Source organism: Salmo trutta, chromosome 13, assembly GCF_901001165.1.
Source record: "Salmo trutta chromosome 13, fSalTru1.1, whole genome shotgun sequence".
In the NCBI taxonomy this organism is placed as follows: Eukaryota; Metazoa; Chordata; class Actinopteri; order Salmoniformes; family Salmonidae; genus Salmo; species Salmo trutta.
Window position 1 is genome coordinate 15,432,541 of NC_042969.1, and position 71,111 is coordinate 15,503,651.

Consider the following 71,111-nt stretch of genomic DNA (forward strand, 5'->3'; position numbering starts at 1 on the left):
TTAAACTCATATCTGTTGATAGTGATTGACTGGAAACAACGTCACTGCCTTTTGGTTTTGACTTCATACAAGTCTCTCAGGCTGGTGTTTACAGAACAGTTGTCTGCTGATTAGGATATAAGGAAGGGCCTTCTCAGAGGCCTGTCAGACATTTTCTCTACTTCTGTGCTATAAGTCCCTTATCAGGGCTGAGTGTTGCGAGACCTAACGTACCTGAGACCTAACGTACCTGAACCACTGGATGTTGGTGTGAGGCATGGAGACCAAAATGTAGTCCCATCTTGAGGCCCACTTGATGTCATTGTTGACCTGTGAATTAAGAAATGATTATTTGTTAAAGAGAATACTTGAATGCTTCTATGAACTATGCTGTTGACCAAACACATGGTGTACTTGTATGTGTAAAACAAATACTTTTTTTGTGGTTAACTGTTCTAATGTACCTCGAAGCTGACAGTGTAGGTGTAGGTGATTTTCACGTCACTGTTAAACTCTACAGGAACCTCCATGGGAGGGCCTTCACATGTCGGTTTGTCAGCATCAGCATTGTTGATACTGTCAATCACACAAACACACATAAGACCACTAGCTACAACACAAAACCATTTCAAAAAGTATTATGAAGTTGGGGGCTTTCCAGTGCTTCATATGAAACTCTGCTTGTCTTTACCAGATGGGCGCTGCAGTGCAAAAAAAAGTAGGAGTTTGGGCCTCCTCTGGTGAAATGTGGAAATGACACTGATCAACAATAAAATGAAACAACCGTACGTGGCAAACAGTTGTTCATTGAGTATAGAACAGTGCATATTCATGGCCACCTATGGAAGCACCAGCGACAGTATGTTCAAGTGCGGCTAATGAAAATGGAATAGATCTGCTCATACATCACCTGATTTACACGCCATCTGGCCGTCTGAAATTCTTACCTCTTGGGCTCCAGTGTGGCAGCCACCAGGCGAGCTCCTCTCCACCCCTCCCCCTCCCCATTGTGGTAGGTCAATTTGATGTCCACATGGTTGAAGACGTAAAATGTGTTCTTCTTGTTGAACTCGGACTGAAAAGAGAAAAGATTCCAGTCAATTACCCCATATTACATAGTGCATACTAAACACAATCATATTCAAAGCAGGTTATCATTAGAGCTATTATAAAGCAGCATGACTCCTCACCCTAATACGACTCACCTCACCCCACTCATGGTCCAATCTAATGATGTTACTAGTGAATATTACCATTTCACAACACAGCCTGCCCTGGACTAAAATTGGCATAGCTACAATCTCTGGTGTTATCAGATAGATATTGGGCAACCATCCTGTGTGTGAGATAGTGTAAAAGTATGGCTCACATTGATGACACAGGCATCTTTAGCGCGCCCGTCGACGGTGACGAGGCAGCCAATGGGGAATCCAGGATTGCAGTATTTCTGACTGTCTTCCACATCATAGCACCAGGTGACTGGCATGTTGTCAACAATCCTGAAAACAAACACACATTTTGTTAAACCCAATTAAAAAACACAAACTGGAAAAACCCTGCAAGTGATTTGGTTGACACAAATGTGTCTCCCGTTCATCCACCTCTGTCCAACCAAATGCTGTGCAAAAACACAGTGTTAACCTGTCGTATAGGATTAGTGTCATGCTAAGGGGCCCTACTATGCTTGGGGGTAAGCAGACCCATTTTCTGTAGAATTACCTACAAGTATCTTAACCTATTCATGAGAAGGAGAAGGATTAGCTCACCAATGGTGCTGGTAGTTCAACTGCATTCCTCTCTTGAGGAAGTCCAGCATGTTCTTATCCTCGGTTTTACCCTTCACATAGGTTTTGGTGCACAATTTCTTGCATTTCTCATCTTTTTTGAATGAGAACTGAGGGAAAGTGAAGAATAAAAACTCTTGACACTGCCATAAAGTGTAACACATAAATGGGTATAACAGGAAGAACAGGGCAGCTTGAATAGCCGGTCTTGCATGGAGTGATGGAGCAACACAAAACAATGGAATCCAATACCTGAAAAGCTGGGCCCAGAGGACCTTTAGGGTAATTAAAGGCTGGTGGTACATGCCAGATTATCAATGAAACATGTGATGACAGAGGTGCCCTACCTTGTATGGGGACGTCTCAATTCTCTCACCAAATAGCACCTGGCCCAGGTTCTCAGACGGTCTCCTCTCATTGTCATCTTTGCAGAAGTCAAAGCTGGGAAAAAAAAATTGTTGACAATGAATGTGCAATGGATCTAACAAAAGTATGATACGGTAGAGACAGAGGTATGTACCAGTCAGAGCTGCTGCCAAATTTAAAGTAAATAAAAACTGAAATTAAAATTAATCATGAAGAGACTATTTTGTAAAATGAAGTTAAATAATGAACAAATATATACTCAAACTATTATCTATGACTCCAAAACGAACTAAAATAAAAACAGTCATGAATTATGTTCAGTTGTTCCACCTTTTCAGGGCCTTTTAATAAGTGTAATTTGGTTTAAAAAAACATTTGATTTCAGTTACCTTTAACATTCTGTCAAAGAGCACGTGCTCAACTCCATAAAAAAAAATCCCATCAAGAGGTTAAACATGATAAAAATGTAATAAAAAAGGCTAGTAGCCTAAGTGCCTATTAAGAACCAAATAAAGTAACAGGGTTGAAAATGCCATCTTCAAAATCAGCCATAAATCCCCTTGGAAGCTTATTGTGTGGAACAGTGGAATGTTAAGCTTCATAAAAATTGTTAAAAAACATTCTATGGGTAACAGGGGAAACTGTTAAGCTCGACCCGCTTAGTTTTACAACACAAAATGGCAAAAAAAAAGAGTAGCACCTGTTTTCACACAATAATTGTACTATTATCTGTTCAATTTATTTAAAAAAAATATTTAAACCAAATTAAAATTGAAAGTTCAGTTCACGTAACAGGGTTGACCTTAAAATGAGGGACAAACGTAAATGAATCAGTAATCAAATGAAATAATAATCTTTAGAAATGACTGACAGAGCAACAAAATAACTAGGGCTTTACAATTATGGTGTAAACTTGGAGAAATGTTCGGTTAATATGGGTTAAAATTTTCCGACATTCTCCATGTGGTCTATATTAAAATGGCACTTCATTTAATATAAACAGGCTTTTAAAAATCAATATTGGTTAACAATTTCTACTTAAAATATCAAAAAGGGACGCGCTCTTCTCGTGGAACAGCACATTTAGGGGTTAAGCTACTGAATCTAGCCGGTAAATGCTGCCAGGAGATGGTGACGTTTCAAATAGAACAAATATTTTTGAATCACCATCACTGGCAAACGGGAAAATGTGTCTAGGTAGCTAACTTGATTCTTTATTTCTTTTTTAAAGGGGTAGACCAGCTTTAATATTGCAGATAGATTGTCTGCTTCCAATGTAATTGTCTGCTTCATTTCCAATCCCCCATTACACAATTTTTACTAAACAATATAAAAACAGTACCAATTCAAACGTTTGGACACACCTACTGATTCCAGGGTTTCTTTATTTTTACTATATTGTAGAATAATAGTGAAGACATCAAAACTATGAAAGAACACATATGGAATCATGTAGAAACCAAATTAGTGTTAAATCAAAATGTATTTTATATTTGAGATTCTTCAAAGTAGCCACCCTTTGCCTTAACAGATTCGCACACTCTTGGCATTCTCTCAACCAGCTTCATGAGGTAGTCACCTGGAATGCATTTCAATTAACAGGTATGCTTTGTTAAACATTAATTTGTGGAATATCTTTCCTTAATGCGTTTGAGCCAATCAGTTGTGTTGTGACAAGGTAGGGTTGGTATACAGAAGATAGCCCTATTTGGTAAAAGACCAATTCCATATTTTGGCAAGAACAGCTCATATAAGCAAAGAGAAACGATAGTCCACCACTCAAGGATTGTCCCGAAGCCACTCCTGTTGGAAGGTGAACCTTTGCCCCAGTCTGAGGACCTGAGCACTCTGGAGCAGGTTTTCATCAAGGATCTCTCTGTACTTTGTGCCGTTCATCTTTCCCTCGATCCCGACTAGTCTCCCAGTCCCTGCCGCCAAAAAATATCCTCACAGCATGATGCTGCCACCACCGTGCTTCACCGTAGGGATGGTGCCAAGTTTCCTCCAGACGTGACATTTGGCATTCAGGCCAAAGAGTTCAATCTTGGTTTCATCAGACCAGAGAATCGTGTTTCTCATTGTCAGACTCCTATCTGCATTTTAGCAAAGTCCAAGCGGGTTGTCATGTGCCTTTTACTGAGGAGTGGCTTCCGTCTGGCCACTCTACCATAAAGGCCTGATTGGTGGAGTGCTGCAGAGATGTGAGTACCTTCAAGAAGGACAACCATCTCCACAGAGGAACTCTGGAGCTCTGTCAGAGTGACCATCAGTCCACATCTCTGTCCAAGGCCCTTCTTGCTCAGTTTCGCCGAACGGCCAGCTCTAGGAAGAGTCTTGGTGGTTCCAAACTTCTTCCATTTAAGAATGATGGAGGCCACTGTATTCTTGGGGACCTTCAATGCTGCAGTCATTTTTTGGTACTCTTCCCAAGATCTGTGCCTCGACACAACCCTGTCTCAGAGCTCTATGGACAATTCCTTCGACCTCATGGCTTGGTTTTTGCTCTGACATGCACTGTCAACTGTGGGACCTTATATAGATAGGCTTGTGCCTTTCCAAATCATGTCCAATCAATTTAACTTACCACAGGTGGACTCCAATCAAGCTGTAGATACATCTTAAAGATGATCAATGAGAAACAGGATGCACCTGAGCTCAATTTTGAGTATCAAAGCAAAGGATCTGAATACTTCTGTAAATAATGCATTTCTGTTTTTTTATGTGTATGTAGATTGATGAGGGAAAATATTTATTTAATCAATTTTAGAATATACCTGTAATGTAACAATATTTTGAAAACGTCAAGGGGTCTGACTACTTTCCAAATGCACTGTATGCCTTAATTCCTAAAAAATGTAGACTCTTCGCTTTCAATTGACATGCTCTTATGAACTGGAAATGACCTCCCATGCATGCTTTCGGTCCCTAACACTAACACAACTAAATAATATAAAAATGAAATATTCATATACAACTGAACTAAATAACAATTAGCCAATCAAGTCTGAAAACTGAAACTAAACAGAATTACAAATAAAAATCAATGCTCTAATAGAAATAAAAACGAATACAAAAACACAAAACTATAATAACCTTGGCTACTACTTACACGTCATATTCATAGGGCAGAACTGATTCCACTGAGTCCAAGCGATTCACAAACAGCTGGATGAGTGTCTAAGGAAGGAGAGAGATGGTCATACAGGCATGTTGCCTAATAAATATGTGCTATACCACTTACTGGTATACAGTCAAAGCACTGCCCAAACCTGGAAGATTAACTTACAAGCAAAAGTGGAATAAAATAATAATTTGAATTTACTCCAACGATTGTCCATGGGGTTGATCCTTAAAATGACCAAAATTTGACAAAATATTAATTTACCCAACTTTTTTGAGCGCCGATGCAGAAGTTGAGATTCGATCACCTGGCACATGCACTAAACCTTGCAAACACCTGCAAGACTACGGTTAGTATGCATGCCTCGGTCATGTTGATAAACTATTATTTAATCACGTTATAAGCGCAGCAATACGCACAGGGCAGCAGGTTACGCGCGAATGTTCCGTCCATAATGCAATTAACGGGAAAACACCTTTGACAAAGGGGCTCCGCACATTTTACATTTAAGTCATTTAGCAGACGCTCTTATCCAGAGCGACTTACAGTAGTGAATGCATACATTTCTTCCCCCGTGGGAATCGAACCCACAACCCTGGCGTTGCAAACACCATGCTCTACCAACTGAGCCACACGAGACCTGTGACATAAATATCCGTTAGGAATGTAGAAAGAGGGGAGATCTAATATGCAACGACTAACATGGGTTGCTATTATGACAGATGCTACGAATACTGCACACACGCATGTCATTTTGAAGTCAGTTTAATAAAACAACCAGCACTGAATAGTGTTGGGAATCATTGTACCATCTAAATTGCTGTGAACTATATTTTCAGTAACAACAAATATAATTTTTACAGCTGTTTGAAGCCGGTGGACGAAAACGAAAGTTACTTTCGGTTTTGGTCCACCAACTTCGAACAGTGGTTTTGGCGAATATCATGGCCAATCACAACACCGGCGGTTAAATAATACTGTGAAACACTAACGTACCACTAACAGCGCCAGATAACATTTTCAGAAATAGCAATGCAAAAATAAAGCAAAAATGCGTAGCACCTTTAAGTACATTACTGTGATTGTTTTTAAACAAAATGGTCAAAAATAGCTTCTTAGTTAGAGCAATTTCTCAAGCAAGAATTTTGCTAGGACTATCTGGGAGTGGTCTGAGTGGTGGGGGGAAAAGTGATAATTAGCTGTTATTGTCAGAGGTTAGGAACAGCTCTTACTCACACTAAGAGGGCATTATCATTTTCACAATATTAGTCCAACCTCAGTGTGGAAGTCACGTTTCTGACTGCACTGGGCCTTTAAAACGCATATTTTGCTGTCCGGTTTTGGAAATAAAATGAACTTACAATTATTTCTGGCCGATATGAAAGGTATGAAAACTGAAGGTTAAATTACTACACACCCTTTATAGGGATTAGGGTTCCCACATGGTCATACCTCCATGTTACAGTACTTGTTTAAGGAAGACAGAGAGGCTACCGCCTGTGTTAATTAGCCATCTAGCATGTCCACCTGTTCCCTTAGAATAACTGGGGAGGAAGTGTAGTTCGTCGGCTGGACGTACAGAGCCATATTGATCTGTTCAAACCTGCTACAGTAAGTGTATTTTTATTTATTTTTAAATTTTATTCTCAGAAAATATAAGTTCCATGTGTTTCGAAAACGGTATCGCAAGTGGTGATTGGCGTTTCTAAACGTTAAAGTATCGGGATTGTAGTTAACATGGCCATACCGGTAAGCAGTGCTTATAACAGAACCTTGCTTGAGATAAGGCAGAATGCCTTGGGTTCTCAAGAGCAAATGTTTTGTAGTTATCTTACTAGCCAGCCGTGATGCACAAGTTGCAGACTAGGTAATAATGTAAACCGCTTCAAATCAAGACTAGTCAGATAGCAAACTAGCAACAACTGGTAACGTTACGTTAAGGTTTGATAGTTTAGCTAGTGAATAGCTTTGGTAGCTAGTGAAGCAGTATCTGTCACTTGACTAGCATGCAGCTAGCTAAATAACGTTAAACTAACCCCGTAACTAGCTAGCCAGTCGTTAGGAAATTAACTAAAAACAAATGTAACATGAAACGTCAATTTGGTGCACAAACTAGTTAGTTTAGAGCGAAATAACCACGTGGGACCATGTCAGTCCGTAAAAAAAGACAATTGTTAAATTTACCTGACAATCATCGCCTCCTTTATCATCTTCACAAAAACTCACTGGGGCTAAACCCGGAAGGTAGAATCCTGAACAAGTACTGAAGGCAACTAACGTGAACACAAGTACAAATTCGGTGTCTATCCGCGTCTTCATTGTCCCGGTTTTGTTTCTAATTTCAATTCACTCGGTATGTAGCTAGTTCCGTTTTTGTTTCTGCGAGGAAAAATAACGTTAGCTAGCCAGCTTGTCAGCCAGTTGAGCTTGGATAATTAGCTAGCGTCCAACGCTTCTTCTTCTGATGTAATGGTGGTCCGCAAACCAACGTTAAATGTGCATGCCGCCACCTACTGTGCTGGAGTGTGTGGTCGATTACGGTTTACAACATTTCTAAATCCTCCTACCTAACTCGGTACTTCTGAGAAAATAAAAAAGATTCCTACTAAGTTCTAATAGACCCTCCCCCATCGCCAAAATCCCTTCCAACCCCCGTCCAACCTCAATGACCCTACACTTCAATCTTTCCTTCTCTTCAACATACTTACAACAATATAACAACACATGCTCCATCGTTTCATCGACCATACACTCCAGATGCAAACCATTCACTTGCTTGGCAACCAGATGTAATGACAAGTTCAATGTGCAAATTCGAGCAAACACCTCTTCCCGAATCTGACCTTTGAATCTTGGTCCACCAACCTTTCTTTGGAGGGCACATAAATGTGCTCAGTCCCATCTCTTCTGCCACACATCTATCAAAATGGCTCTGATCTTACATTTGGCCTAACCTCTACCCAATATCAATTATATCTTGTTTCAAATCTCTTTTGGCTAACTGGTATAAAATGACATTCCCTTCCACAACCGCATGTGCTGGGACCCAGCAGAATCACCCATTCTCTTAATTTCTCCATAATGACATTAATACAGTACCCGTCAAAGGTTTGGACACACCTACTCATTCAAGGGTTTTAATTTATTTTTACTATTTTCTACATTGTAGAATAATAGTGAAGACATCAAAACTATTAAATAATATATATGGAATCTTGTAGTAACCAAAAAGTGTTAAACAAATCAAAATATATTTTATATTTGAGATTCTTCAAAGTAGCCACCCTTTGCCTTGATGACAGCTTTGCACACTCTTGGCATTCTCTCAACCAGCTTCATGAGGTAGTCACCTGGAATGCATTTCAATTAACAGGTATGCTTTGTTAAACATTAATTTGTGGAATATCTTTCCTTAATGCGTTTGAGCCAATCAGTTGTGTTGTGACAAGGTAGGGTTGGTACACAGAAGATTGCCCTATTTGGTAAAAGACCAATTCCATATTTTGGCAAGAACAGCTGAAATAAGCAAAGAGAAATGACAGTCCATCAAAAATATGAAATAACACTTTTTGTTGTTGTTGAAGTAACCAAAACAGTTTTAAACAAATCATAATATGTTTGAGATTCTTCAAAGGAGCCAACCCTTGATGACAGCTTTATACACTCTTGGCATTCTCTCAACCAGCTTCACGAGGAATGCTTTTCCAACAGTCTTTAATGAGTTCCCACATATGCTGAGCACTTGTTGTCTATTTTACCTTCAACCTGCGGTCCAACTCATTCCAAACCATCTCAACTGGGTTGAGGTCGAGTGATTGTGGAGGCCAGGTCATCTAATGCAGCACTCCATCACTCTGCTTGATCAAATAGCTCTTTCACTGCTTGGAGATGTGTTTTGGGTCATTATCCTGTTAAAAAACAAATGATAGTCCCACTAAGCACAAACCAGATGGGATGGTGTATCGCTGCAGAATGCTGTGGTAGCCATGCTGGTTTAGTGTGCCTTGAATTCTAAATGAATCAGTGTCACCAGCAAAGCACCATCACACCTCCTCCTTCATGCTTTACGGTGGGACCCACACATGCGGAGATCATCCGTTCACCTACTCTGCGTCTCAAAGACAGCAGTTGGAACCAAAAATCTTAAACTTGGACTCATCAGACCAAAGGACAGATTTCCACCGGTCTAATTGTAACCGATGTGAAATGGCTAGTTAGTTAGCGGTGGTGCGCGCTAATAGCGTTTCAATCGGTGACGTCACTCTCTCTGAGACTTGAAGTAGGGTTTCCCCTTGCATTGCAAGGGCCGTGGCTCTTGTGGCGCGATGGGTAACGATGCTTCGGTGGGTGTCAGTTGTTGATGTGTGCAAGGGTCCCTGGTTCGAGCCCGGGTTGGGGCGAAGAGAGGGACGGAACCTACACTGTTACATAATGTCCATGGCTCGTGTTTCTTGGCCCAAGCAATTCTCTTCTTCTTATTGGTGTCCTTTAGTAGTGGTTTCTTTGCAGCAATTCAAATATGAAGGCCTGATAGTCACTTTAACAATACCTACATGTACATATTACCTCAATTAGCCCGACTAACTGGTGCCCCCGCACATTGACTCTGTACCAGTACCACCTGTATATAACCTAGCTAATGTTATTCTCACTGTCATTTTACTGTTTAAAAAAAAAATCGTTAATTATCTTTTGTTTACCTAATACCTATTTTTTTCCTTACAAGCAGTAACCAACAGCACAATTTGTAAATAAGCATTTCACTGTAAGGTCTACACCTGTACCGGAGCACGTGACAAATAAACTTTGATTTGATGTTGAGATGTGTCTGTTACTTGAACTCTGAAGCATTTATTTGGGCTGCAATTTCTGAGGCTGGTTACTTTAATGAACTTATCCTCTGAGAGCCAGTTTCATCATAGCTCTTGATGGTTTTTGCGACTGCAATTGAAGACATTTTCAAAGTTCTTGAAATGTTTCGTATTGACTGACCTTTATGTCTTAAAGTAATGATAGACTGTCATTTCTCTTTGCTTATTTGAGCTGTTTGCGTCATAATATGTACTTGGTCTTTCACCAAATAGGGCTATCTTCTGTATACCACCCCTACCTTGTCACAACACAACTGATTGGCTCAAATGCAGTAAGAAGGAAATTCCACAAATTAACTTTTAACAAGGCACACTTGATCATTGAAATGTATTCCAGGTGACTATCTTATGAAGCTTGTTGATAGAATCCAAGAGTGTGCAAAGCTGTCAAGGCAAAGAGTGGCTACTTTGAAGAATCTAAAATATATTTTGATTTGTTTAACACTAGTTTGGTTACTACATGATTCCATATGTGTTATTTCATAGTTCTGATATCTTCACTATTATTCTACAATGTAGAAAATAGTTTTAAAAAAAGCCTTTAATGAGTAGGTGTGTCCAAACTTTTGACACGTTACTGTACTTCCTATAGTAGGTCACTCCTATTAGATTTACCAGCTGATAAACTATTCAATACAGAGAGTACTATAATTCTAACAGGTTGTACGTCCTCCACCCACTAGAGAGAAACAATTATCGCTTACAGTTCAACTGAGTATACTGACAGTTTATCTGTTAGCCTTCTACATATCTGCACATCAAATTCAGGACCGTAAACGCCTGCCCCTGTGCGCCCACTATCGATCTGTGAAAAGCGGTAAAAAAAAAATTTCTATCACCACAGAAGGGCCAACCTCCAACTCCCTCAAACCACTCATCAGCAAGCTTTCCAACTGTCCAACCAAAACCACTGCCAAAACCACATCCAACCCGTCGTTCGTTTGGTTGTCATTAAGAAGTGGGACGGACGATACGTTTGATTGGTTCGTCTGCGACTCTTGGCAAATATATTTACAACTAACCCTCCTTGTTCTATCTGTGCTCTTGGTCTTCTCTAAAGTCGTGTCAGTTGAAATGGTGCAAGCGACCTACCTATAACATTATTACTGTTCAACGCTGTCAATGTTCTATATTTGTATTCCCATTAGAATAAAACAAAAATAGAATATGAAAAAATATATCAGACACGCACATAAAAAAATAGTCTGTGGTTTTTACTCTTTGCTGTGCAGGTTTTTCAGATAGACTATGCATAAATTGCCAGCTCCTTCCGGATGCGTGATAGCACGTGATCATTATAAATTTACATCCATCGTTTCGCAGTTTTCTTGAGGCGCCAGCGCGTTGTGGAAATCGTAGAGGTAGGTGTCAAGCACCGTTCAAATGTATTTTGTGCACAATGTTTTGCAGATGGTAAACACCCAACTCACGTTAATATTAGATAAAACCCCAAACATTTATGCATGCACCTATGTTTTAACATCCGACTAACGGCTAGCCAGTCACAAATGAACTAGTCGCCATTTTGAGTTTTGTTGAATGAATCCACAGTTTCGTCTGGTTGTTATTTATTGTTAAATGCACGTTTATTGTTGAGTTACTAATAATGCACTTGGACTGACATGGCCCCACGTGGTAATTCTGCTGTAAACTAACTAGTTTGTAAATCAGCTTACTTGCCAGGTAACTTGAGCTAGTATAATTGATGTCCTGGCTGGAGGGAATTGGCAGAGATACGTTTGTTAATGTTAGCTAGCCATTCATTCCACTTTCGACGCCATTTTGTCCTGCATGTTAAAGCTTAACAAAGATACAATAGCATTGCACATTAGACAGTTTATCGTAATTAAGTAGTTAACGTTAGCTACACAACACACAACCTTGCTAGACACCACGTAGGCCCGAATCAAATATTAAGCTAACCAAAATGGCTAACGTTAGCTAGTTAACGGCATGTTTCGAAACCGAGGTCAGGCGGGAGGACTAATTGTTTTCCCCAACATGCCATTAGTCCAAGCATGCTCGTTTTTTGCACAAACAGTCGATCTGGTGCCATAAAACTATTTTCTCCTGTTAGGTTAAACCGACGCAAATATGGCAGAGGCTGACCGACCAGGGAAGCTTTTCATCGGAGGCCTGGACACTGAAACTGACGAAAAAGCCCTTGAGAAGTATTTCAGCAAATATGGCAGAATAGTAGAAGGTAAAAAAATTGTTTTTGGGTTATCAAGAATACACCTAAATGGATTGCTGTTACATTGCAATAGTTATGTCCCAATAAAGACATTACTCTTGCTATAGTATGAGGACAGTTGGATTCTAAAGCGCATAACTTATGCATATTGGAACTGCTTGGATCTCAAGTATGAGCATTTACGTGAGGGAAAAACACAAATACCTCAATTCTGAGCATCAGTTCAGATTAATATTTTGTAACCTAGTAGTCTTGTCGGCACTAAATATCTATTTTTTTTTCTTTCCAGTTCTGTTGATGAAAGATCGGGAAACAAACAAATCAAGAGGTTTTGCTTTTGTGACCTTTGAGAGTCCTGCAGATGCAAAGGATGCTGCACGTGAAATGAATGGGAAGGTAAAGATGTGCATTTTTTTTCATCTACTTAAATGACCCTCGCGTCTGTAGCTTGTGTACATTCCTAATGTTCACTTCAATCTCTTTTTAAAAGTCGCTTGATGGTAAGCCAATCAAGGTTGAACAAGCTACGAAACCTACTTTTGGACGCGGCCCACCACCCATGCATCCACGCAGCCGTGGTCCCCCTAGAGGCTTTCGAGGATCTAGAGGAGCACCACCATCCAGAGGTAACTTTGAGGAAGTACTCACAGGAGTTGTTGTATTGGGCATTTATGAATAGTATTTTTAAAAAACACTTACATTGGGATACGCATGTAGGCTATGAAACTGGCGTTTATGTCTTGTGGAATTATTTTTTTCACATACATTGTTTTGTGAGTGCTGAGTTTTCAATTAATATTTGCATTTCTTGTCTGCCGAAAGACTACTATGATAACATAGGAATTGTAGAACCCTTTTTCAAAGGGATTTCATCCAGAGGCCCCCCACCACTGAAGAGAGGACCTCCGATTCGTAATGGAGGCCCCCCACCCAAGAGACACGCTCCCTCTCCTATGGGTAGAAGTAAGTGTGAATACCGCTCTTGGAACTTATTGCTGTAAGGACTGACTAACCACGTAGTGCCAAACAGACTTCTGTTCTCCTGATAATTACTACAGGATCTTGTTTTCTTTAGCTCCCATGTCCAGGGACAGGGACCCCTATGGTCCACCCCCTCCCCGCAGAGAGTCGATGTCCAGAAGGGATGATTACCCATCACCAAGGGATGACTATTACAGCACAAAGGACAGGTGGGTTTGCCCATTCAACAAACATTTACATTTACGTCATTTAGCAGACGCTCTTATCTTACTACTCTGTTAGTGGTTGGTTACATGTTCTTAATATTAACATTTGTCACACTGCTTATTTACACAAGTGGCATGTTTTCCCATTTTTGACAGCTATTCTAGCCGGGACTATACGAGTTCCAGGGATACAAGGGACTACGCACCACCACCAAGGGATTATCCCCAATCCAGTTCCCGTGATGACTATGGGTCAATGTCCAGGGGCTACAGGTATGTTTGACTTGTGACTCTAAAGATTGGTTGAGATTTCCGTTGACATAAGTAACGTTACTTATCATTTCTTTCACTAGTGAGCGTGATGGTTATGGTGGAGGCCGGGAACCCAAAAGCTATATGGAGCGCCCAAGTGCAGCCGCCTATCGAGAGCCCTACGGTGGTTACGGTAAGATTGACCACTTAAGTATAATGGACAAAAGTTGCTCTAGTCTCCCACAACCTGCTCAATGTCCCCCTGGGAGCTGGAGACCTTACATGCACCACAAGAGGCGAGGGAAACATCCAAAAAGCCTCTTAACCATTCAATGTTCATTCTACAGTGTCACAAAATACTCCCTCAAGGAGTCATGCTCAAATCTGTTTTTGTAGGGTGAAACGACCCTCACAAAACCATCAAGACCTCACTGAAAAACTGACCAATGTGAGATTCTAACAACTGGAATTCTAAAAGGAAAAAGCAGCTCCTCAACAAAACCATGGCATGCTCAAAGGGCTTTCATTGCCTAAATTATGATCCCCCAAGCTTGGATAAATAATCGCTGAAAGCACCTAAATGTTAAGTTTTGTTCAGATCCCTAGCATATTGGAGATTTAAACGTATAATTGCAATTGATAGTCTTTAAGAAATACTCACAGAAAACATTGGCTCATAATTCAGCAAAGTGTGTGAAGTGAAACTTGCCAATTACCTGACCCATTGACCCTGCAGGTAACTCACGCAGCGCCCCACCCTCAAGGGCCCCCCAACCATCCTACAATGGCAGTGGCGGAAGCAGTCGCTATGACGACTATGGCAGCAGTTCCCGGGATGGCTATGGCGGTCGTGAAAGTTACCCCAGCAGTCGAAGTGACCCATACCCCCCTAGCCGTGGTGAGCGAATGGGCAGGCAGGAGCGGGGGCCAGCGCCCCCAATCGAGAGAGGCTACCCTCCTCGTGAAGCGTACAGTGGCTCAAGTCGTGGGGCACCCCGTGGTGGCCGCGGCGGCACCAGAGTCGATAGAGGAATTGCCCGCAGCAGATACTGAGATGGACTTGGACATGATATCAAAGCGACCACTACGTAATGCGTGTTCATTCACTACCTGTATAAGTGGGTGGAAAGTTGGAGAGGGCAAAAAAAACTAGGATGTCAAATTCCATGGACAAGCATAGGTTTTGAGATGTTTATCTTCAGGCTGTCAATTTCTTTTTGTTTTAAGTGTTAAAATTACTTTTATTTCCCCAGCCCATGTGATGATATCATTGCCAAGTGATGCGTGTTTAGTTTTTGTACATTTAGTGCTGTTAAGTCCTGCTATGCCCTTGGATATGGCTTTCGTATACTAATAAAGTTTTTAACCAAAGTTCTTTACGCAACACTAATGGATGTTCTGAAAGTGACAAACTATTACATAAATGTACACCAATTGCCCAGCGCACATCAACAAGTAGAGATCATTTGAGATGCAGACCTTTCAACTGTGACGCTTGTAGATGACACTTAGCAGTCCTGTACTTTGCATTGTCCAACCGGTTGTCGGAGGACAACGCAAATGTCAATCAGTGTAGTTTTCCCTCAGTGGAAATGGAGTCATCACCATAAAGCCAAACAATGCTGGCTTGCAACGACCTTACCAAAGACCAACAACCAAACGCCAGAGTCTTTTCAACCCGACTGATAGTGTCAACAGCTGGTAAGCAAAGCAAAACTTTTTGTTTCTCGTCTGTTAACTGAATTTCTCATTACCGTGAATTGCAGTCTGCTCAAAAGGTATAGTGTGCAAGAGACTGGATGCCCCAGGGAATGAAACGAATCAATGTAGTTCAATTGAAGTAGCTTTTTTTTTGTAGTCTTTTGTCTACTAAAGTTTAATTGCACCAACTTAAGAAATTGTATTTTTTTTTTTATAAACAATGAATTAGCCACTAAACCTACGTTACGGGTCAACATCTAACTTGTCAACAATGCGCAGAATCACAAAAGGAGATCACCTTTGCTGGGCACTTGTTTTTCTCAACTCATCCCAAAAAATGTTTGGCTTTTTTTTTTTTACTGAGGGGCAATGTTCATAATAAGGAATCTTTTTTTGTGTACAGTGGATTACATTTTATTTTTCTGTGCTATAGTCAAAGATCAAGCTTGTCTCAAGCATGCCAATTCTCAAATGGAGACCACTCGGAAGAGCAGCCATGTCCTAACAACCAAGCTGGAAAGTGAATGGGAGCGAGAATCAAATCGGACCATTGCGTTATTTGAAGGGGATACTGGAGGATTGGGTTATCAATTTTATGTAATCCAAAAGAAATGGCGGGATGTTAATTTATAGTTTCTTGTTTCAGGATGAGCAATCTTCTGGAACTATTGCTGATTTAAAAGCCATCCTGTTGGATCCAAGTGGATGTTGGACCACCGCACAGAGAACCGAACGTGTATGACCACCACCAATTCAGTAATCAAGAGTTTAATAGCTACATGTAACATTTTCAGACTTAATAGACTATTTGCTTCCTTGTTCCAGATACCTGTGCTGATCATGTGATGGAACCAAGAGTGGCGGGCAGATCCATGGACAGAACTTTGGCTGAGAAATAAGCCTTGAAGTCAATGTCTATTTTTGCCAATAAAACATTTTTTTTTACTTAGAATTGTTTGGTGTAGTTTATATTTTTGTTTGTCATTTGCAGACCATCCTGAACAGCGATGGATAGCCACTAAGTGGTTGACTATATGGTGCCCAAAAGCAAAATAACTTAATTCCTGGAGTTTTGGGAGTCCATGAAGATGTTGGACTAGAATGTAATGCAGATTAAGTTCTGTTTGCTGAGTCTCAATTGTGGTCGCCACTTTCTACAGAATTCTGTTGAATATGGAATGTGTCCCTTCAGATTAAATGATTTCTGTTTCCTGATGTTATTGCAGTGGAATTGGAGACACAACGCAGTCAACCATAGCTCAGAATTCACCTACAGTGTCTCAGGTGTGGACGGGCGAAAAGTTATTGCATAGGATGGAAACCACCAATATAGGTATTGCTACAGTGCTTGTTATTAACCAGTAGGGGAACCCAGTACTAGTACAAACGGCGTTTTTACAAGCAGAAGTGTGACACGGATGTGGGTAACATTTTGATACGGAGTGTGGAGTTGTGTAATTTGGCGCCTTCGGTGGGGATGCGTAATAAGGAGGGTTAATTGGAACCATGAACCCAGAGGAGCAGACAGTAACGTGGCTGATATCATTAGGGGTGCTTAATTCACCCAAGAAGAACATAGCTGACCCAGAAGATTTTCTGAAAACATCTCTGAAAGATGGGGTCGTCTTGTGCAAACTCATGGAGCGGCTCGTTCCCGGCACTGTTCCAAAGGTAAGCAGAACATTACAGTGCAATCAGTACACTGTTATCAGTGCAACATTCTAACGGTGATAACAGAGAAAGGTAATATTTACAAAGTCAACAACTTGAACCGTGAGAAGCTGGCAACGCCAGTGTAGGGGTTGTTTGAAGCGCAAGGGAGGGGTTGTTTGAATAAATGACCAATCCCCGTTGGCGTAATGTAACTTCAGTAGTCTAATTAAACCAGCGTGGAATATATTAATATGCAACTATACGATGATAAATGTATCAATAATGTAAAAGAGTGCTGAACTCCTATGGGTTTGCATGCATTGCTGACTTCCTGTCAAGTGAAAAGTGTTTCCGCATTCTGAAAATGACGAAACATGTTCCAAAACGCATATAATTATGTAACCACAGTTGCTTATATATTCAGGTTAATGCACATTATACTATGCAAAACCTGTGCATTTTTAGCAGGTATATTTTTTTTATACTTCGGGTACCAGACAGGAATGTATTTTGTACAGATCAGCTGAATCACAGATGTAGAACAAGGAACACAGCCTACTTGGTTAATTTAACAGGCTACATTAGGCGGAAGGCATTCTTCTAATTTAATTGTAGGCTATTAAATTCAAAACTGATGATTGTCACTAACTAGAAAAAAATGTTTTGCACTGCATTTTCGATTATGCTGAGCAGACCGGTCTATGGCCCGTGACGTGAACAGGGAAAAACGGTGGAGGAGGAGCGCCTTTCTCAAATCGAACTGCAATCAAACCAAATCAATCTGCGCCGCTTGTCAATAAGGCAGCGTGGTGAATGGTCCAGAAACGTAACATAAAGCAATCCGTTTTTGATGCGAAAAAATATCCTACTCATTACACCACGTGCTTAATTAGGTAACTTTTGTTTAGTGCCGACTTTCGCCGTGGGATTTGACCGGGGCACGTGGCTCACGCCCGGGACCAAAACGCATGGAATCAACTTTCACACAGTGAATTATTATTTTTTTACCTTTATTTAACTAGGCAAGTCAGTTAAGAACTAATTCTTATTTTCAATGACGGCCTAGGAACAGTGGGTTAACTGTCTGGGCAGCACGACAGATTTGTACCTTATCAGCCTGGGGATTTGAACTTGCAACCTTTCAGTTACTAGTCCAACGCTCTAACCACTAGGCTACACTGCTGCCCGGGCCAGATTGGTAATGTACTTTTATAATCTCCCGGCACAGCCAGAAGAGGACTGGCCACCCCTCAGAGCCTGGTTCCTCTCAAATCAAATGTTATTGGTCACATGCACGTGTTTCGCAGATGGTGTAGCGAAATGCTTGTGTTTCTAGTCCCAACAGTGCAGTAATATATAACAAGTAATATGTACCAATTTCACAACAATACACACAAATCTAAAGGAATGGAATTAAGAATATATACATATTTGGACGAGCAATGTCAGTGTTGCATAGACTAAGACAATAGAATAGATGACAGTATATACATATTAGATGAGTAATGCAGAATATGTAAACATTATTAAAGTTACTAGTGTTCCATTATTAAAGTGGCCAGTGATTTCAAGTCTATGTATATAGGGCAGCAGCCTCTAATGTGTTAGTGGTGGCTATTTAACAGTCTGATGGCCTTGAGATAGAAGCTGTTTTTCAGTCTCTTGGTCCCAGCATTGATGCACCTGTACTGTCCTTGATGATTATTTTGGCCTTCCTATGACATCGGGTGCTGTAGGTATCCTGGAGGGCAGGTAGTTTGCCCCCGGCGATGTTTTGGGCAGACCGCACCACCCTCTGGAGAGCTCTGTGGTTGTGGGCGGTGCAGTTGTCGTACCAGGCGGTGATACAACCCGACAGGATGCTCTCAATTGTGCATCTGTAAAGGTTTGAGGGTTTTAGGTGCCAAGCCAAATTTCTTCAGCCTCCTGAGGTTGAAGAGGCACTGTTGCTGTCTGGGTCGACCATTTCAATTTGTCAGTGGTATGTACGCCGAGGAACTTGAAGCTTTCCACTTCTCCAATGTGGTCCCGTCGATATGGATAGGGGGGTGCTCCCTCTGCTGTTTTCTGAAGTCCACAATCTTTTGTTTTGTTGACATTGGGTGAGAGGTTAATTTCCTGGCACCACACACATTCACAGGGCCCTCACCTCCTCCCTATAGGCTGTCTCCTCATTGTTGGTAATCAGACCCGTTGTGTTGTCTGCAAACTTGATGATTGAATTGGAGGCGTGCATGGCCACGCAGTCATGGGTGAACAGGGAGTACAGGAGGGGGCTGAGCACACACCCTTGTGGGGTCCCAGTGTTGAGGATCAGTGAAGTGGAGGTGTTGTTTCCTACCTTTACCATTTGGGGGCGGCCCGTCAGGAAGTCCAGGACCCAGTTGCACAGGGCGGAGTTCAGACTCAGGACTTCTATGTTTCTTCCTAGGTTCATGCCTTTCTAGGGAGTTTTTCCTAGCCACCGTGCTCCTACATCTGCATTGCTTGCTGATTGGGGTTTTAGGCTGGGTTTCTGTATAGCACTCTGTGACATCTGTTGATGTAAAAAAGGGCTTTATACATACATTTGATTTGATTGATGGTTTCCACTATTTACCACAACCACAAAGTCAAAATCTTTTTAAAAAATCATAAAAAACATAAATATGCTTTTTGGTCTTTATTTAATGTCAGGGTTAGGCATAAGGTTATCTGTGTGGTTAAGGTTAGGTTTAAAATCACATTTTAAGAAAATCAATTGTAGAAATAGGCGGGGTTTATGACTTTGTGTCTGTGGTAACTAGGGACGGCCCAGATTAATCGAATCCCCTCATTTGAGGAATATCACATTTTAAGAAAATCAATTGTAGAGATAGGCGGGGTTTATGACTTTGTGTCTGTGGTAACTAGGGACGGCCCAGATTAATCGAATCCCCTCATTTGAGGAATATCACATTTTAAGAAAATCAATTGTAGAGATAGGCGGGGTTTATGACTTTGTGTCTGTGGTAACTAGGGACTGCCCAGATTAATCGAATCCCCTCATTTGAGGAATATCACATTTTAAGAAAATCAATTGTAGAGATAGGCGGGGTTTATGACTTTGTGTCTGTGGTAACTAGGGACGGCCCAAATTAATCGAATCCCCTCATTTGAGGAATAATCGAGGGGAAGAGGCGAAGCAGGTATAATAGGCCCAAAATCTGTCTTCCCCAGCAGGTGTTTTTGTTCTCTTTACTCATCAAGTGAGGAGTTTTTGTATGGAGGTCAATGAGTGTCGAAGTTGGTCAATAAAGAAAATTAATGGTTTATTTGCTACGTGCGGCTTATTTGATCGAATATACGTTTCGGAGAAAAGGTTGTTACGAGTGTACATCCCGGCAACTGAGACAAAAAAACTTTATATTGGATTGTGCCTGTTGTTCACGCACGTATCTGCCCTCTCATTGGCTAGAATGGTCCCACTTGAACTTGCACCTTCCCACTGCCTTCCATTTTTTAAGAAAGGTATTTTCATCGTTAGAGCGACCACCTCAGTATCTGGTCAATGTAATGGCTAATCTGTGGGTATTTATGAAACGCAGCGAGAGGTCATCGTCACTTCCTCCTCAAAGGCTTGCTTCCTGGTGCAACCACCCCGTTGAGCGAGTGGTGGGTATATTTCTGCGTTCAAGACAACTGGGAACAGTCAAATCGTGACGTCAGAGATATTTAGGTCGGAAAGTCAGAACTCTAGGAAGATGCCTGAATTTCCGTTTTGGAATTCCGACTTTTGTAAATGTTTAACTGTTCTTTTTCTATGGTTTATTTCCCGTTTGTTTATGATCTATTTCACTTGCTTTGGCAATGTAAACATGTTTCCCATGCCGATGAAGCCCCTGACATTGAAATTGAAGTTGACCGTTCTAAACAACTTTTCCCCAATCAGAGCTCGTTTTTCCGAGTTCCCAGTTGTCTAGAACGCACGGAAGTTCGATTTAAAGATTTCCGAGTTCCCAGTTGTCTTGAAACCGACACAATATGCCTGAAAGAGAGACGTAGGAAGAGTCCACCGTTACTTTGTTAAACTGTAAAATATCAACATTCGAAAGGATACAGTGGATTGTGACTTTGTTTATTTCCCCCACCTTGAGTTGTCATTTGCGTCAACGCCTATAATAGTAAACCAAAAAATAACCCGTTATATATTTATCTCCAAAATAGGCTATGTTTTTATACATTTATTTTTATGTCTGTTTTAGTACTGTCAGGAACCGAGGAACGAAGCCGACTGCATCGCCAATATCAAGGAGTTTTTGAGAGGATGCACATCCTTGAAAGTAGAGGTAAGTCATTTCAAAGGGCTTGGTTGGTGGTGGTTGTTTCATCTCTTCTATATTGACATGTTTTGTTTTATGATAATGTTGTTGTTGGACATTTTGATTTGAGTTCCTTGCTGAATTCTTGTTTCTAGCTTTAGTAAACATTTTCATACACGCAACAATACTACATTGCCGTAAGGGTTTGCTTATTTGAGGACTGGTCTCTCCACGATGTACATATGTCAGCTGAGAAGTTCGAAGCGGTGATTAGAAAATAATACTGCATATTTGTGGCAATAGAGTCAACTCAGTTTTCAGTCAACAAAAGCTTAACTTTCCTACAATTGTTTTGCTGTGACTAAAGCATAGATTTGTTTTCCTCTGCAGGCAGTATTTTTGTGACATGTCTCTTGATTGCCATGTGGAGTGGGTTGCCCTCTTAAGCAAGCACGCTGTCAGTCACTCCCACAGAACACACAGATGGGTTTGTTGATGGGTCTCACCTAAGACTGCTTGTCTTAAATAATGCCGCGTTCAAGTGCTATTCGGAACTAGTAAACTCAAACTTCCGACTGGTTGAACGTGGCACATGTTAACTACAAACCGTTAGCAAGACGGACATTTCTGAGTTTCCTAGTTCTGACTAGCACTTAAACAGGGCATAAGGCTCCACTGTCTACTACTGATTGAGCAGTATGCATCCCATTGCTTGGTTAAACAGCAATAGGAAATCTAGCTGTACTCCCTACCTTTTCTACAAGTGAAAAGTATCCCCCTTCAGCCATGTGACATTGATATTTACAGTGCATTCGGAAAGTATTCAGACCCCTTGACTTTTTCCACATTTTGATATGTTATAGCCTTTAAAATTGATTAAAAAAAAAAGCATCAATCTACACACAATACCCCATAATGACAAAGCAAATACAGGTTTTTACATTTATCTAATTTATAACATTTTTTAAAAAAACGATACCTTATTTACAGTTGAAGTCGGAAGGTTACATACACCTTAGCCAAATACATTTAAACTCAGTTTCACAATTCCTGACATTTAATCCTAGTAAAAATGCCCTGTCTTAGGTCAGTTAGGATCACCACTTTATTTTAAGAATGTGAAATGTCAGAATAATTAGTTGAGAGAATTATTTATTTCAGCTTTTATTTATTTCATCACATTCCCAGTGGATCAGAAGCTTTCATACACTCAATTAGTATTTGGTAGCATTACCTTTAAATTGTTTAACTTGGGTCAAATGTTTCGGGTAGCCTTCCACAAGCTTCCCACAATAAGTTGGGTGAATTTTGGACCATTCCTCCTGACAGAGCTGGTGTAACTGAGTCAGGTTTGTAGGCCTCTTTGCTCGCACACGCTTTTTCAGTTCTGCCCACAAATGTTCTATAGGATTGAGGTCAGGGCTTTGTGATGGCCACTCCAATACCTTGACTTTGTTGTCCTTAAGCCATTTTGCCACAACTCTGGAAGTATGCTTGGGGTCATTGTCCATTTGGAAGACCCATTTGCGACCAAGCTTTAACTTCCTGACTGATGTCTTGAGATGTTGCTTCAATATATCCACATAATTTTCCTCCCTCATGTGCCATCTATTTTGTGAAGTGCACCAGTCCCTCCTGCAGCAAAGCACCCCCACAACATGACGCTGCTACCCCCGTGCTTCACGGTTGGGATGGTGTTCTTCGGCTTGCAAGCCTCCCCCTTTTTCCTCCAAACATAACAATGGTAATTATGGCCAAACAGTTCTATTTTTGTTTCATCAGACCAGAGGACATTTCTCCAAAAAGTACGATCTTTGTCCTCATGTGCAGTTGCAAACCATAGTCTGGCTTTTTTATGGCAGTTTTGGAGCAGTGGCTTCCTCCTTGCTGAGCGGCCTTTCAGGTTATGTCGATATAGGACTCGTTTTACTGTGGATATAGATACTTTTGTACCTGTTTCCTCCAGCATCTTTGCTGTTGTTCAATGATTGATTTGCACTTTTCGCACCAAAGTACGTTCATCCCTAGGAGACAGAACGCATCTCCTTCCTGAGCAATATGACGGCTGTGTGGTCCCATGGTGTTTATACTTGCGTACTATTGTTTGTACAGATGAACGGGGTACCTTCAGGCGTTTGGAAATTGCTCCCAAGGATGAACAAGACTTGTGGAGGTCTACGATTTTTTTTCTGAGGTCTTAGCTGATTTCTTTTGATTTTCCCATGATGTCAAGCAAAGAGGCACTGAGTTTGAAGCTAGGCCTTGAAATACATCCACAGGTACACCTCTAATTGACTCAAATGATGTAAAATTAGCCTATCAGAAGCTTCTAAAGCCATGACATAATTTTTTGCAATTTTCCAAGCTGTTTAAAGGCACAGTCAACATAGTGTATGTAAACTTCTGACCCACTGGAATTGTGATACAGTGAAATAATCTGTCTGTAAACAATTGTTGGAAAAATGACTTGTCATGCACAAAGTAGATGTCCTAACCGACTTGCCAAAACTATAGTTTAACAAGAAATTTGTGGAGTGGTTGAAAACGAATTATAATGACTCCAACCTAAGTGTATGTAAACTTCTGACTTCAACTGTATTTCCAGCACTATGAGTGATGATGCACATAAGAGGGTGTTGGAAGTCCTTTCCCTCCCTATGCATTACAGTGACTGCCTCACTGGACCCTCAGTCATGCCTTTTCCTCCCCAACCCTTATAAACAGTCGTTTCTGGTCTTGAATCACATTAGTTGGTTTGTAAAAAAAAAAAAAAAAGATTAAAAAAAAAAGTAATTTAATCAGCCAGGCTCGCTACTGCAAGTCAAGTGGTTCGGGGGAGAAACGCAGGCTGGTCTGTTGTGGTTTGGGAGGTCCCTTCTGCTTTCTTGCAGCGATCGCACTTCTCCATAATTAGAGGCTTTGGGGCAGTTCAGGAGCTCACGACCGTAAGGATTTGGAAAGCCCCTGTACAATGTGTCTTCTTGACTTTTTCCGGACCATTGTAGTTCATACTCTGGCCAGTCACCCTCTCTCACTCAATTTTTCTTAACCACAGCCATGGGGCTGTCATGTGACTGGACAAAGACCACATTCACACAACTTTCACTTCTGTTCCGAACTGCAGAAATGGGAAGCAGCAGCGACGGCTTGAGTGACGGCTAACTTGACGAGTTATGCATCCTGAGCCTACAGTATTGTTATTTTTATAGACATATACAGTTGTAACGCCTGTGAGTCACATACTACCCTGGCCCTGCTCAAAGCTTTTTGACAGAAACAAACAAGTTTGATTCCTGTGTCATATGTTAGCTTCAGATTGTTAAACTTTTATGTCACTGTTTTAATGTTTGTATCCGTGCTTCGTTTCTCTGTAGATGCTTGTTCATTTTTGACAACAACAACAGATTGATACATGTCAATATCAGACGCTGCCTCAGTCTGTTGTCTTGCCATGGTTACCAGATAGGCCAGACTTCAGCTTTGAAAAGACTATGCATGAGTCAGTCAGCCGCGTTGGCTCTGAAGGGCTAGATAGTGAACAGATGCCGCGTGTCCTACTACTATTATGTTTAAATTCAAATGTGAAACCATAGCCGCTAGAGGAAAGTGGATAACCGGCTGTCTGAGGCCCGGGAGACAGACAGACAGAGCGAGCAAGTGCTCGGCGTGCATCGAAGGACATTTGTTTTTTATTTAACCTTTCTTTAACTAGGCAAGTCAGTTAAGAACAAATTCTTATTTACAATGACTGCCTACCCCGGTTAAACCCTAACCCGGACGACGCTGGACCAATTGTGCGCAGCCCTATGGGACTCCCAATCACAGCGGGTTGTGATACAGCCTGGAATCAAACCAGGGTCTGTAGTGACGCCTTTTGCACTGAGATGCAGTGCCTTAGATGGCTGCGCCACTCAGGAACGCCCCAAATGAGGAGAGAACCGTCTGTTTCGTTATCAAAACCACTAGGCCACGAAAAATATGGGTCACATTCAACATGTCTGTTTTTCTCTCCGTCTTCTTGTAAGTCACATCCCATTGTGTGGTGTTGCTGGGCTGCAGTAAGGATTCTCTCTGTGTGATAATCAGCCAAGCAGTATCTCCTACATCTTTGTTGCTAATGATTTTATACCTACTTCTTTTCCCCTGATGATTTTAGTCAGTCATATGAGCAGCCAGGTATTTTGTTTTTGAATTGAAAGTGTCTTTTTTGTGTGGGTCTCCTCTCCTGCCAGGGATTTGAACCAGAGTGCCTGTACACTGGGGAGAACTTTAACAAAGTGCTGACCACTCTGCTGGGAGTCAACTTCGCCACCCAAGGTAAGTAGACTGATGGGCCTTATTCAGGAGAATGCAGTGCTACAAAACAGTCGGATAGAAATGCACTGGGTAAAACAGACATTCCTACTCCACACATTATTTCTATTTTTAAGGTGGTAAACGTTGTACCCCACTGAATAAGACCATAATGAGCTTAAGGTTTAGGCCCAAATAAAATTTACTCGCCTGCCTTCATTATCATGCAATATTGTAATCATTGATGTGTATGCTACGTTTGCATGACTAACCTGTCTGCCCTCACACGCTGTAAGCTCTAGTAGAAAACGGAATCATTTTACAGCTACGCGTTAGTGTGTGAACTGTGTAGTGCTGAGACTCACAATGACCGCATTCAACGTTGTGGTTTAAAATACACTCTGTCTTGTGTAAAATGAATATGCGTGTGTCATTTTTCGCTGGATTGGACCCAGTAGGCCTGGTGAATCTTAAAAGGTGCCCTGTTCACAGACAGCTGGCATGGCTGTGTGTCTGTTTCTAAGGGCCTCCTGCGGAGTACCGTATTTACTCTGACTACCATGGCTCTCATGTCCTACTGAACATGCCTCGTTCTTTTCTGTAACATTGCATTAGGAGACACCTGGCTCAGCTTGAATAAGACAGTTGTAGGAAGGGAATTTACATGGCAGACAGCTCATTGTCAAATGATGAAATGGTATTTCATGTCAAAGCAACAGTGCAGCTAGGCTGTAAGACATTCACGTGATAAACAGCAAGCTGGAACAGTCACTCCAATCGATACACTGTTTGACTTTCTGCTAGTGTAACAGTGTAGGTTCCGTCCCTCTCTTCGCCCCAACCCGGGCTCGAACCAGGGACCCTTGCACACATCGACAACTGACACCCACGAAGCATCGTTACCCATCGCGCCACAAAAGCCACGGCCCTTGCAACGCAAGGGGAAACCCTACTTCAAGTCTCAGAGAGAGTGACGTCACCGATTGAAACGCTATTAGCGCGCACCACCGCTAACTAACTAGCCATTTCACATCGGTTACACTAGCGCAAAGCTTTTGCTGCTAATTCTAAAGGCCATCACTTGACTGTATCCAATAGTGTCGTTATGTGTTTGAAGTTGTCTTAGCGCCAATCCTCATCAGAGAGCATCGATGCTAAAGGCCGGAGCATGACGATTGGACCAGAATCTCTCGCTCCCTCAGCTTGAAATGGAATAGTCTTCAAAATGTCTAGCGCTGTTGATATGGGCTGGGTTAGTCACACGCTCTTTAATGGGTTCTAGAAGAGGCATCTCTCTCTGTGTTTCTGCTTATCATGATCCTCTGACAGGCCTCAGTACTGTGTCTCTCTCCCTGTGTTCCTGTGTGCACGTTCTGACAGTGCATCTGCGAGAAGTATTGGTGGCCAGGCCACGAGGAGGGAGCTGCTGACTACAGTACAGGGCTTGTCTGGGCATCTCACTGCATGTGTAAAGGGATGTGGAATACTCACAGCTAAGAGAAACACAAGCATTCCTTCTATACTGGCCTGCCGTTTGCACTCTTTTTTTCTCTCTGCAGTTGTAAAGGGATGGGGAATGAGGGTGATGTCCAGGTTGGCACTGACTCTTGGCGGTGCCCTAGAAAGAGTTGGCTGAACCAGTATGGATATATGTATGGAGTGCCCTCCAATTGTTAAAGGAGAACTCTGAACCACCAAAGCACACCAGTTATTTTATATCTGGACAGGGCTTTCCTGTAGCCTACATGACCAGATCTACCTTGGAAAATGTCTTTTTTTTAAATATATATCTCTATTCTCAGGTCTAAAAGGTTGAATAAAAACATGATCCAGTCATTTCCAGACTGTAGCAATACCTCTGCCAATCTGTCTTTATCAATTCTCATTATAATGGTCTGTGTGACTAATAGGATATACAGCTAATCCTGCCTTCCAGATGGTTGGTTCTCTATCAAAACGTGTATAAATAGCTTGGTGATGATCTGCTCCTATACTGAAAGGAGATAAAAATGAAGGTTCTACTCCAGGACACTTTCCCTCGTTGGATAGTGGATGTAGATTCAGTACCAGCCGACAAGGATGCAAATGTTTCACGTAAAGTGGTGTGTTGGTTCATTTAGAAAGTATTCCCTGTCACCTCCGGACATCGATCCAAGTATTGATCTAATAGTATGTTGGAATGGATGGCTAATGGGTCCACATACACTGAACAAAAATATAAACGCAACATGCAACAATTTCAGATTTTACTTTGTTACAGTTCATATAAGAAAATCAGTCAATTGAAATAAATTCATTAGGCCCTAATCTATAGATTTCACATGACTGGGCATAGGCCCACCCACTGGGGAGCCAGGCTCAGCCAATTAGAATGAGTTTTTCCCCACAAAAGGGCTTCATTATAGACAGAAATACTCCTCAGTGTTTGAGAGAAATAAGCTTTTGGTGCATATGGAACTTTTATGTTTTTTTATTTTTTATTACAACTCATGAAACATGGGACCAACTCTTTACATGTTGTGTTTTTATATTTTTGTTTAGTGTAGTTGTTGACTTAGGTTTTGCAGCTGGCATTGGAATAGGTTGTGGCAGAGACATGCCCAGCTCTGTTGGTACTGCTTGGGCTAGAAGCTAGTGCATCACTGTGCCTGCAAGGGACTCCTCTCACCAGATGACTCCTGTCAGAAAATACTGAGAAGAGTTTATTAGTCAGCTCTTTGAAGATGATTTTGTCTACCTGCCAGTGTTATTGTCCAACTCAAACTACCATCCACGCCTTCTGTTTAATTGAGCACATTTGAGGTATGAGTCATTACGTCATTGATGTTGGTCAATGATAATATACATCAAGGTTTCTCAGCTTGTCTGTGTTCGGTGGCTGGTCTGGGATCAGTGTGTGCTAGTTAAGGTGATGTGAGGGGATTCTGTCAGCTAGGCACTGCAGACATCTGTGTGCCCACTGTCCCTTGGGGACTCCGCAGAGCGAACAGCTTGCACTGAAACACATTGTCATCAACAAGCTGCTAGCACTGCACAGCCCAATGCTTCAACAGTCTGAAATCCATTTAACCTGACGACTGAAGTGTGTGTGTGTGTGTGTGTGTGTGTGTGTGCATGTGCGAAAGACAAGTATTTCTGTCATCTCATCTGTTATGAGTAGTGTAAATGTAGAAATGAAAGTGATTTTGTACTTGATTTAAAATAATGATGTAAGTTGTTGTATTCAAGGACAGACTCAAACATTTATATAACCTCTGAGTCCTTTGCAGTCAAATTGCTACATGGTGGATCATAATGAACTATTTAAGGTGTGTGTGTGTTTGTTTGTTTGTGTGTGTTCTCCTCCACAGACTGTGGCACTGAGAGGTCATGTCCCCAGTCCGGCACACCTGCTCCTAGCCAGTCCACCACCTCACACACACACACCTCTTCCAGGTCCAAGTCCCTGCGCAGACAATCCAAACCAGCGGTAAGGTCACACACACACACTCAGTCACATTACTCGTTTGTGTGTAATTCCGTGTTTGTAAAAGGATGACCCTGACAGTGAAACGGACCTAATTGGAACCTTTTTTTGTAGCATGTGCTGTTAACCAGTAATTACAAATATATTCACACTCCTGTACGCCTGTCCTGAACGGCTTGTACACTCGGCTCACAAATTACATAAATGCATAATAAATCAAACTTTCCTGATTGGTTAGATTGTATACGAGTCAGTAACTGACAACTATTCTACGCAACCAGGAGATGTCGGAGAACGGCGGAGGCGGGCTGGTGCTGGTGAAGGCGCGCTTCCAGTTCAAGCAGAACAACGAGGATGAGCTGTCTTTCAACAAGGGAGACCTGATCAGTGTGTCGCGCCAGGAGGAGGGCGGCTGGTGGGAGGGCTCGCTCAACGGCAAGACGGGCTGGTTCCCCAGCAACTATGTCCGCGAGGTCAAGCCCTGTGGTGAGTAGGGCTGGGAAAGAGTCTATGGTACCATGCTGGACAAACACCAGACTAGATTATGATGCTTAGCAGAACACCACCACTCATTCTGTGTGCTGTTTGCCGCTCTGTAACTTCGCCCCCGACTACCTTACTTCCTGCAGATAAACCTGTGTCTCCTAAAGCATCTCAACTGACCAAGAACTACTACAGTGTGGTGAGTGGGCCCTGTCCCATTGGATCTCCCTTTTCTACAGCTCCATATGCACTGGGCCACTACAGCTTTGCTTAGGGGAACAGTTTAGGCTGTGTCAGCGTTTCTGTCTCGAATAGGATGTGGGTTATTTAAATGATCTTTCTCAGGTGGTGCAGGACATCCTGGAGCATGAGAGGGAGTTTGTCAAGGAGCTGCAGACAATGTTGAGCTGTTACCTACGACCTCTAAAGGCCAGCGACAAGTAAGCTCTGCGAACAAGGATGGGGGTCAATTCATTCAGATTCCAACTGTTTAGATACATTTTGAAATAGCAGTTTCTAAAGAACCTTGTGGCATTGTGAATCTCTCCGAATGACCCATGCAACATGCTGTTGTTTTTAATGGGTATATCTGTTCTAATTGTAATTCTATGTTCTCTGCTGTGTGGTGTCCAGGCTGAGCATTACAGACAGTGGCAGTCTGAGTGGTAACCTGGAGGAGATCCTCACCTTCCAGCAGGGTCTGGTTCTTGCTCTGGACGAGTGCACCAAGTAAGTGTACAGTGCATTCGGAAAGTATTCAGACATTTTATTACGTTACAGCCTTATTCTAAAATGGATTAAATCGTTTTTTTACCTCATCAATCTACACCCAATACCCCATAATGACAAAGCAAAAACTGGTTTTTATAAATTTTTGCAAATGTATAAAAACCTTTTTTTTTAAGGAAATATCACATTTACATAAGTATTCAGACTCTTTACTCAGTACTTTTTTGAAGTACCTTTGGCAGCGAATACAGCCTCGAGTCTTCTTGGATATGATGCAATAAGCTTAGCACACCTGTATTTGGGGAGTTTCTTCCATTGTTCTCTGCAGATCCTCTCAAGCTCTGTCAGGTTGGATGGGGAACGTCGCTTCTCAGCTATTTTCAGGTCTCTCCAGAGATGTTCGATCGGGTTCAACTCCGGGCTCTGGCTGGGCCACTCAAGGACATTCATAGACTTGTCCCGAAGCCACTCCTGCATTGTCTTGGCTGTGTGCTTAGGGTTGTTGTCCTATTGGAAGGTGAATCGTCGCCCCAGTCTGAGGTCCTGAGCGCTCTGGAGCAGGTTTTCATCAAGGGTCTCTCTGTACTTTGCTCTGTTCATCTTTCCCTCGATCCTGACTAGTGTCCCGGTCTCTGCCACTGAAAAACGTCCAAACGGCATAATGCTGCCACCACCATGCTTCACCGTAGGGATGGTGCCAGGTTTCTTCCAGACTTGGCGCTTGGCATTCAGGCCAAAGAGTTCCATCTTATTTTCATGAGACCAGAGAATCTTGTTTCTCATGGTCTGTGAGACTTTAGGTGCCTTTTGGCAAACTCCAAGCGGGCTGTCATGTGCCTTTTACTGAGGAGTGGCTTCCGTCTGGTCACTCTACCATAAAGGACTGATTAGTGGAGTGCTGCAGAGATGGTTGTCCTTCTGGAAGTTTCTTCCATCTCCACAGAGAAACTCTGGTGCTCTGTCAGAGTGACCATCGAGTTATTGGTCACCTCCCTGAACAAGGCCCATCTCACCCAATTCCTCAGTTTGCCCGGGCGGCCAGCTCTACGAAGAGTCTTAGTGGTTCCAAATTTCTTCTATTTAAGAATGATGGTTGCCACTGTGTTCTTGGGGACCTTCAATGCTGCAGACATTTTTTTGGTACCCTTCCCCAGATCTGTGCCTCGACACAATCCTGTCTCGGAGCTCTACGGACAATTCCTTCAACTTCATGGCTTGGTTTTTGCTCTGACATGCACTGTCAACTGTGGGATCTTACATAGACAGGTGTGTGCCTTTCCAAATCATGTCCAATCAATTGAATTTACCACAGGTGGATTCTAATCAAGTTGTAGAAACATCTCAAGGATGATCAATGGAAACAGGATGCACCATAAAATATATATAGTATGTAAAAGCTGGAAATACAGGCCTATGCGTTGTTGTTCACAAGTTTGCTACAATTGGGTGAGGGGTGGTAGGGTTGGCGGATAATAAAGGAAATATGTGTGTGTGTACCGTTCAAAGGTTTGAGGTCACTTAGAAATTCTCTTCCTATTCTGGTTAGAGCCAGTTTGCTCTGTTCTGTGAAGGGAGTAGTACACAGTGTTGTACGAGATCTTCAGTTTCTTGGCAATTTCTCGCATGGAATAGCCTTCTTTTCTCAGAACAAGAATAGACTGATGAGTTTCAGGAGAAAGGTCTTTGTTTCTGGCCACTTTGAGCCTGTAATCGAACCCACAAACGCTGATGCTCCAGATACTCAGCTAGTCTAAAGAAGGCCAGTTTTATTGCTTCTTTAATTAGCACAACAGTTTTCAGCTGTGCTAACATAATTGCAAAAAGGTTTTCTAATGATCAATTAGCCTTTTAAAATGAGAAACTTGGTTTAGTTAACAACGTGCCATTGGAACACAGGAGTGATGGTTGCTGATAATGGGCCTCTGTACGCCTATGTTGATATTCCATAAAAAATTATACGTTTGTTATTTTAATGGACAAAAAAATGTGCTTTTCTTTCAAAAGCAAGGACATTTCTAAGTGACCCCAAACTTTTGAACGTTAGTGTGTTCCCGTTTTTTTTACATTTGCAAACATTTTGAAAAACCTGTTTTCGCTTTGTCATTACGGAGTATTGTGTGTAGATTGCTGAGGATTTTTATCCATTTTAGAATGAGGCTGTAAGGTAACAAAATGTGGAAAAAGTCAAGGGGTAGAATATTTTCAGAAGGAACTGTGTGAGAGCGTAATGAGGAAACGGTAGGGGCACTGCTCGTTGAGGCAGCTGAATTGGTCCAATCACATTACCCTCACCCAATGTCTAATCTGTGCCACTACACTTTCTGCCCACTCAGCTGTTTCTATCAGATATTCTGGGGATAATTGTATTTGTTGTGATGTACTCGTAACTAACAAAATAATGGAAACACTTGAGTAAATGAGGAATACAAAGTATATTGAAAGCAAGTGCTTCCACACAGGTGTGGTTCCTGAGTTAATTATGCAATTAGCATCCCATCATGCTTAGGGTAATGTCTAAAAATGCTGGGCAGGCCATTATTTAGGCTACCATGGCTATGCCCCAATAGGATGACAATGCCTCCATCCACAGGGCACGAGTGGTCTGAATGGTTTGATGAGCATGAAAACGATGTAAACCATATGCCCTAGGCCGTCACCAGATCTCAACCCAATTGAACAGTTATGGGAGATTCTGGAGTCGCGCATGAGACTGCGTGTGATCATCAACAAAGAATGGTATCGCATCATTCCAATAGAGTTCCAGACACTTTGCCAATAATCTATGCCATGGCGTATTGAACCTGTTCTGGCGGTTCGTGGTGGCCCAACGCCTTATTAAGACACTTGTTGGTGTTTTCTTTATTTTGGCAGTTACCTGAAACTCTAGATGGTATGGCCTCTGGTTACTATGCTCCCTCTAGTGGTCAATATGTAGAATGGAATCTGAAACTAAACATACAGGAACAACCCAACTGTTATTCTAGTAACTAACACACCCACTTCGCTCTGTGTGTGTTGCAGGGTTCCAGAGAGCCAGCAGCGATTGGCTGCCTGCTACCTCAACCTGATTGGTCAGATCAGGAGGCTGTACCGGTCATACTGTTCCAGTCACCCCTCGGCTGTCTGCGTACTCACTGACCACAGGTCAGTCCTTACTGGCATCTCAGTTCTGCATGACATGCATCTGCATTTGATTGACATTTCACTGCAAATTAACATGTCCATCAGTTTAGTAATGCAAGTAAAATGGAATGTCTTTGTGGATAACCATAGGCAATAGAAGAGTAGTTGCAGTTTCTATTTGACCCACTAAGTGTCATACTTTCTCTGCAAATGTTGAGGTGCAACAGAGCGGTGTCTCAAATGAAGTTGTATTAGTTACATACGCCGAATACAACAGGTGTAGACCTTACAGTGAAATGCTTACTTACGAGTCCCTAACCAACAGTGCAGTTTCAAAAAATATGGATAGAGATAAAAGTAACAAGTAATTAAAGAGCAGCAGTAAAAAAAATCAAATAACAATATATACAGGGGTGTTCCGGTTAGTTGAGGTAGTATGTACATGTAGGTAGAGTTAATTAAAGTGACTATGCATAGATGACATCAGAGAGTGGCAGTGGTGTGGGGAGGGGGGGGGGGGTGCAATGTGAATAGTCTGGGTAGCCATTTGACTCCATGTTCAAGAGTCTTATGGCTTGGGGGTAGAAGCTGTTTAGAAGCCTCTTTGACCTAGACTTGGCCCTCCGGTACCGCTTGCTGTGCAGTAGCAGAGAGAACAGTATGACTAGGGTGGCTGGAGTCTTTGACGATTTTTAGGGCCTTTCTCTGACACCGCCTGGTATAGAGGTCCTGGATGGCAGGAAGATTGGCCCCAGTGATGTCCTGGGCCGTTCGCACTACCCTCTGTAGTGCCTTGCGGTCGGCGGCTGAGCAGGTCTCATACCAAGCAGTGATGCAACCAGTCAGGATGCTCTCGATGGTGTCTTTCTCGTCCGTTGTGAGTGACCTTTTTTAGTGTGTAGCCTCCTCATTCATATCCCCTCGCTACAATCAGCCGGGCCCTGAGGCTCTGTGAACAGTTAATCACAGCGCTGTCCATCACACGCAATGTAGTTGTAACGAGCAACCAGAGCAATGAATCAAGCGCTTGTGTAATTATTATGTTAGTAACGCAATTAATCATGTACACTATTCTGGAACTGGTGTTTTTTCTGCCCCCCCCCCCCTCGGTCTCTTGCTGCGCAATTGTTAATGTGAAAACATGCACTGCAGAGACGAGAACACTGTCATGACACACACACACACACACACACACTCACACAGGAAGCTGCACACAGGATATCTATAGTTGTGGTTATGTTCCAGGCAGGTGAGGCACTTTTTGATTTCACACGGAACTAATTAGCATCTTTCATACTGTGGGATCCTTTTCAGCTTTTTTCTTTCACTACCAAACACATTCAACAAATCTAGATTTTTTTTTCCATGGTAGAATATTTTCTGTCTCTTTACATGGTCACCCAGCAGTAAAACTGTGTGTGTGTGTCTGTCTGTTGTAGTGAAGAGCTGGGTACGTTCATGGAGAGCCAGGGGGCTAGTACGCCAGGCATCCTGACCTTGACCACCAGCCTGAGTAAACCCTTCATGAGGCTGGACAAGTATCCCATCCTGCTGCAGGAGCTAGAGAGACATATGGAGGTACATTAGGCCTCATCTGGAGCCAACATGGAGGGCAGTTGCTTAACTCTTTATAGGCCCATCTATGGATCCATATGCAACTGAGATTTAACTCGCCTCTGCTGTTCCAGATAGCACTTCCCTACAATGTCCAAATACCATTGATATACCATGTATTGATATCCCTCCCAAACGTCTTAATGTAGATTGATTTATATGTTTTTAATTGGGTATTGTGTAAGATATAAATTATTTAAATGTTTATAATTTGTTGACTATCTTGCAGGAGGCCCACCCGGACTATAGTGACATCTTGAAGGTTACGGTGGCTTTTAAAAGCTTGGTGGTAGGTACAGAACCCCCGTGGTTCCTCATGCAATGTTTAGGTAGACATGGTCCATAGAGATTAGCCGTGTCCACTGAGTACTGTATCAACTCACTAGTCTACAGTAGCATCATCTAGTCTATATTACCTAACACACTACCAAGAATCATCACTGTCTGTCTTGATGAAAGCACACTTAGCGATTTGAAACTACTGAAGGCTGTCCTTCTCAGAAGATTGGAGATGTTGCTTGTATGTAGTTCTTATGTTTCCAAACTGAGATGGAGCATCACATAAAAGACAGTCTTCCATGAGAGAAATTCTCAAGATGATACACCCATCTCGGTTGTTTTAATGAAGAAGAAAAAAAACCATCTTGCTTCCTGTGTAATATGTCCTCAGTGAAATACTTTTTCCTATGGTGGGTTGTGGACTGAAATAGCAGTTTGATATACTGTTTTCTATTGGAGCAGTAGTTTGAGAGGCCGTTTCCACAGTGTGGCTGAGAGTTTGCGGGGAAGCGTTGACTCACACACACTGTAGTAGTCTCTTGAGGTGTGAAGTGTGTGTTTGAGCATATTTTGGGTCCACCAGCCCTATTTACGTGAACCTGGTTGGTGTTGATTTGTCATTTTATCTTTGAGAGATGGGGAATCCCCCTTCAGGTCCCGGTAAACTGTTCTCTGTAACTCACCTTTGCACGATGCACAGTTCTTTTATACCTGTTGCAGCATTGCCATATCATGGACATTTTTACATTATAGTGTGGAAATGCTTACTAAACCAGGCTTAAAACAGCTTTTATCTTATGGTTAATCTATCCACCACACATTAAGTGTTTCAATTTCTCATATGAACTATACAGTAATGGACACCTCTCCTTTCAGACCCAGTGTCAGGACCTGCGGAAACGTAAGAACCTGGAACTACAGATCCTGTCAGAGCCAGTGAGAGGCTGGGAGGGAGACGGCATGAAGTCTCTGGGTCACGTGGCCTACATGTCCCTGGTCCACATGCAGAACGGGACCAATGAGGTGAGAGCAACAGATACAGGTGTCCCCCAATATTAAGTGTTAGGATCTGGGGAAGGTAAGCCTATCCTAGATCTGTGTGTAAGGGCAACTACCCAGAGAGAGTGCTACAGACCACCTCCGAGAAGGTCAAAGTTCAATATAACAATGTTTTGAGCAGTATGAACGGTGGTTAGGCGAATAACGAGAAAAGTGAGGTAGACCAGTTACATTCTCTGCTTGACGACCAGGAAATACAATTGTTGCCTGTTTGTTCACTATTTCCCCAGAATTTTATTATTTCAGCACCTGTGAATAGCATTTCCAAATGACTGAACGTGCCATTGCCACATTATTTGGCACAGATAAGATTGTTTCCGTCGAACACATTCTGGAGATCAAATTGTATTAGTCACATGCGCCGAATACAACCGGTTAGTTGAGGTAGTATGTACATGTAGGTAGAGTTAATTAAAGTGACAGTGCATAGATGACAACAGAGAGTGGCAGTGATGTGGAGGGGAGGTCCTGGATGGCAGGAAGATTGGCCCCAGTGATGTACTGGGCCGTTCGCACTACCCTCTGTAGTCCTATAGATGAGTCCTATATGCTGATTGCCACCCCCTCTCATACGTTGTCTATGTTAATCAAATATCTAAATTCATTATGAATCAGAAACCCCAGACTGGCCATATATAGAGTGGAAAGCCAGTCCCCCTCCCCCGTAGTGTGGTTTCTGTGTAGGGGTCGACTATGAGGATCTGAAAGCTGAGAGGAACAAGTATCTGGCTGTGTTTTGGTCTGATTGAAGCACCACCTGACGTCAATCTAACATCTTTCAAACCTATTCCCTGTTTTCTTTACCTTTTAACTTAGCTGAAATATTGTGATTTGGGATTCACATTCGATGTCAAATCAAAAGTATTCGTCATGTACACAGCAGGGATAAAAGGTGCACCGAAATGCTTATGGGCTAGCTCCCTCAACAATGCAGTACATGTGACAGTGATGTTCATGTCCCGTTGCCCGAGTTCCCAGACACTCACCTGTATCCGTGGGTGTCGTTGTGTGATTTGATTCTGTGACGCTGCATGTGTGTTCCCCATAGGAGAAGGAGGAGCGCTACCTCATGATGTTTCCTGGTGTGCTGGTCCTGCTGTCTGCTAGTCCGCGCATGAGCGGCTTCATATACCAGGTAACCTAATGCGTCCCAAGTATTGCACTCAATCTGGGGAAGTGTGTCAACCCCCCCCCTCTCTGTCCCCCCCCAGGGAAGGCTGCCGCTGACAGGCTCCACGGTCTCCAGGCAGACGGAGGACACAGAGAACGGCATCTACACCTTTGAGATCACAGGTACCGTTGGTTAGCGAGGGAGCCTCGAGTCATTTAGCAGACGCTCTTATCCATAGCGACTTACAGTAGAGGGTGCATACATTCTCATGCGTTTTGGTCTGCAGTTCCATCAAATAGATTAGTTCTAGTGATTTTGCGATCAGTGCCAAGGATTGGGTTTCCTGTGAAAGGCCTATATCTTAACACACTGGTCCTGTTGAATAGATCAGAGGTCACTGGTCCATTACACTCTTCACGTCAGTGGGTTGAAGGTCAGTAATGCAGTTGCGCCTCATTTTTTGCGAATCAATGGAGTATTTCTTACTTGACACCTCTCTGATAGAGCAGCTTCCTGTTAAGTCATTCTCATTCCAATCCCTTCAGTACAAACTGTGTAAAAAAAACCTTGATTCGTCTCGGTTTTAATGATGCAGTAACTCATGACATTCGCTGAGGGAAAGGGAAACGGCGCTACATCAATGAGTTACGTGAGATGATGCGTCATAACGTTTATGCAATGCTATCATTAACATGCCAGGGCTGCAGGAAGAACCACTCCTCCTGGTTGTCTTATTTACTTGCCGCAGGACACAGGCATTGGCTAACAGGTTTTTTTTTTTAACCATGACACCATAATCCAGTTTTTCATCCAGTCGCGACACGCCAGCTGTCATGGTGGACGTTTATGATTCATGCCAGGTGCCTATATGTGGGCTTTACGAAACGTCTTGCTAACAGTTTTACCCAGCCCTAACTCTCGGTAACCTAGCCTGAAACTTCCCTGCAAAGTGCAACCCACTGAAGTGTGTGTGTGTTGCAGGAAGCACGATGGATCGCGTCACAGTGTTCTGCAGTAACGCCAAGGAGCTGCAGGAGTGGCTGGACCATCTCCATGCCTACAGCGAAGGAGCCAGCCCCGTGGGCACCATTATCAAGGTAAAGACACGGCACACTGTTCATGATTTCTTTTTGAAATGATGCAGAAAGTGCTGTTGCGTAGAGAATGTTCACTAAACCAAATGGCTGTGCTGTATTTCCCTCTAGACTTAGTATCATAGTATGAAAACATCTACACCACTTCGCATGTATCCAGAACTCGCATTGCGCTGAACCATTTGAACATCCACTGTACTTCACACATGGCTGGCACTTGCATTAAACTTGCATTGAACCTCACACATCCCATCTCTCTGACTGAAAGCCGGTCAGTATGGTGGGCACCCCCACTCACCTGCCCAGCTTCAGCACCCCCAGCCAGTCCAACCGGGGACCCCTGGAGCCCCCCAAGACCACCAAGCCCTGGTCCCTGAGCTGCTTGCGCCCCGCCCCACCCCTCAAGCCCTCCGCTGCACTGGGCTACAAGGAGGTAGGCCAACCCAGACCTATAAAATATCCATCTATCTCTTTGTTCTTCAGTCTTGATACCCGAGAGCTGCAGTGTGTGCAGGGTTTTGTTCCAGCCCAGCACTAACCCTCTAGAGTCTGGAGCTATTCAGGTTCTTGATGAATAGCTGATTACTTGAATCAGGATATAGTGCTGGGTTAGGACAAAAGCCTGCACACACTAAGTTTATTCGGAGCCTGGGGTAAAGAGCACTGCTTTGTCTTTAATGGGTCCATGGAAAACCCCTGTCAGATATAGCTGTTTGTGTGGGCAGAGCTCTTACCAGATGAGTAGGCAAACGAGGGTCCCGGAATCTATATAAAAACTGTGTATAGACAAGGTGGGGGGGTTGTGTTGTTGATAAGTTACTACATTCATTCCGGTACAGACTTGTCTTTTGAATGGCGTTTGTCAGGTTGACCTGGTGGTGGGCTGCACCAGCTGCTACTCCACTGGGTCGGGAAGTGATCAGTGTGCGGTGAGGTCGAGCTAGGTCACTGACCGTTTATTTTGCCAGAATAGTCCTCTTAAAAATGGTTATCGTTTTGCAGATTCCTGAGAGCCATGAAAACGTTGACAAAAAGACGTTACGTACAATGACATAGGTTGAAAATAGGTCATTTGTGGTGAGATTTCACGATATTCTAAAGCTGGAGTGGCAGCATTACCCACTATGCTCTATGCCCCCAGGGTTAAAGCAGCTATTAGCTGGGGTCTCCTCTACCTCTCTGGAGAATGCATCTCCCCTTTCCCTCTCTTTTTCTCTGTGGAATCATCACTCTGTTTTCTTCATACTGCAGGATGGGGGGGGGTACTGACATTTTCACCGTTCACCCTCTTCTAATTTCTCCCACTGTTTTTTTCTTCTCATGCATCTCTCTCTATCTATATCTCTCTCTCTCTCTCGCTCTCTATCTCCATACTGGCTGCTGTAGAGGATGTCTTCTATCTTGAAGGTGAGGCTAGATCTATCGCTCTCCTGTGTGGATGTGTGCGTCCATGTGCTGAAGTGGCATGTCATTGCTCTGTTTGCCTCTTCCTCTGCTGTAAGATGTTGGTTTCCTGTGTTCTCTGCTGCCTTGTTTGTCTTTTATCCCCGTACTCACCAAGAGCCTCTGGCAGACGTTCTGTTTTCTAGGTAACACAAAGCTATTTCTAGTTAACGGATACAAGTAGAATTTGATGTAGAAACACTCATCCCCCAGCTTTTATAAAGAATCGTTGTCAGTCCCGCTTTTTAATAGGTCTGTTAGGGACACATTGTGCATAAATTAATGTGTGTGTGTGTGCTTTATTTTCCAACAAAGCTGCTTCTTGATGCACCTTGACTAGCATATGATCAAATAAGAAAGAATAAATGGCAATTTACAGGTTTGAAAATGGGAGGGGTTACATAAGAGGGTTTTAAAATTGTTTATTATTTGAATCATGATCTCGTTAATGGTAAAGGTGATTCACGATAGCAGACGTGATGACATAGGCCACACAGTTAGCACCAAGTGTGTGACAAGGTTGTGCTAAAAACAAAACGTGTTAGTTAATGACACGGAGGGGAAAATGTTTGTTTCTAAAAGTAAACTGTTTAAAATAATACCAGGGTCGTGTTCATTAGGCACCAAATTGAAGAAACCTGACTGAAATGGGGAGTGGCTACTTAAATTGTCCAATAAGAAATTATAATTTTATTTTCCTGTTGCGTGCCCTAATGAACATGACCCAGGTTTCTTTGGTTACTGCTGTCCCATGCTTGTGGAACTTCTAAGACTGTCACCGTGTATGTTTTCGTCTATGGAGGCGATGTGTGTGTGTGTGTGTGTTACTGTAGGCTTGCATTTACCGTGATGTTTTTCCCCCTGGCTTGAAGGTGTGTGTCACTGTGTTGGCTATGACTCTGTGTACCGTACCCTCCTAACAGTTCTCTCACTCCTACAGGACTCCAGTAAGAGCTCTGGGCCCATTAAGAATTTCTTCCCAAAACGCAGAGCAGAAAGAAAACATTCCGACGATGAGTTCCTCTTACGGAAAAGTAGGTTTGATCATTCCACTCTAGGAAATGAAACCATAAATGTGTTGCCACCAAGGAAAGCACAGATTCACACTCTGCGTGGCAAAATACAGTCGCTGCCTAACCAATGAACTCATTTCTCACTGACACTCCAGTGTAATTCACTGCACGTAACTCAAAACGCATGTCTCACGTGGTTTATGGTACCTCACACATTGTGTCATCGCTAGGTGAGACAACCAGCTCTTAGTAACTGTCCAGTAAAATCTCACTTTTTAAAGTTCATATTCCGTTAACTCATACCCAAATAATGTTATTCACTCATCCTATACTCATATTTGTGGCCAAAGTGTAAATAAAATAAAAACACAAATACAACTCAAACAGACTGTTTAAAAATGCTTGCTGTTTCCTCATTTAACTTGATGTCAAGTTGGCTGAGCTGGCCAATCAGCTTTTTACTTGCCATTTAATATTTTTAATGATGGTATACGCCCACACCATTCTGTTGTAGCCCTTACCATTCAAACACAGAAAAGCTGCTTTTAAACATACTTAGTTTCCCTTCCAATAAATGGTCATTATTTCACTCATATTGTAATTAATTCTAGGTCATATTTAATAGAAATCTGGAAAAACTAGACAGTTAATTTAAAGTAACTGGAACAATGAGAGGGAAACAGACCATCTGAAGCAGACACACAGACAGTTACCATAGAGATGAAGCAGCTTAATCAGTTGTTCCTGTCTGTCAGGTCTGTGTGTCAGTTGAATGTTGGAATTTAAAGTCAGTCTTTGTGGTTCAGAAGGCTCCTGACTCCCAGTTTCCCCTGTGTGCCTTTGATTGACAGGTACAGCTGCTCTGGAGGAGGATGCCCAGATTCTGAAGGTGATCGAGGCCTACTGCACAGGGGCCAGCCAGCATCAGGCCAGCACAGGTGAGCCGAAGAGAGTGTCTGTCTGTGTGCATGCGCACTTGTATGCATCTGTGTGTGTGTGTGTGATTATTTTCAACCTGTCATAGATGTAAGTGTGTGTGTGTGTGTGTGTGTGTTATACAGACAAATCATTTATTTCAACAGGTCCAAGGTGTGTGTGTGTGTGTGTCACACCTTTAATGGCCCATAGATAGGCATGGCAATGACTCAGACTTACATGTGTGTTATTGTGTCTTTCTGCAGCGGTGAGGAAAGTGTGTGTCCCTCAGGTCCTGCTGCCAGAGGAAGACAAGATCATGGTGGAGGAGATGAAGAACAACGGTCAGACAAGCATAGAGGAAAAGTAAGTAAGATGGCCATCACTCAGGAGAATAGACCTTTATTAAACCATTACAACACTGTGTGTTAGGTGCGGGGCGGTATACCGTCAGAATGGAGAAAGCCTCATTTGAAATCACTTATTTGTTGCCCCCTAAGATCATGAACTACTCAAAGTATATTTTAGAACTTTTTTATTATTAAAAACACAAAATACCGTCAAAAATGTGAAAAATATGATATTTTGGCCAGATTGCCCAAAATTCAAAAGGCACTCGCACATCTGAGCTGTCTTTGTTGCAGGTGCATGGTAACAGTTGACTAAAATAACAAACCCGCACGCCGCTCGTGATGGCGTCGCCACTCGTGATGGCGTCGCCGCTCGTGTCGCCGCTCGTGATGGCGTCGCCGCTCTTTAATAAGCTTTATGTATCGGACACACTGCCTTAGCACCATTATGTAGACATAGCTCTACCCACATCGGGTCCACGCATCGAATGGGGTTGGAGTTAAGAGAACAAATAAGTGTTACCAAATGTAACAATGTGCATTTCATAAATATTGGAGATCAAGTGTGTACGTTAAACGTATTAAACACAATGAGGACATCGACCTACCAAGCAAGTTTTCATAAATCATCGGGTACAGCGCCAGAAAAACGTCAGAGTAATCTGAAATGGGGGCATAATTCATGTTCACATTTTACAACATAACATACATAGGCATTTCATCATTAAGACCTCTAGGAAATAATATCTGGAGGGTGAAAATCCAAAAACATTATCTTTTACTGAAAGTATTATGTATATCACTTGGCCATATCGCCCAGCCCTACTGTGTATGCACGGGGATCTGCAGTTAGTCTTGTTTATGTAGTCGTTTCAACACATCTAATACAATATGCTTTTTCAAACCTGTGGTATTTATTGATCCAGTTAAAATTAAGAAGTGTATTTCTTTACATAACGTTAAGGTATTAGCAAGTGGTGGTTTTGCCTTGAACATTGAGAAGCAAGAAATTGCCTCGTCAATATTTGTGAAATTATGTTCGACTGCCTGGAACACTCAAATTCCAAAGCCTTTGTCAAAGAACATAATGTGACATTAAAATATGCTGTTGTCCCACTTTCTGATAACCTTTTGTTTCTGGACTGGCAGGAGTCTGGTTGATGCAGTATATGCTTTAAAGGATGAGGTCCATGAATTAAAGAAGGTAAAACAAGAATTGTTCATCTAATGTTCACTCTGAGAAATGTAAAGGCTGACGACCCATTTTTGTTAAATAGTGGGTAATTGTGGTTTGTGTGGGTTCATACTTGTAGGTGTGTTCGCACATCTGTGCTGTGTAATATTTAACTTGTATGGGTCTTGTCAGGAGAATAAGTGGATGAAGCAATGTCTGGAGGAGGAGCAGAAGTCTCGTAAGGAGCTGGAGAGAGTGGTCAGGAAGCTGGCCAAGCAGAAGAACGACTGTGCCTGGGAGGATGGAGGGCACTGAACAACTCCCCATACCTACCCAACTACCTACCTACCTAGCCCGTGTGTGTGTGTGTGTGTGTGTGTGTGTGTGTGTGTGTGTGTGTGAGAGACTGCCTTCAATCCCTACAACACAGAAGGGTTGGATTCATGTATCTGGACAATGGTTAGAGCAACTCTCTGGTCTGACGCTTGGAGGGGGGAGGGGATATAACCAGAAGCGAAAATTCTGATTGGTTGCCTTCCGTCTACTGGCACTGGTCAACTCTGATGGAACCATTTTGGACAAAGGAGAAATAACTAGTGCTCTAGTGTCACCAGCTGCATCGCCACTGGACTACTGTGTCTACATTTTCAATAGAACATCTAATGGGAACGAGAAGCCATCTTTCAGTTCAATGGAGTGTTCTCTTGCATGCACTTGTTTCAGCAGGAGAGCGACTCCCTCAGCCATAACTAGGGCTCATCTGTCCCACTCTACGTCTGTTACAGCACTGCTTCTTTATTTTGGTGTTGAGGACACCCCATGCAGCCTTGTCGGGAAAGAGCGAGGCTTGCGTCGAGCTTTAGTGAACATCATTGGCATTTTGAGAATGCACGTTCAAGACGTGAGATTCTGCTTCTCCAAGCTATTTCATAGTCCTCGATGCTTTAGCTTTTCATTTCAGATGGGTGAGTCCTATCCATGGACTAACAATCAGTCCTCTAGCTCATGGTAAGTGGATTTCAATACCGCTCATATCCAAGCTGGTGTTAACATTAGCGAATAATGTCCTTGACTGCGTTTCTTACAATCAGCATGGCTGTACAGTATTTTAAAAATATTGTTACACATTAGATGTGACGATCAATATATAGGCCAAAGCTTTCAGGGATATAGATATATAACAAATAGAATACCCGTATATGGTGTATTGCGTATAAAATAGACACATGTAAAGATGATGACAACGGTGTGGCCTATACATACTTACCGACACGATATAACAATTAAATACATGTACTAATAATACATAGCTTTGCTTTATTCGGGAGTTAAAGAATATATATTGCTTATTTATTTTCCATGAAAACATTTCATTATGTAGAAACGTGTGTATTGTATGTAGGTTATATGGTACTGGGAACCCACTTGGGGCGGTCTCTGGGTTTCTGCCTTAAACCAACCCGCACCGCAGAAACCACCTCTCCAGAATGATAACCTAAGGAAAAAAACGTTTTCAAGTGATCTTATTTATTTGGCATTGTCAATTGGGGAAGACAAAACACAACCCATTTTGATTTTAAGAATTTGGTACCACAGGAACAATGTTATTTGTACGTCGTAAACTGTGTCCCACAATGTGAGTTAGGGTTACATTCCAAGGAAGTCTCATTGCATCAGTGTCCTGCGCCCGTTTTCACAGAGCGTCTGAGTAGGACTGCTGTTCTAGGATCAGTGTCCTGCGCCCGTTTTCACAGAGCGTCTGAGTAGGACTGCTGTTCTAGGATCAGTGTCCTGCGCCCGTTTTTCACAGAGCGTCTGAGTAGGACTGCTGTTCTAGGATCAGTGTCCTGCGCCTGTTTTCACAGAGTGTCTGAGTAGGACTGCTGTTCTAGGATCAGTGTCCTGCGCCCGTTTTTCACAGAGCGTCTGAGTAGGACTGCTGTTCTAGGATCAGTGTCCTGCGCCCGTTTTCACAAGAGCGTCTGAGTAGGACTGCTGTTCTAGGATCAGTGTCCTGTGCCCGTTTTCACAGAGCGTCTGAGTAGGACTGCTGTTCTAGGATCAGGACCCTCCTGTCCATTTTTATCTTAACTAATTATGGTCTAAAAGGGAACAAAGATGATTATTTTCTTGGACGGTTTATAAATACCGTCCCTGGTCTGTCGTTCTTATGCTTCTTTCTCATGAGTTAACGCAGATGGAGAGATGTCCCCACTTTGATTGTGTTGATGGAGAGTGTAAAGTATGAGTAGTGGGATCAAGGGCCTCCTGATCAGTGGATTAAGTTATGAGGTACAGAGGAAGTGGCAGGGATTTTCTGTCATGTTTCACATTTCAATGGGACCGATGGCACTGTTTAGACGTTCTTGGGGACAGGTAAGGGTCGTGTAACGATTCAATGTGGAACTGGGCTTTGATGCCTTATGTCAAGGCTTTAGGTGAAGGAATATTCAGTTGAATCACAGTACTTCCTCCCAGGATGACATGCAGTGCACGCACTGTCGAATCTGATGTCAACCTCATACTGCAGAGTTCATGAAGTTCCTACTGCCAAATGCAATGTGACCACTTCAGTTTGACTGTTTTTACTTTAGTGTCACTCTGAGACAGTCAGTTTGGCAGTAGACCAGAATGTATAAAGAAACGTATCTCTGTTAATGTGCAGTGACGACTCCTTCACCCCCTTAACCAAAATGGGCCTATTGCCTTGTCCCTGTTTCTTAGCCACGGTGTTCTCTGTTGTCCTGATGTATAGGAGTATACTGTTACAAGCTGTTGTGTTCAGGTCCCACGGTCTGTCAGGTCAGCTCCACGTTTTGTCACCTGTACAAATGTCCTTCAGTATCGCTTGTTTATGTTTTATTGCTGAGATTAATTTTATCAATGCATTTTTTCTTCTTCATAAAGTGTCTTAAAGTTTTCAATGCCTGATAGCCTAAGAGAGCACTTAGACTGTTCCATCCTGCTCATGACGACTTGTGTCGGCAGACCACTCCACGTGTATCATTTCAAAAAGTTGTTTGATGCAAAATTATAACTCCATTGTAAGGCTTTTTTTTCCTTTCTAGTGGCGGCATACTTTCATGTTTTCAGTATGGTCATTCTTTTAATAAAAATCCAACTTTGATCCGTTGTGATTCATCAGTTTTTCATTCATGCTGGAAAAGTCCATTGGTAAACCGCGTTCTACCTGTTTTCCACTTCTGAGGGATTGCACAGGTACATTGAACACGCTACAGTGACTAGTGTATGTTGAGAGAGACCCGTGACGGGATGGAATGACTGAGTAGAGATTACATCCTGTGAAAGCCACTTCTCCTCCACCTCCTGACAGGGTCCGCTGCACTTCTGCTCTGTAGACTTCTATGCTGCTCAACAACTCCCTCTACCTCTGGAGTGGAAGGGTCTATATGACGGCAGGGCTGTGTGGAGTTTGTTGCCATACGTTCGTACTGTTTTTAGAAACCCGATTTAGTCATTGAAGAAATCCCAATCGAAACCTGGAAGCCAGTTTCACTGCTCTTTTCATTCTTCCCCTCTAAATCAGGACTGATTTAGACCTGGGACAAGTTGGTGCAATTCATTATCAGGGAGAACAGAAAGACAGCAGTACTCTGGACTCGTGGGGCAGCGTTTCCCAAACTGGGTCCTGGGGACCCCAAGGGGTGCACGTTTTGGTTAGCACTACACATCTGATTAAAATAATCAACTCATCGAGCTTTGATTCTTTTTTTTTTATTAATCGGCTGTGTAATGCTACAGACAAAAAGAAAATGTTCACCCCTTTGGGTCCCCAGGACCGAGTTTGGGAAGCGCTGTCGTAGGATAAGATTTGAATACCCCTGGAGTAGATGTTACTACACTAGACAAAATGGCTTACAGTCAGTGCCCTGTGTGAAGACCTCATATTGCTGTCACAGCATCCTCATGAAACGCACAGATTTTCATTAGACCTGTCTGGTTTTGCTGCACAGATATTTTCGCTCTGTTGCTAATTCTAGAGGATTTCTGCATCGTTTGTTGTGAGGGGATGCAACATTTGCTGCAGAAGGTTTGCGTGAGACTTTTTTGCAAATTTTTTTTTTTTCAACTTGGTTTCATAAGTTGTGTTGGGGACCATAAGCATGAAGTACATGACATTTGTCTGTGGTGATGAGTCAAACAACAAACCATTTAGTTTGATAATTACGCTTAGCAACCCACAACTGCGGGGGGGGTGGGGCTTGTGGAAATAAAGGTTTCATGGGTTGCATCAGTTCCAAGCACTGAGACGATACTGTATGCGATAATCCAATTGGAAACTTACCACAGAGAGATGGTTATTTTTCATTGAAATAATCAAGCACATTTTTTAAATTAAAATATAATAATTTATTAACTATACAGACACCATCCATCACAATAAATACACAGTCGTTGCCATATTCATATCTAACATTGTGGGGGCAGGGAGAGCAGGTTATCCAATCAACAGCAATAAGTTCCAGTTCCAGGGATTCCTTTCACCGTGGCCTTTTTAGAAAGATGTTCAAATTGGTGTAGTCCATGAGCAGATCTGTTATCTGTCCTGTACCAAATCCAACAGCACACAGGGCCTTGATTCCACCCATCACTCCAATACAGTAATAATCCAAAGTAATACAGTCCATCCTCTCCATACTGTAGGTAATGTCTAGCCTAGAGCTTATATAATCCAAAGGTGGTAGTCCCCTCCTCATAGTTGACCAGGCTGGGGTCTGTCACCCACACAGAGATCTGGTCTTTAGGCTCCAGACTGAACACTCCTCCCTGGAAGGCCGTACACACGTCTGTACGATTCTGGTCCCCCAGGCTGCAGTAGGCTGTCATCAGGTTCTTCTCCTCTCCTGTCTCCCCCTTCCTCAGCTTCACCCGGCTGGCCAGAGGGGCTTTGGGGTGCCATTTGGAGAAGGCCACCTGGGAGTAAATGTCGTAGTCTCCAGGCTGCAGAACCTTCAGCCAACTGGACTTGAAGTACTCGACGTTCCTCAGCACTGAGTGGCCTATGTTCCACTCCAGATACTTTGCTGTTCAACCAAACAATTTATATTTTAAGTATTTGCATTTATTATGGATCCCCATTAGCTTCTGCCAAAGCAGCAGCTACTCTTCCTGGGGTCCAGCAACATTAAGGGCATGTACATACAGTTCAAACGTTACACTTCACAACACATTATTACACACTACTACAACATATCTACAATACAAAATCGATGTATGTGTTAGCATGTGTGTGTCTTCACTGTCGGTGCTGTTCCAGAAGGTGTTGTTTTTTTTGTTTGAATCAGATTTTATCTGCTTGCATTAGTTAAGAGTTCCATGTAGTCATGGCTCTATGTAGTACCTCATACTGAAACTTATCTTGAATTGAGGCTACAATTCCATAGGAAAAAGACAAACCAAGAATGTCTGTGATAAGTAACATCTCTTACATGAAGGGAGTGCACCAACTACAGGTTGCTTGACTATCATGCGTGCCATGGCTCCATACGTGGGCACACCCCCTGTGAGTTTGAAAGCTGAAACGGAGAACAGTCAGTCAGTCTTCACCCTCTCAGAATAGGAGGTTCTCTGCTGACAGAGTGGCAAGTAAAGCAGGTGAAGTAAAGAAACACATATATAGAGCTCCAAAAGTATTTGGACGGTGACACAAGTTGTTGTTTTGGCTCTTTACTCCAGCACGTTGGATTTGAAGTGATACATTGACTATGAGGTTCAAGTGCAGACTGTCAGCTTTAATTGGAGGGTATTTTCATCCATATCGGGTGAACTATTTAGAAATTACAGCACTTTTTGTACATACTCCACCCATTTTAGGGGACCAAAAGTATTGGGACAAATTCACTTATGTATTAAAGTAGTCAAAAGTTAAGTATTTCTAGCATGCAATGAATTCAGTACATCAAGCTTGTGACACATTTGTTGGATACATTTGCTGTTTGTTTTGGTTGTGTTGCAGATTATTTTGTGCCCAATAATAATGAGTGGTAAATAATGTATTGTGTCATTGTGGAGTCGCACAACTGTCATACCCCCAAGACATGCTAACCTCTCACAATTACAATGGCAGTGGAGGTTAGCATTGTTTTTTGGGGGGGTATGATAATTGTGTCTAACTTTCTCACTCATCATTATTCACGATTCATTCAGGATTATCTGTAATCATGGTAGCATCCACATTAATGCAGAAGTGTTTAGAAACATATTCTATTCTTATTTACAATAAAAGTAACACAATACATTATTTACCAGGAATTTCGATTGGGCACAGCGTAATCTGAAACACAACCAAAACAAACAGCAAATGCATCCTACAAATGTGTAGTCACAAGCTTGATGTAGTCATTGCGTGCTATGAATATGGGACCAAATACTTCAAATTGTACTACTTTAATTCACATAAGAGAATTTGTCCCAATACCCTTGGTCCCCTAAAATGGGCGGATTATGTACAAAAGGTCTGTCATCTCTAAACGGTTCACCCGATATGGATGAAAATACCCTCAAATTAAAGATGAGTCTGTACTCCAAAGTGCTGGAGTACAGAGCCAAAACAACAACAACAGTGTCACTGTCCCAATACTTTTGGAGCTCACTGATGTAATTAAATATTTGCACATACCTTTTCCTTCAACTTGTGAGACCTTGAGAGAGAGAGCATAGCATTGCTTAATTATCTGTTAATACTGCATATTTCTTCTTCTCCAAATGTACTCCTAAAACCTCTATCTTAATTTGAGTCTCAGAAACCATAGCCTACCTTTTCCATGATGTTTTTGTATTTCTCCACAAGCTTCTCACAGTCCAGCATTGACTGACTGTCTTTCTCACACTCCCCAAGTCTCCTCAGGACGATCATGTCATCCAGGTACTTGTGTTCAAAGTCCTTGTCATACTGAGACAAAACAAAGCAGGAATTAATGTTAGCACTATATTTAATATCAGCACTGATTAAGGAGGATCACACGTGTCTTTTCAAGTTCACATCAGGACAAGCTCATGAAGCATGTTAGGACTAAGCAGTTGTTTTGTATGCGCTGTTTCTAAATGTTTCTGTTGGATGTTTATTCTGATCATGGAAAATGTTCTCATGAACCTATTTTAATTGTTTTATAACGGAGGTTGTGTTTCCTGTGCTTGAAGAATAGAAGGCCTAGGTTGAAAGTGAAATACTTTAGATGATGAAAAGACGCTCTTACTCTGTAAAAACCACACTGCTCTTTGAAAATACACTATACTATGTCACATATCACCGACGGCAGTCATATTCAAACAATATCTCACTCTCTAGTAGAGTTCAGGATAGATTTCAGCTAAAAAAATATATATTTAACGGGTCACACTTTATTTGGGTAGTCCGGATAGTTCGTCTAGAGATGCTCTACAGGTGGTCATACTATCTGTTGATAAGCAACTGCTGGCTAAGGTTAGGGTTACGTTGAGAATAAAGGTTAGGATAAGGACTAGTGTTCGTAGACCGTTAGTTAAAATGCTACTGAGAGTCTGTAGAGCATTCACGGATGGACTTATCCAATTAGTGTAACCAAAAATAGAGTTGTATCCATGATCTATGATGGTTTTGAACGTGGCACTAAGAAACAAATAAATGTAGAACCATACCTAGAAAGGTGAGTTATTACCTTGTTTTCCTTGTGGTACAGGTAGGCGAATCCCCCCAGTAGTAGCAGCATTTGGAGCACTATCATACCAATGAGGAACCCAAGGAGAGGTTTGTTGTGGCCCGGTCCTGGTGCTGACTTGACAGAGCCTAGCCGGGGGGGGATCGGTGGTGGAGGCAGGTTGGTCTGGTACATGTTGATCATGGTGGTGCAGAGAGATTTACGCTGGGGAGGTTTGGCTGCCTTCACACACCATTCACTTCTGAATAGCTACTGTCAGTCGCCTGTCACGAGCAAGTGTGTTCTTCTGAGGCCACTTCCCGGAAGCTCTCAACTTTTAGGAGTGTGCCTCTGAGGGCGTGTGTGTGTGTGTGTGTGTGTGTGTGTGTGTGTGTGTGTGTGTGTGTACATTGTGTCTGATTTGAATGCATCAACCTCTCTAAACAATCCCATTTTTACCTGTTTGCTTCTCCAGTCCACATTTACCCAGGGACTGATTCCAAAAGGTTCCTTTCTTGAGTGTGATATCATAGAGCATAGTAGAAATGCTAATGAAAATCACCTAAAGAATAGTTTGAATGTTGCACAATTAGTGCATTTGCTGACCAAGGCTTTGTGGCTGAAATTTGTCCGTCTGACAGAAAAAAATTCAACCAGAGTTACAGCACCTAGAGATGCATCTATACATTTCTGTTTAGAGTTGTGCATGTTAGATTTTTCAATTGAATCAAATGTTTTCACAGGTTTACAGTTGAAATGATGCTAAGAGAAGAGACTGAAGTACCTGCAGCACAGAGAGTGAGAAGTGTCTCACATTAGGCAAACAACAAATGATCCCACAACTTTAGAGAACATTCCCTTAAGAGTCTCATTAGGTCGTTACCTAACGTCTACATAGGAATGTTCCAGTGATGTGCAAGGACTGTTTCCAAGAGACCATTCCCTTAATGTCCAACACAACTTACCCAGAACGTGGTTACCATCTTCTCAGAATATTCTATATTAACGTTGTAGGCACGTTTCATTAGAACATTGCAAGAATATTCCAGTGTCCAGTTTTCTGAAGGTTAGAATATTCCATCAACATCACACCAAACATACACAGAACATGGTTGCTATGTTCTCAGAATATGATGTTCTTGACACGTTTCATGGGAATGTTGCAAGGACGTTTTATCATGGTCCCCTAGAGGATTTTGTCAAGTTCCCAGCTTGTTCCAGGGGACATCCCTAAATAAGCTTTTAGGACGTCGCCAAATATATATTTATTTTACCGTTTCAGATCCTATCAAGGCCCTGATTGGTGAACCACTGATCCATTCACAGCTCTTTGTCTGTTGTCAAGGTTAGGGACATCCACACAAACAGTGCTTTTAATATACAATGTTTTTAACTTACATATTTGACACATGATTACATTGTTCATTTATACAGTTATTATTCCACATGTCCTCACCTAAGACTCACAACTTCTTGGTTCATCTGATCTTCCTGCTATGCCACCACGTTTGTTTTAAACGTCATTGGTTAGGCATGTACTTGCAACGTTCCCATGACACGTGTCTAGAACATTAATATTGGATATTCTGAAAACATGGTAACCATGTTCTGTTTGACAATTTGTTCAGAGCACTTTGAACAGGAAGTAGTACGAACGCTTATTTTTAACGAGACTGTCCTTGAAAGGGAATGTTCTCTTAAGTCTAATGCCAAAACCTGCTAAATAAGTTCCCAGGTTTTTGCTAACATACATAGGATGTTCCCATAACTAAATGAAAAAATGGACACATATCAGGAGAACATTACAAAAACGTTCTCTCCCTCTAGAATTGTTAGCTGGGTTGTTTATCACACACTGCACCCTGCAAAGAAAGTGGAAGTGAAAACTGGTGGCTAACCTTTCTGACCGTCTCACACAGGATATGATTCACAAATGTGTCATTTCTTTTCTATACTTCCACTGAATCAGTTGATCCAAAAGAATAGAGAAAAGCAATGGATATAAATCAAATTTTATTTGTCACATACAACAGGTGTAGACCTTACAGTGAAATGCTTACTTACAAGTCCCTAACCAACAATGCAGTTTAAAAAATATGAATAAGAAATAAAAGTAACAAGTCATTAAAGAGCAGCAGTAAAATAACAATAGCGAGACTATATACAGGGGGGTACCGATACAGAGTCAATGTGCGGGGGCACCGGTTAGTTGAGGTAGTATGTACATGTAGGTAGAGTTAAAGTGACTATGCATAGATAATAGAGTAGCAGCGGTGTAAAAGGGGGGGGGGGGCAATGCAAATTGTCTGTGTAGTTATTTGATTAGATGTTCAGGAGTCTTAGGGCTTGGGGGTAGAAGCTGTTAAGAAGCCTCAAGGACCTAGACTTGGAGCTCCGGGACCACTCTGCCGTAGCAGAGAGAACAGTCTGACTAGGGTGGCTGGAGCCAGACAATTTTTTAGGGCCTTCCTCTGATACCGTCTGGTATAGAGGTCCTGGATGGCAGGAAGCTTGGTCCCAGTGATGTACTGGGCCGTACGCACTATCCACTGTAGTGCCTTGCGATCGGAGGCCGAGCAGTTGCCATACCAGGCAGTGATGCAACCAGTCAGGATGCTCTTGATGGTGCAGCTGTAGAACCTTTTAAGGATCTGAGAATCCATGCCGAATCTTTTCAGTCTCCACGACTGTCTTGGTGTGCTTGCACCATGTTAGTTTGTTGGTGATGTGGACACCAAGGAACTTGAAGCTCTCCACTGCAGCCCCGTCGATGAGAGTGGGGGCGTGCTCGGTCCTCCTTTTCCTGTAGTCCACAATCATCTCCTTTGTCTTGATTACGTTGAGGGAGAGGTTGTTGTCCTGGCACCACACGGCCAGGTCTCTGACCTCCTCCCTATAGGCTGTCTCATCGTTGTTGGTGATCAGGCCTACCACTTGTGTCACCGGAAAACTTAATAATGGTGTTGGAGCCGTGCCTGGCCGTGCAGTCATGAGTGAACAGGGAGTACAGGAGGGGACTGAGCACGCACCACTGAGGGGCCTCTGTGTTAAGGATCAGCGTGGCAGATGTGTTGTTACCTACCCTTACCACCTGGTGGGCACTATGATGTTGAACGCTGAGCTGTAGTCAATGAATAGCATTCTCACACAGGTGTTCCTTTTGTCCAGGTGGGAAAGGGTAGTGTGGAGTGCAATAGAGATTGCCTCATCTGTGGATCTGTTAGCGCGGTATGCAAATCTGAGTGGGACTAGGGTTTCTGGGATTCTGGGATAATGGTGTTGATGTGAGCCATTTAAAGCACTTCATGGCTACAGATGTGAGTTTTCAGGTCTCTCCAGAGATGTTCGAATGGGGTCAAGTCCGGGCTCTGGCTGGGCTTCTCAAGGACATTCAGAGACTTGTCCTGAAGCCACTCCTGTGTTGTCTTGGCTGTGTGCTTAGGGTCGTTGTCCTGTTGGAAGGTGAACCTTCGCCTGAGCGTTCTGGAGCAGGTTTTCATCAAGGATCTCTCTCTACTTTGCTCCGTTCATCTTAACCTCGATCCTGACTAGGTACCCTTCCCCAGATCTGTGCCTCGGCACAATTCTGTCTCAGAGCTCTATGGACAATTCCTTCAACCTCATGGCTTGGTTTTTGCTCTGACATGCACTGTCAACTGTGGGACCTTATATAGACAGCTGTGTTCCTTTCCAAATCATGTCCAATCAATAAAATGTACCACAGTTGGACTCCAATCAAGTTGTAGAAACATCAAGGATGATCAATGGAAACAAGATGCACCTGAGCTCAATTTCAAGTCTCATAGCAAGTAGTCTGAATACTTATTTAAATAATTTTTACCAAAAAGGTGAGATGAACCTTTCTTGGAGTATGCAGCATTACTAGTTATTGTTATGGTCCACTCATGGTAATTACTTTTGGGGATTACCTAGATACCATTTTAGATTATATTTAGTTACATTTAAGAGGTTAGTAACCCACTGGGCACACCACATGATTTCAACGTGGATAGTACTTGGTTGTGACCATAGGCGGGTGGTGAAGCTTCATTGGGGAGGATGTGCTCATAGTAATGGCATAAATGTAATGGTATTGAATACAAACACGTGGTTTCCATATGTTTGATACCGTTCCAGTCAAGGCATTATGAGCCTTCCTCCCATCAGCAGCCTCCTGTGGTTGAGACGTTGATCAATGAGATTACAACCTATATTCACCCACTCCAAAACGACAGCCAAAAGTTAATTGAATTTCCAGTGTGTTATCACTATGCTTTCACCCACCTCAAATCAAATGTTATTGCGGGTGTAGCGAAACGCTTGTGTTTCCAGCTGCGACAGTGCAGTAATATCTAACAATTTCACAACATATACCCAATACACACAAATCTAAGTAAAGGAATGTAGTTAAGAATATAAATATATGGACAAGCAATGTCAGAGCAGTATAGACCAACATACAGTAGAATACAGATGAGATGAGTAATGCAAGATATGTAAACATTAAAGTGACTAGTACTCCATTTATTAAAATGGCCAGTGATTTCAAGTATATGTATATAGGCAGCAGCCTCTTAAAGCTCAACCAAATTCCAATGGAGAAATATTCAGATTTTTGGATTAGTTGTCACCCAAATGTTTATCACTGCGCTCTCTCAACCATTTAAAAGCACAGCATAGTAAACTGGAATTCAATGTCAGATTTGTCTATTTATAGGACAGATTGTGTTGCCATTGTGTTTAATCTAATGACAGAACCAAATGACCTGCATTACAGTTGAGATCAGGGGTGAAAATCTGATATCAACTTTGGAGGGGACAATTACATTACATTTTCTCAAGAGCAATTCCTGAGGGGGACACCAAAAGTAGTGCTGTAACACATAGCCTACATTGTAATATGGTAAATGTATATTGAGGAACCAAAGAAATAAGGTGTTTGCCGTACTCCTAACTACCGGTACCCAAAACTACACAACTAATCACAACAGCAATACCATTGCCTTTAACAAATCTTAGTTCAGTCACCAGTTTAAGTTGAGAGTGGGGGTATCCATGGCATTTTCCAATTCTGTTCCTATTTTACAAGTCAAAAAAATTGAGAACCTTTCATAATGTTGCCAAACAAAGACTCAACAAACTTACCTGAGACTCCCTGTCTCTGCCAGTCTGTCCCTGCATATCTGTCCCCAACTCTGCTGTCTGTGTGCCATCTGTTGCCTGCTCTGCCTAATGACATCATTGTGAAACATTTCCATTTCCATTTCACTTCTTTCTTATGAACATTTTATCAACTTGTCTTTCAGATATTAGGCTACTAGGGTTCTTACTTTGCGTTTTGGTGTACTGAAAAATACTCTGATGTCCGTCTTTTTTCTGCCATTTTTCTACCTGGTTGGCTACACACACACAGTATGTAGGTTATTTACAGTAGGAGATGGGCTTCTATCATATCTTCTATCATTCTATATGGGCTTCGATCTAAAAGGTAGCTAGCAAATGTGAAACGGATTGCAGTGACAAGAGTTGACAGCTGTATGAGTTCACCATTTACACAACATATGCTGCAACCTTTTGTAATTTTTATCGTTTGTTTCATATTGGCTGGCTTCTAACAATAGCTGAATTTGCAAAGCTAGCGAGCACCAATTCAGTGGTGTTTGCTATAATCTTTGCTACCCGGGTTAAATAAAGGTGAAATAAAATATATAAATAAAAGTTCCCTTGCGACAATTTAGCTTTTGCAACGAGACCATTAAATATATTTAAAACAATGGTAGAAGAGAGTGTAGTTCTGTTCAGTTTATCGCTAACCTTATCACAGGGATAAGGTTAGCTGATCTTGGAATAAATTGACGATAGCAAAGATTCCATCTTTGACGACGCCACATAAATGGAATAGGTACTAGCTAGCTTAATAGTTAATATTTGCGCGCTAGCTCTGCATATTCAGCTAGTGTGTGTGCGCGATTGACTGCATTAACCTCACGTCAATTACGTGCATTGAGTGCCTTTCAGACAGTATATACGACCTCTACGTTACCTCGCAAGCTAAGGAACTGGCAGTGGATCAAACCATTGTGAGGCAAAGGGTGGGGGGGTCGCAATCTTTTGAAACTTAAAAACGAGCTATTAAGTGTCTATAATCAGCACAATTGCTTTCATTGCGTATTATTAATATTATTTAAATTACATAGTTATGTTTCAGTGATATATTGGGGGGGACAAATCATATTTTTCCCAGGATGGGGGGGGTCGTGTCCCCCCCGGCCCCCCCGGGATTTCCGCCCCTGGTTGAGATTACAATAGAATGGTGGAAATGATCAATGCCATTCAACCGTCTGCGCAGATTATTACAGCCATTGGTTAGTGCAATCTATGCCACTGAATTAGTCTAGCTTTAATTCCAGTTTGTCTACAAATTAGTAATTTATGTTGAATTCATGTCTCCATCTCAACCAAAAAAGTAAATTAAAGAACAGGATAAAATCAAACTTTATATGCACTTTAAATAAAGTTATTTGATTTAGTCCTATTTTGTTTTACTTAACTGTTGAGATGGCGATGCAAATCCAACATATCAATTATATATTTGTAGACAAACTGGAATTAAAGCCAAACTAATTCAGTGGCACAGATTGAACTAACCCAGCAGAAGATACATCGCCTTTAAATATTGATTTTTGGTTGCGTTGACAACCAAACACAATATAACTAAATATCATTCCATTTGAAAATCAACCAGAGCTTGAAACCCTAGGCCTATTGTATTGTCTATTCTTAGTTGAATTATGGATTGAATTGAAACAATAGCTGTTGATGACTTTACAAATTATTTATAGTATTTAGTTTCTCTCAATTGATCTCATGATAGCACATCGGTAACAGTCAGTGACAAATAACATAGCTAAGCAGGGTTTGGTTGAAACCTTGGATGGGAGACCAAAGGGTAGCTGTAGTTATATTTTCCAGTAGGAGGTGCCGCACAGCCTAATGTTTGTTTTCTGCTCGTGGATCTAGATCTGATGTTTTTTTATTTTAAAAGTACAAATTCAATATACACTACATGTACAAAAGTATGTGAACACTCCTTCAAATTAGTGGATTCGGCTCCTTCAGCCACAACCGTTAATGACAGGTGTATAAAATTGAGCACACAGTCATGCAAATCTCCATAGACAAACATTGGCAATAGAATGGCTTACTGAAGAGCTCAGTGTCTTTCAACGTGGCACCGTCATAGGATGCCACCTTTCCAACAAGTCAGTTCGTCAAATTTATGCCCTGCTAGAGCTGTCCCGGTCAACTATAAGTGCTGTTGTTGTTCCTAGCAGTTTCCACTTCACAATAACGGCTCAGTGCTGGACTGCCGAGTGCTGAAGCGCATAAAAAAAACTCACTACCGAGTTATAAACTGCCTCTGGAAGCAACGTCAGCACAATAACTGTCCATCTACAGCTTCATGAAATGGGTTTCCATGACCAAGCCTAAGATCACCATGCGCAATGCCAAGCGTCTGCTGGAGTGGTGTAAAGCTCACCGCCACTGGACTCTGGAGCAGTGGAAATGTGTTCTCTGGAATTATGAATCCTGCTTCACCATCTGGTAGTCCAACGGACTAATTTGGGTTTGGTGGATGCCAGGAGAACACTACCTTCCCCAATGCATAGTGCCAACTGTAAAGTTTGGTGGAGGAGGAATAATGGTCTGGGGCTGTTTTTCATGGTTTGGGATAGGCCCCTTTGTTCTTCACTGGAACTGTGTTATATTTATTTCTCTTGTCCCATCACTGCAACTCCCCTACGGAGAGGCGAAGGTCGAGAGCCATGCGTCCTCCGAAACACGACCCTGCCAAGCCACACTACTTCTTGACACACTGCTCGCTTAACCTGGAAGCCAGCCACACCAATGTGGTCGGAGGAAATACAGTCCAGCTGGCGACCTGAGTCAGCTTGCAGGCACCCGTCCCGCCACAAGGAGCCGCTACAGCGCGATGGGACAAGGAAATCCCAGCCGGCCAAACCCTCCCCTAACCTGGACGACGCTGGGCCAATTGTGAGCCGCCTGGGATCGAACCCTGGTCTATAGTGACGCCTCAAGCACTGCGATGCAGAGCCTTAGATCGCTGCGCCACTCGGGAGGCCCAGTGAAGGGAAATCTTAACCCTACAGCATAAAATGACATTCTAACTTTGTGGAAGGCCTTTTCCGGTCTCAGTGTGACAATGCCCCCGGGCACAAAGCGAGGTCCATACAGAAATGCTTTCTCGAGATCAGTGTGGAAGAACTTGACTGGCCTTCACAGAGCCCTGACCACAACCCCATATAACACCTTTGGGAAGATTTGGAATGCCGACTGCGAGCCAGGCCAGTAGCCCAACATCAGTGCCCAAACTCACTACTGCTCGTGGCTGAATGAAAGCAAGTCCCCGCAGCAATGTTCCGATATCTAGTGGGAAAGCGTAAGAATACGTTGACAAACTACATTGAAACAATGTTGATTCAACCAGCTTGTACCCAGTGGGAAGACGTTTTTGGAAATCCGCCCCTCTTTCAAGTATAAGTGCCCAAAAACCCACACTGGTTACAGAAAGAATTAGTCAGTGTCAACCACACCAACGCCAATGTTAACCAACCATCCCCGCTGTTGATTTGTGGGATTTCATCAGAATTCTGTAAATTGCTTTAAGAGCCACCCCCAGCCTCCTCTCATAGTGAAGCATTTGCTTTGGACCACAGGACGAGCAGGAATGGAAAGACTGCTAGCTTGAAGGCATGTTAATATACGTAGGGTTTTACTGAAAGTGGAACAGTGTTCCACATTCACATGCAAAATTTCACAGGTGGGTTGTGGGCACAAAGTCATCCCCTGTGGCTTGCCTCAAAACAGACCCCAGAGTTGATGTAACATTTTTGCTTAAAGGTGCACTATAAAGAAATCACTCTAAAATGCTGACAGTTTGCCTAATTTCAGGTTGTGACAAAAGCAATTATAGTGTAGAGAATCATTGCACCATCTAAACCGCTGTTTAATATATTTTCCATAACAAAGAGTATTTTCAGCTGGTGTACAAAACCGAAAGAAAAAGATTCAAAAACAAAACTTGAGAACGGGAAGCATAGAAATAGCACACAGAACAGATCTACCGCTTCTTAAACTTGTTTTCAATGAGTGACAGATCTATAACTCACATTTCTATGTGAATTTGGTAAGGTCGCCCAAAAAGTTACATATTGCCGCTATAAGGGACTATAGTTGTGAAGCTTTCTAACAAAATACATTTCTTGATACAAATACTCGCTCGTATCTCCATTCTGTCACTTACACACTTCCCTTTTACTGTATGAATCTTGTACGCTCTGTGTATGCAGAACTAATTTCATTAATCTGCTTTTAAAATTGAATGAGTATTTTAACACCAGTGTTTGAGCATCTTTTTCTCCATTTGTGCTAATTCAAACCTTAATTATGTAATTAAATTTGTGCGGGGGGGGAATGCTCTCCTGGAGTTAAAAAGAATCAGCCATTTGTTTGGCCCAGTTGCAGTAGAGAAAATGACTTTGCTTGCACTCCAGGCACCATAAGAGGTACTTGAAGCACACTCAAGTCATAATTTCCTTCTCTAATACCCAATACAAGTAGGATGCTAACAACTGGGTTAGGATCTGACATCCCCCATGGAACCAAAGTTAAAAGCACTAACTAGTTCTCCCTGAATTCTTACCCCTGGGTGCAAAGGAGAAGTTTCTGTATGTGAGCACGTTTGAGTGGTAAGGCTACACTAACCGACTAAATGAAAGTCAAGGAGGTGCCTCTGCAACAGCCAAAAGTCAGACACTAATCTGGTTAAACAACAAGGCTCAGAGTAACATGGCAGTGTTGCCATTGTTTAGAAGTTTCTTTTATGTTTTTTTGTTTTTTTTACATCACACACACCAACTGAAATCCTGTGTGTTCACGGTATAATCAGCCTCAAATATCACAGCAATTTGTAGCCACTGTATGAATCTCAGCAAAGTTAGTTCCTGTTTCAGTCGTCACATTTGCGTCAAAACCAAACACCCTAACGATTAGGGGACAATAGAGCCTCCCACTATGCAGGTAATGAAAGGCGGTGATCAACGACTTGATGCCAGATCTTACAAGCCTGGATAGGTATTTTACATATCATCTAACCACATGTTGCAGGGCAGTCCTAGAGGGCCAAAACACTAACTGTTTTCATTCTGTCCTTCTACTCAGACCTGGGACACCAGGTGAGTGCAATTAACTACAAGGTAGAAAGGATAAAAACAGAGGTGTTTCAGCCCTCCTGGATCAGAATTGCACAGCCCTGTAAATCTGGTGCCCGAAGGCACAGTCGATGAAGTGGCAAGTGACCATTGACGCATGCAACATGTGAGCAGGGGCGCACACACACACACACACACTGTAGAGGAATCACACGGTGGAACTCAGAGCAAGGGAAGATTATGGTCAAGTCAAGATTTCTCAGTAAATGAAAGATTCTAATTTAATCCTGTTGAGTCAAGCAGTTTCCATAGCATTTCATCTACTTCCGAAATGGCACCCTAGTCGCTTTATAGCGCACTACAATAGCCATGTTCAAAAGTAGCGCACTATCAAGACAATAGGGTGCCATTTCGGACGTAGACTACCACTACATTTCTTGGGTTAACATTCACTCTGCACTAGCAGTAAAAGAGGACTTAAGACAAACTAGGGGGAAAAAACCCTGAAACTTTCATTTTCATAAAGCACATTGCTGAACAGAGAAATGACAGTTTGAAGTGTTCCATTATTAAATGCAGCTTTGGTAAGTTTTTTTTTTAAATACAAAAACGCACTGTTTTGGCATCCGCTTAGTTTCCTTGTATCTAAAATATATGAACAATGACATACATTGCAACAATATAGAAACTAATACAGCAGCATATTAACATGACTGGCAAGCTGTCTAGACAAAGTTCATCAATACACAACTGCCAATGCACTAAATTCTACACTATAGGCATAAAAGAAATACACAATTATATTTAGTATGGTGATCAGTAACAGACCAGGGCTTCCCTTAGTGGCATACATATGAATCTCTGGTGGTGTGCCCCTTGAACTATAGTATGTGTTTAACTGATAAGGGGTTCAAATCCATGTATAGATATCAAGTTAGGATTCAGCCCTAAATGCAGTAGAAGTCTGATTTAAACTTTATCTATATGATACTGCAACCCTCCACCCTTAGGATTGTTCAGCATATAAACAACCATTTCAACAGTAACATCTGTTACCCCCAATATCTATTTTGCCGTCTCCACAATAACCTTGAACCTGGCATTTCTGCTTTCCACAACCTAAGTCGTATTGATAACCTTACCAATAAAAGTTATGAAGTCAACTTTATTCATTATCAAAGTGTCCTTTGACACCGCACATTGATGAGCACCAGATTTCTGAACAGGCCTCGAAACCCTGCCAGGACCATGAGAAGCATCAGCCCTGACAGTAGGTCCACTAACTACAGGTACACATGAGAAGCCCTGATAGTAGGTCCACTAACTACAGGTACACATGAGAAGCCCTGACAGTAGGTCCACTAACTACAGGTACACATGAGAAGCCTTGACAGTAGGTCCACTAACTACAGGTACACATGAGAAGCCCTGATAGTAGGTCCACTAACGACAGGTACACATGAGAAGCCTTGACAGTAGGTCCACTAACTACAGGTACACATGAGAAGCCTTGACAGTAGGTCCACTAACTACAGGTACACATGAGAAGCCCTGACAGTAGGTCCACTAACGACAGATTCACATGAGAAGCCCTGACAGTAGGTCCACTAACTACAGGTACACATGAGAAGCCCTGACAGTAGGTCCACTAACGACAGATTCACATGAGAAGCCCTGACTGTAGGTCCACTAACTACAGGTACACATGAGAAGCCTTGACAGTAGGTCCACTAACTACAGGTACACATGAGAAGCCCTGACAGTAGGTCCACTAACTACAGGTACACATGAGAAGCCCTGACTGTAGGTCCACTAACTACAGGTACACATGAGAAGCCTTGACAGTAGGTCCACTAACTACAGGTACACATGAGAAGCCCTGACAGTAGGTCCACTAACTACAGGTACATCCATGTAATCTCCATCAGTCCCCACTGTAGTTCTACCAATCTGTTTCACGGCCTCTGCATATGATACATCATGACTGATCCTATATCTCTGAGCTTCTCTAGCCTCTCTCTGTACCTGGCATCCACCAAATGCTGCACTGTGTTCTCCCCAACATGTACAGCACTTAACCTTCACATTGCTTCTACATTCACCATAATCATGTTCCCACATCTTTTCTTTACACTGAGCAACTACAGTACATGTCCCATGCTTTGACATTTAAAACATTTCAGTGCATATGGGACAAATTCTAACAGAATTCCTTAGTTTCAATCTGTACTTTGCCCAGCAAGACTTTCTCCTACCTCAGCTTCACTGATAAGCTTTCACTTCTTTGACCCGCTTTCCCACTGATGAACCCTTTGGCCTCAATCACTGCCTCCCTTCATACAGTGGGGGAAAAAAGTATTTGATCCCCTGCTGATTTTGTACGTTTGCCCACTGACAAAGAAAGGATCAGTCTATAATTTTAATGGTAGGTTTATTTGAACAGTGAGAGACAGAATAACAACAAAAAAATACAGAAAAACGCCTGTCAGAAATGTTATAAATTGATTTTCATTTTAATGAGGGAAATAAGTATTTGACCCCCTCTCAATCAGAAAGATTTCTGGCTCCCAGGTGTCTTTTATACAGGTAACGAGCTGAGATTAGGAGCACACTCTTAAAGGGAGTGCTCCTAACCGCAGCTTGCTACCTGTAAAAAAGACACCTGTCCACAGAAGCAATCAGATTCCAAACTCTCCACCATGGCCAAGACCAAAGAGCTCTCCAAGGATGTCAGGGACAAGATGTAGACCTACACAAGGCTGGAATGGGCTACAAGACCATCGCCACGCAGCTTGGTGAGAAGGTGACAACATTTGGTGCGATTATTCGCAGATGGAAGAAACACAAAAGAACTGTCAGTCTCCCTCGGCCTGGTGCTCCATGCAAGATCTCACCTCGTAGAGTTGCAATGATCATGAGAACGGTGAGGAATCAGCCCAGAACTACACGGGAGGATCTTATCAATGATCTCAAGGCAGCTGGGATCATAGTCACCAAGAAAACAATTGGTAACACACTACGCCGTGAAGGACTGAAATCCCACAGCACCCGCATGGTCCCCCTGTTCAAGAATACATATACATGCCCGTCTGAAGTTTGCCAATGAACATCTGAATGACTCAGAGGACAACTGGTGAAAGTGTTGCGGTCAGATGAGACCAAAATGGAGCTCTTTGACATCAGCTCGCCGTGTTTGGAGGAGGAGGAATACTGCCTATGACCCCAAGAACACCATCTCCACCGTCAAACATGGAGATGGAAACATTATGCTTTGGGGGTGTTTTTCTGCTAAGGGGACAGGACAAATTCACCGCATCAAAGGGACGATGGACGGGGCCATGTACCGTCAAATCTTGGGTGAGAACATCCTTCCCTCAGCCAGGGCATTGCAAATGGGTCGTGGATAGGTATTCCAGCATGACAATGACCCAAAACACACGGCCAAGGCAACAAAGGAGTGGCTCAAGAAGAAGCACATTAAGGTCCTGGAGTGGCCTAGCCAGTCTCCAGACCTTAATCCCATAGAAAATCTGTGGAGGGAGCTGAAGGTTCGAGTTGCCAAACGTCAGCCTCGAAACCATAATGACTTGGAGAAGATCTGCAAAGAGGAGTGGGACAAAATCCCTCCTGAGATGTGTGCAAACCTGGTGGCCAACTACAAGAAACGTCTGACCTCTGTGATTGCCAACAAGGGTTTTGCCACCAAGTACTAAGTCATGTTTTGCAGAGGGGTCAAATACTTATTTCCCTCATTAAAATGCAAATCATTTTATAACATTTTTGACATGCGTTTTTCTGGATTTTTTTGGTATTTTTCTGTCTCACTGTTCAAATAAACCTACTATTAAAATTATAGACTAATCATTTCTTTGTAAGTGGGCAAACGTACAAAATCAGCAGGGGATCAAATACTTTTTTTCCCCCACGGTATTTTCTTTAATGTCATCTGTGGACATAGATATTGGGATCTGCCAAGACTGTCCTGTGAGGATCCAAATGGGTCAGATCAGGTTTGCAATGAATAGATGTCGGCAAGATCATCTCTCCCCCACAGAGGGGGGAGGGAGGGGGTTGGAGCCAGAGAATTTGTTTTCTATAAACTTTGCACAGTAAACAGCCTGCCGGAACCGTCCCTTTCGACCAGAGTGTATAAAAGGATTGGTAAAGAAATTCATATTTAGACCAGAGAGGCATGTAGCTGCAGCTCACATTCAAAGTGGTTTGAACTCTGACTATCAACACGAGGTAGAGGCGAGAAGCTCACCTCCTGGACAATCACTGGTACAGCTGATTGGCGGTCCTAACTAATGTATCTAGAAAAGCGAATTTAAGTGGGACCATTCTACTACTCTTCTCAAATCACTGTAGTATACTACTCTCAGCACAGCTGGCTAGCCTATGTTCAAATAATTATCTTCCAGAGCAAGTGGAAGCAGAGTGAGCTCTAGTTCTGTTCAGGACTACACAAAGGTTCACTGGATTCCGGGCAACGGCAGAGGAGAGCGACAGTAGAAGAGACCGCGTGCCATGGAAAGACCCAACCAAACCCTTTCCAAGAAAGTTTGGTTCTGACAGATACATGGCGAACGAAGACATTTACACGTAAATACATTCATGATTTCTTACTCCAAACGGGCGGCGGTTAGTGTGCAAAGTATATGATTACTGTGAGAGTAGTTCCTAAAATGTATCAACAATAAGTGTCTTTTTATCTCCTTTGTAACAAGCCGCCATATGTTGTGTCAGTCTGCTAGGGACCTTTTTCTAATGTATTAAGTGTGCACGTTTATCCTGTGTTAGCTAGTAAATAAACCGACTTGTGTAGTACTGAATCGTAAGTAAGGCTGGGGTTTTTGCAGATGCAGGAGGTTACAACTGTTCAGAATGATGATATGATACAAGGTTATGATTAATACGTTGACTGTTTTATGGATGTGATAGGTAAACACCTTGAGTTTAATTCAGATGGTAACGCTAAAAACCGCTCTCGTGGTTCCCCAAATCCTAATGAGTTAATTGTTACATGATTAATTTCAATTGGGTAACAATTAAACATAGTTGATTATCTGATGACTTATCTAATGAAAGTAAAGTCCCGACAGACCCCAGTGATGACTCCCCTTAACTTAGCATACGCAGCAGGTACATGGCTTTTAATCTTCATCCCATTAAGTTTCCAGTTTCAAAATCTTCTCTTGCTGAGCCTGACTACCACACAATATTAACAATCTACCGTTTCCAATGAACCGAGCTATTTTCACTTTACAGCATTAGTTAGTCAGATAGGGCCTCACTTACACCCTGTGGTCACAAACACCATCACCACTTCCCACTCCAACACATCATTACTCTTGCTTCCTACGTTGGCCTTCTCTATGCTTTCTTTACTAGACGCTCCACTGCCCCCCCGGTGATTGATAATTGACTGTTTCTCCATGAAACCCACATACACATTAGCATAGTTAGGAGCGATAGGGGATCCCATAGCTGTACCCCTAGTCTGGATAAAGAAGTTTTGAAACATTAAATAGTGAGTACTATTTCAGTCAACGTTATAATGCATGCACTTGAGGGTAGTTAATTTGGATCACATTGCAAAAGAAAAAAATATGTTCCATGACTTCAATACCGCCCTCATGTGGAATATTAGCAAAGATTCTTATAACTAAACCAAGAGAACACAGCCTGTCGTTTCCAATGTGAACAAATGAGTCAGAGGGCAGAACAATCAAGGAAGTGGGCAGAGCCAAGCATGAGCTAGCAAGATCCTATTGGCGCGTTCTAGTCTGCATCTTTCCGTTAGGGAACGCAACCTATGTGCACACGCAATAACTCAATTCACCTTGGCACTCTTAAACAATGCCATTTTTTACACATTTTGCAGAGGGTAAAGTCTACGAAACTTAGTCTACTCTGTTCATAACATTATAGTTTTGGGAACCGAAGACTATTGAGATCAAATGTTTCATTGATGAGAGAATTTGCAGTATGTCGGCAAAAATCTCTCGTTCCATCTTCTCCCACTGTCAGCCAGTGGGCTTCCTCTCACTACCATATTTGGTAGTGAGTGGAAACGCCAAGCGGATGCTTCACATTTATACATCCGGTGAAATATCACTCATATTGTTCTTTAATAGTGTATAACGAGTCAACATCAAAAGTAACTAAAAGTATTCTCAGGGAAAGGATAACATACCAGGAAGTGATGTTGCAGGCTAGCTCAGTGCTGCCCCCTCTGAGTAACTCAAGTTGTAGGCACACTGGGCTACTGCAGGCTGTCATTAGCAACTAAACTATCCTTGTATCTTCTGTGTGCGATTTTAAAATATATATTTTTTAAAATAAATAAAGCGGTTCAAAGACATACATCTGGTGTATTAAAAGCAATTACTTCCTTGATGGCTTCAATGAGAGGGGGCAGTCATTCTCCCCTGTTCCCAGGTCACGGTGTTCTTAGTTTGGATGTGTTGCGGTTCCTGTCCATTAGTGTTTTGTGTGGACCACAGGAAGAATAGCTGCTGCTTCTTCAGTAGCAAATGAGAATCTGAAATAAAAATCTACATCAGTGTGGTTCCACAGCACAGTAGAGGGGGGGGGGCGCACTCAGAGGGGGGGGGGCACTCACTCCGCAGGCCACACAGGGGGGAATTGCTGGGGTTCCTGTAGCCTAGTGTATGTGGAGAGCCGAGCGAGTGCTGTTTTGGGGCCAGGGAGGGGTGTGAGACAGGTGTCCCGGGGGTAGTGTTCTCCTCTCTGCTGGGTGTTGAAGCCGTACACAGACTGGGGCTCCCCTCTGCACCTCACAAAGGCCACGAAACATCTGTAAAACTGACAAACACACACCACTTTGAGTATCAATCTCTTTGACACACTGAAGCAATAGCATTTGACAACTCATCCATGAAAAGAGAACACACTGAACTTCTAGTTTAGTATTTGTACTCTATTAACAGGAGTTATTTTAACACTCGACTCCTCTTCTTGGCTCAAGGGCAGCCAGAGACAGATGGGATGCCAGGTAGCTTTAAATCCTGCCTGCCTGAGCTCTTGTAGCTGCCAAACTAACTATGTCAGCCAGTCCGTTCTTAAGTGTCATTGGTAGCATCTGGGAGGCAGGATTGCAGAGGGTGTTGAGAGGCACAAAGTAATTACTGGGAGTGTCCTCACATTGACAGGAGCCAGGGTGTCACTAGCAGTGTCACTCCACCCAGCCCCTCTCTGCTCTTCACTGATTAGCACTTTAACCCCCATTGATCAACCCGAGCGCTCACATGAGACATGATTAGCCAGTCAAGCTAAAGTCATGTGTATGAACCTGAACTCAGGTTCAGTACAACACTGAACCTGAATTAGAGTATTTAGCAAAACCATCATGTCAGCATGGTAGGACAAACCACATAAAATGTTACCTTAATGATATCCACAGTATTGACTCTGAAAGGCTGTCTGTGCTTGTATTTCTGGCCTCACATGCCAGGATGCAATAGAAGGCTGTCTAAGCAAGCTATATAAGCGGCACCCCACTGCTGTAAAGGCTATACGACAGGTGAACACCATTGTCCCTCTGGTCTGCCCTCTAGCGCCCCCTCTCACCTGGTTGTTGAACAGCACGTAGATGACAGGGTTGATGACTGTGCTGCTCTTAGCCAAGACGGTGGGCACCACGCTGGCCACAGGGGTGACCAGGCCTGACCGGCCGAAGGTGGCCACTAGGGCCATGACGCCGTAGGGCATCCAGCACAACAAGTAGCATGACACCATGGACAGCACCATGATCAGGATGTGCTGCTCTCGCCTCTGGGTCGACAGCAGGTTGATCTTAGCCACCTGGGAACAGGAGGAAGAGAAGAGTTGGACTGCCAGAAAATTTTATTATTGTTGTTATTATCGATGTGTAGCACCCACTTGTAATGCATGTTAGGGGTTCAAAGACAGTGGATCTTACGTACCGTAATTTCCGGACTATAAGCCGCAACTTTTTTCCCACGCTTTGAACCTCGCGGCTTAACTTCTTTGGGATAGGGGGCAGTATTTTCACGGTCGGATAAAAAACGTACCCGATTTAATCTGGTTACTACTCCTGCCCAGAAACTAGAATATGCATATAATTAGTATATTTGGATAGAAAACACTAAAGTTTCTAAAACTGTTTGAATGGTGTCTGTGAGTATAACAGAACTCATATGGCAGGCCAAAACCTGAGAAGATTCCATACAGGAAGTGCCCTGTCTGACAATTTGTTGTCCTTCTGTTGCATCTACATTTTTACATTTTAGCAGACGCTCTTATCCAGAGCGACTTACAGTAGTGAATGCATATATTTAATTTTTAAAAATTATTCTCCGTACTGGTCCCCTGTGGGAATCGAACCCACAACCCTGGCGTTGCAAACACCATGCTCAAACAACTGAGCCACACGGGACATCTCTATCGAAAATACAGCATCTGTGCTGTAACGTGACATTTTCTAAGGCTTCCATTGGCTCTCTAAAGCCGCCAGAAAGTGGAATGGGGTGCCTGCTGTCTCTGGGCGAAGAACAGCAGCAGAATTTGTGAGTGGTCCATTTTTTTCTTTCAGCCTTTGAATGAATACAACGTTGCCCGGTTGGAATATTATCGCTATTTTATTAGAAAAAAAGCATCAAAATTGATTTTAAACAGCCTTTGACATGCTTCTAAGTATGGTAATGGGATATTTTGAGATTTTTTGTCACGAAATGCACTCGCGTGTCACCCTTCGGATAGTGATCTGAACGCATGAACAAAACGGAGCTATTTGAATATAACTATGGATTATTTGGAACCAAAACAACATTTGTTGTTGAAGTAGAAGTCCTGGGAGTGCATTCTGATGAAGAACAGCAAAGGTAATCCAATTTTTCTAATAGTAATTCTGAGTTTAGGTTGTCCCAAACTTGGTGGGTGTCAAAATAGCTAGCCGTGATGGCCGAGCTATGTACTCAGAATATTGCAAAATGTGCTTTCGCCGAAAAGCTATTTTAAAATCTGACACCGCGATTGAATAAAAGAGTTCTGTATCTATAATTGTTATGTATTTTGTGAATGTTTATCATGAGTAATTTAGTAAATTCACCGGAAGTTTTCGGTGGGTATGCTAGTTCTGAACGTCACATGCTAATGTAAAAAGCTGGTTTTTGATATAAATATGAACTTGATTGAACAAAACATGCATGTATTGTATAACATAATGTCCTAGGAGTGTCATCTGATGAAGATCATCAAAGGTTAGTGCTGCATTTAGCTGTGGTTTGGGTTTTTGTGACATATATGCTTGCTTTGAAAATGGCTGTGTGATTATTTATTGGCTGGGTACTCTCCTAACATAATCTAATGTTTTGTTTTCGCTGTAAAGCTTTTTTGAAATCGGACAATGTGGTTAGATTAACAAGAGTCTTATCTTTAAAATGGTGTAAAATAGTTGATTGTTTGAGAAAATTGAATTGTGGTATTTTAGTTGGTTTTGTATTTCGCGCCATACGATGCCATTGGCTGTTGGCTAGGGGTTCCGCTAGCGGAACGTCTGTCCTCATTAAACAATGACGCTGCTAATATATGGATTTTTCCCGCTTTCAATTTTTTTGAAAGGAGATGACTTCAGTGGTTTCAGTGCACAGGAGGAGGAAGATAGTGACCAATGACTATCTTGGTAGGCTACTGTTTACTGCTAATTTTTAATTTTTTGTTACA

General features: G+C 42.4%; 4 protein-coding genes across 10 annotated transcripts in view; 2 read left to right on the plus strand and 2 right to left on the minus strand.

Annotated features, from left to right (window-relative positions):
- The window catches only part of LOC115205287 (transmembrane 9 superfamily member 2), a 20,907-nt gene extending 13,157 nt beyond the window's left edge, over positions 1-7,750 (minus strand). For both annotated transcript variants that reach the window (XM_029771087.1, XM_029771086.1), the window contains exons 1-8: positions 7,435-7,750; positions 5,239-5,306; positions 2,111-2,204; positions 1,746-1,873; positions 1,349-1,478; positions 927-1,054; positions 444-555; positions 230-309 (exon numbers count right to left, since the gene is read on the minus strand). In XM_029771087.1, the coding sequence (XP_029626947.1) occupies positions 230-309; positions 444-555; positions 927-1,054; positions 1,349-1,478; positions 1,746-1,873; positions 2,111-2,204; positions 5,239-5,306; positions 7,435-7,569 (875 nt within the window). In that variant the 5' untranslated portion in view covers positions 7,570-7,750. The remainder of the gene's footprint in view (positions 1-229; positions 310-443; positions 556-926; positions 1,055-1,348; positions 1,479-1,745; positions 1,874-2,110; positions 2,205-5,238; positions 5,307-7,434) is intronic.
- Positions 7,751-11,378: 3,628 nt separating this feature from the next.
- Positions 11,379-16,407, plus strand: LOC115205289 (RNA-binding motif protein, X chromosome). Of its 3 annotated transcripts, XR_003880580.1 has the most exons (10): positions 11,379-11,482; positions 12,199-12,324; positions 12,605-12,711; positions 12,806-12,941; positions 13,138-13,278; positions 13,391-13,505; positions 13,659-13,775; positions 13,856-13,947; positions 16,102-16,191; positions 16,281-16,407. XR_003880580.1 is itself a non-coding variant. In XM_029771093.1 (9 exons), exons 2-9 carry the CDS (start codon positions 12,216-12,218, stop codon positions 14,805-14,807), a joined length of 1,134 nt encoding a protein of 377 aa, XP_029626953.1. In that variant the 5' UTR covers positions 11,379-11,482; positions 12,199-12,215; the 3' UTR covers positions 14,808-15,919. The 3 variants fall into 3 exon arrangements, 2 of the variants coding, with proteins under 2 accessions (XP_029626953.1, XP_029626954.1); XM_029771093.1 differs by lacking the exons at positions 16,102-16,191; positions 16,281-16,407 and adding an exon at positions 14,491-15,919; XM_029771094.1 differs by lacking the exons at positions 16,102-16,191; positions 16,281-16,407 and adding an exon at positions 14,491-15,919 and having other exon boundaries at positions 13,165-13,278.
- Positions 16,408-16,835: 428 nt separating this feature from the next.
- LOC115205288 (rho guanine nucleotide exchange factor 6) lies at positions 16,836-46,661 on the plus strand. Of its 4 annotated transcripts, none has more exons than XM_029771089.1 (22): positions 16,836-17,126; positions 21,332-21,415; positions 25,621-25,705; positions 29,032-29,150; positions 29,429-29,633; positions 29,777-29,829; positions 29,976-30,070; positions 30,264-30,359; positions 33,381-33,503; positions 34,922-35,060; positions 35,326-35,385; positions 36,252-36,398; positions 37,483-37,569; positions 37,646-37,727; positions 38,527-38,642; positions 38,908-39,072; positions 40,026-40,046; positions 41,023-41,116; positions 41,947-42,033; positions 42,277-42,376; positions 43,510-43,564; positions 43,727-46,661. In XM_029771089.1, exons 1-22 carry the CDS (start codon positions 16,962-16,964, stop codon positions 43,847-43,849), a joined length of 2,301 nt encoding a protein of 766 aa, XP_029626949.1. In that variant the 5' UTR covers positions 16,836-16,961; the 3' UTR covers positions 43,850-46,661. The 4 variants fall into 4 exon arrangements, with proteins under 4 accessions (XP_029626949.1, XP_029626950.1, XP_029626951.1 ...); XM_029771091.1 differs by lacking the exon at positions 16,836-17,126 and adding an exon at positions 20,649-20,741; XM_029771092.1 differs by lacking the exon at positions 16,836-17,126 and adding an exon at positions 21,232-21,250.
- A 1,220-nt stretch (positions 46,662-47,881) lies between these two features.
- On the minus strand, positions 47,882-51,485 carry LOC115205290 (CD40 ligand-like). Its single transcript, XM_029771095.1, has 5 exons — positions 51,193-51,485; positions 50,313-50,447; positions 50,175-50,196; positions 48,985-49,071; positions 47,882-48,579 (listed from the first exon to the last, which is right to left on the minus strand). The coding sequence occupies exons 1-5, from the start codon at positions 51,373-51,375 to the stop codon at positions 48,212-48,214; spliced, it is 795 nt and encodes a 264-aa protein (XP_029626955.1). The 5' UTR covers positions 51,376-51,485; the 3' UTR covers positions 47,882-48,211.
- Between the last annotated feature and the right edge of the window lie 19,626 nt (positions 51,486-71,111).

Excerpts from the sequence above, each read along its gene's own strand:
- LOC115205289 (XM_029771093.1), top strand. The coding sequence starts at position 12,216 with ATGGCAGAGGCTGACCGACCAGGGAAGCTTTTCATCGGAGGCCTGGAC. Across the intron at positions 12,325-12,604 it reads ATATGGCAGAATAGTAGAAG|TTCTGTTGATGAAAGATCGG; the intron begins GTAAAAAAATTG and ends TTTTCTTTCCAG. Across the intron at positions 13,776-13,855 it reads TCAATGTCCAGGGGCTACAG|TGAGCGTGATGGTTATGGTG; the intron begins GTATGTTTGACT and ends TTCTTTCACTAG.
- LOC115205288 (XM_029771089.1), top strand. The coding sequence starts at position 16,962 with ATGAACCCAGAGGAGCAGACAGTAACGTGGCTGATATCATTAGGGGTG. Across the intron at positions 29,634-29,776 it reads CCGCGAGGTCAAGCCCTGTG|ATAAACCTGTGTCTCCTAAA; the intron begins GTGAGTAGGGCT and ends TACTTCCTGCAG. Across the intron at positions 40,047-41,022 it reads GGATGTCTTCTATCTTGAAG|GACTCCAGTAAGAGCTCTGG; the intron begins GTGAGGCTAGAT and ends TCACTCCTACAG.
- LOC115205290 (XM_029771095.1), bottom strand. The coding sequence starts at position 51,375 with ATGATCAACATGTACCAGACCAACCTGCCTCCACCACCGATCCCCCCC. Across the intron at positions 50,448-51,192 it reads TGTACCACAAGGAAAACAAG|TATGACAAGGACTTTGAACA; the intron begins GTAATAACTCAC and ends GTTTTGTCTCAG. Across the intron at positions 50,197-50,312 it reads ACAAAAACATCATGGAAAAG|GTCTCACAAGTTGAAGGAAA; the intron begins GTAGGCTATGGT and ends CTCTCTCTCAAG.